Source organism: Pinus tabuliformis, chromosome X, assembly GCF_031772625.1.
Source record: "Pinus tabuliformis cultivar Carrire ecotype Pingquan chromosome X, CPIR1, whole genome shotgun sequence".
Lineage (NCBI taxonomy): Eukaryota > Viridiplantae > Streptophyta > Pinopsida > Pinales > Pinaceae > Pinus > Pinus tabuliformis.
Genome location: NC_142308.1, coordinates 126,857,118 through 126,929,206, shown reverse-complemented (window position 1 = coordinate 126,929,206; position 72,089 = coordinate 126,857,118).

The following is a 72,089-nucleotide window of genomic DNA, read 5'->3' as shown; positions in this document are numbered from 1 at the left end:
CTTTAACTAACAGACTAACTACTCTGATACAGGAATGATCTTGCAGTACATCATAATCATAGACTTTTGTAGACACAGTATGGGCGCAGCCATCTGTTTATGATTAGTCTACTAGATAATGAATACAAAACTCCTCGCAGCCTGGATGGTGGAAACTAGATCCAGGGTCTTCATTTCTACTTCCCGAATTGGTACGATTCTAGCCATGCGAATAAATGAGTTGATGTCGAACATGGTAGAAACCACTTGATTACCAGTCGATGATGTAAACTGTTAACAAGTGTGAGAGAGACCACCAGTAATGTCAATGGTTCTCAAAGTACCCAGTACAATCCATGAGATGTGAATGAATGAGTTGATGTCGAACATTTCACGGAATCCTTCGATCAAAAGTCAATGATGTAAACTGACGTCAAAGGTGAGAGACCTGCCATTGATGCATGCAGACTTCAAGGTACTGACGATTTCTAAGTCATCTTTCTAGATAATGTGCTGATGTCGATAGCAAGCGACCCGTTGCAGGCAAGCCCACAACACGGAATCATTGTTCAAGTTGAAGAAATGTTGCTGTAAGGACTGACTCAGGGATGGTCAAATGGATGACAAGTATTTTGCAGATGAAAGTTTTGCTTGGAGACCTCTTGAACACATAACGACACAATAGATGGCTTGGTGACGAATGACTCAAAGTTAATCCCCGGAACCCGGCTGAAGACTTTCAATGTGGTTTGATCAACTTGAGGTAAAGGATTTCCCAACCCAGGTGAATGAAAAGTGTCGTGTTCAAGAGTGGTAATAAGGTTTCTTCTGAGACAAAGGATAACAAATAGGCTCATTCTTCTCTCTTTTCCCCCACCATTTCTGGCAAGTACCTCTTTATTTTTGACAAGCTTGAGGAGGATAACATATGCTTGATTATAAGCTCATCCTTCGGATGAGTCCAACCTAGTTTTGATTCGAACCCTAGGAAGGAGTGGTTCGTTCCTGTTTGTAATTGAACAGGTCCTTTACTGTGAAATTTTAACGAGCCCAGTATAGGAGAAACTCAGCGTTTTTCAATTTTAGAGAGTCTGAAAAACTTAAGAAGACTCCAGGTTGAACTTTTTCGTAAATTTGTGTCCCCCAAGCCCGAAAAAGTATAAAATAATACCTGGGAGAACCGCTTGATCTTGCGACCAAGGAGTACTTTCATGATTAGTGTCTCTGACCTAAAAAGTAAAAAGCGATCAAGGACACGTCGTTTTATTTCCGTATCGAGTTTGAAACGACAAAAACCCGGCAATCTTTTCCTGATTTTACGGTCAGAAAAGAGCTATAATGGGACCGTCTTTTAATGCCATTTTAACGAGTGTAAAAGAAACGCTCGGTAATCTTTTCATGTTTTAGGAGTCATAAAAGAGCTTAAAAGATGACTCTGACGTGAAAAATGATAATTTACCCTAAAGTCCCTTTGTCCTGCACAGAAACAACACATTACTCATACCTGTTTAAGATGGGTAAAAATACATCGAAAATGTCCTTCCATGGTGAAAAATAAACAAACTTAGCATTCATTCATCCAAAAAACCTATAAAAATACTTTTTACCATGTCATTTTACCATTTTACTGTTGAGGTTGAGAAAAGGGCTTTTGACAAGAAACTTCCCGTGGAGATTGCGGAGAATCCGACCGTCAGAATCGAACTCCGTTTCACCAGGTATTCTACAACACCCCTCTCTTGTTTTCCATCCGTTTAGAATTCATTTTTAAGCTTTTATTTGATTTTTTGGGGGTCTTGGGGTTTCAAGATGCGCACTTCGGGGTACGCAGGTCATGCACTGCTGACCTGCGTACCCCGATATTTTCCCAATGGGAAAATTACGGGGTGTACGCACCCGGCCTTAGGGGAAGCTGCGTCCGGACGCTCTGTCCCTAAAGGCCGGGGTGCGTACCCCGCAAAACACAAATTGAAACCCTCATACCTCCAAAATAGACCAAAATTTTTACATTTTATGAGTCTTAACTGATGTTTTATGACGTGCAGGGAGCACACCATGCTTGATTGGCGTAAAAGAGATCACGAGGACGTTGATTTGGCCGCGATAGGTCATCAACCTTCCATTGATGCATTAAAAGCATGCGGACTGTACAAATACTGGGCCATACCTGGCATGAGGGGCCAAGTGCCGTTCCTTGAGTGGCTGGTTGAAAGGGGGAACATTCAGAAGCAATGTTTTTACATCGGAGAGCACCAGCTCGAGATAGAGCCCTCCGACATATATTTTCTCACTGGCTTGCCTAACAGGGGCGAGCAACTTTCTCTATTCGGGACTAGGCCGGGTGGCCAATCCCTTGCTAGTCTCCGACTAGAGTGGTGCAACAACCAAAACCATGAGAAGGGGATAGAAATCAAGTACATATCCCGACCTGAACTTATGGTGATAGCCTTTACTGTTACCAGACTTTGCGGCGCGGCCGCTTTGCACCAAGCCACCGGGTCCCAAATGTGGATGGCTATAGACTGCTTCCGAGGCACCATTTTCAACTGGTGCGATGTTGTGTTGGCTAATTTGAAGGGCTAACTAACCAGGGCAAAGAGAGGACAACTGAAGACCTTTGGATATGGGCATTTAGTTGTGAGCTTTGCCCTAGAGAGAGTTCCAATGCTGGTCCCCCAGCATCTTACAGTTCCAGTTGGGGCTCCTCGGGAGCCTAAGTTGACGAGATGGGTTGCGGTAATGGCCCGGCATCCTGATGAGGGCGCAGCAGTTGTTCAATTTCCTGATGGTTACTTTCACTGGCTAGAGAGCCAGGTCTTTGCTATTCAGGACTTTCCTTATGCCGGAATGGATTTTCGGAATGATCCGGACATGGTTCTTCCACAGGGAGAACAGTGGGACGACAGAGGTATTTCATTTTCCACGAGTTTTCAAATTATATATATATTTTTTTTTGTTTTTATATATCGCCTCAAAACTGACAGCACAAATTTTCAAAATGCAGATGTAGGTCCACGGCGTCCAGCCAACCTCCGGGCTTTTGAGAGGAGAGTACCAGCTGTACCAGCACCAGCCCCACAGGATGCGGCCGCAGAGACCTTAGCCGAGCTGGAACAGGATCTAGAGCGTCTGGCAGTGGATATACCAGAGACCACCATAGATGATATTCCTATTCGACTTCAGCGCTATGTGGTCGCAGTCCCAGGACCTTTTAGGAGGTTCTTGTGTAGGGTAGCGCGGGCAGTGGTCTCGTATAGAGAGCACCACCAGTGATTGACTAGTCACTTTTATAGACACATATGACATTTTGGCTTTTTGTACTTATCATTTTTGCCGATCATAAGGTGTTTTTCAACCTATGATCGAAGACGATGTATATTTTTGACACACTCCTATCTATATATATCATTATTACCGGCTTATCTTGTTTAACATATGTGATGAAATGTTTTTAAATTTACTTGTATGATTATCGCAAATGTCTGTCCAACATTCGAGAAGCAATTGCATCTGCTAATGTATTTAAAGACCTTGGAATATGCTGATATTCAATGTAATCAAATTCACGTTCCAAGAGACGCACTCTCAAAAACAACCTTAATAACACAGGATTTCTAATGGCATATACTCTATTAAGCTGTAATACAACGAGTTCAGAATCTAACCTCACTATCAAACGTCGAATTCCAAATGAAATAGATTCAGACAATAATTCAACTACTGCACTGTATTCTGCAATGTTGTTCGTCGTTTGACCGAGGCTCACCCCATGCATAGAAACTAACTCGTCAGAGGGCGAATAGATAACCCAAGCTGCGGAAGAGATATTCCGTGTACTACGACAAGCACCATCGGCAAATCCAATGTATGTTTGGAGAGGCGTCGACATCTGCAATATCAAGAGTAAAACCAAGATAAGCCAGAATAACGACGAAAAACACACTTTCTAAGCTAAGCACACTATCTAAACTAACAAACATACTAGCTAGAAAGAAAAACTAACCTAACTAAAAATCTCCACACCCACCATTTAAGCATAATACCTCTTTAGGTAAAGTCCATTTCTGGGTTTACCCAAAGAGTCCCCATCAAAATCTACCAGCTCATAGGCCCCTTTTGCTAGCTTTCGCTTTACAATGTAGGGTCCATGCCACATAGGAACGAATTTTCCAGCACCTAGTTTATCGTTAGCTTGATCATATAACAGCACTAGGTCTCCCTCCGAAAAACTCCGAGGGGTCACATTTCTATCATACTGAGCTTTCATTCGCTTCGCGTGAGTCTTGATTGCCAATGCAGCGTCACGTCGAGTCTCATCTAATTGAGCTAAGTATAATAAACGTTTCTCCTCTTCGGAAGTGGCTGGGAGTAATTCGACAGCCATTTGAAGTGATGGGATTTCGCATTCAATGGGTAACACAGCTTCCAAGCCATAAACTAGCTGGAAAGGAGTGAACCCTGTTGAATTTTTCATTGAAGTTCGATATGCCCATAGCGCTGAAAATAACATGTTGTGCCAATTCGACCGATGAATACCAATGATTCGTCGGATCATGATAACCAGAACTTTGTTGATAGACTCAACCAAACCGTTGGCTTGCGGATAATAAGGAGTAGAGCTATCGTGGCGCAAACCAAGCTGGCTTGTAAGCTCAGTCATCATGATGTTTCGAAAATGGCTCCCATGGTCAGTGATGATTGCTTGTGGGACACCAAACCTAGTTATAATATGATTGAATACGAAAACTGCAGCTGTTTTGCCGCTCGCGTCGAATGTAGGCATCGCCTCGGCCCATTTAGTAAAATAATCAACCGCGAGGATGATATACGCATGCCCCCCGGCCGAGTGAGGGTTACAAGTAATAAAATCGATACCCCATTTGGCGAAAGGACCAACGACAATTATAGGATGGAGAGGAGCAGGTGGTGCGCGAATCTTGCGATCAAACACTTGACAGTTGTGGCACTTCCGGACCGCAATGATACAATCTTTAAACATGGACGGCCAGAAATAGCCAGCGCACAACACCTTCTGAGCTGTGGCATACCCAGACATATGACCGCCACATGCTCCAGAGTGACAATCATTCAAAACCCTCTCAGCCTCTTCGTGAGTTAAACAACGTCGAAAAACTAAGTCTGCCCCCCGGCGATAAAGTGTATCTCTAATAATTTTGTATTGCTGGGATTGAAACCGAATTTTTCGACGTTCCGACTTTGAAGCTTCAGGCCGAAAGGTTTGGGTTTGGAGATAGATGATTATATCTCCGTACCACGGATCTAAAGTACTGATAAGAAACAAAGATTCGTCCGCAATGGACTCCTCTGCCACAGTTTCTGTGTCAGCACGCGGGAAATCACACATCAATTCCGCAAAAACTAAGGATTTCTTAGACTTGGACTTCTCAAACTCCAAGTCGAACTCTTGCAGGATAACGATCCATTTAGAGTACTTGCCCCCTAGCAGTTGTTTTGTCAAAATATAAATCATAGGGTTGCAATCCGAAATGACTGTAGTTTTACGGAGAAGAATGTAGTGACGAAAACGCTGGACAGCTTGAACGGCTGCCAGGGCCAATTTCTCCACATGCGAATATTTTAGCTCAGTGGGGTTTAATGTCCTACTAAGATAATATATCACATGTTCCGCTCCGAACTCATCTTCTTGAACTAACACCATTCCAATAGTGGAATGCGAAGCTGCGAGGTATAAGAAGTAGTCCTGGTTGTAGTTGGGAGGATGCAACAACGGTGCATGGGTCAACGCGTGTTTAAGTGCATCAAAAGATTGTTGGGCAATCTCATCCCAAAAGAATTGAGCGTTCTGTTTCAACAACCGTGTAAAACCTTTAGTGACCTCGGCATAGTTTGGAATGAATCGGCGTAAAAAGTTTGCTTTCCCTTGCAAACTTTGGAGTTGGCATAAACTCGAAGGAGGAGGCAAGTTGATGATAGCTTCGACCTTCGAGGGATCGACGCGAATGCTGGCTTTTGAAACAACAAATCCCAGCAATCGACCCGTCTCTATACAGAATACACACTTGTGGGGATTCAACCGAATTTGATAATGCCTACACCTCATAAAGATTGCTCGTAAGTGGACAAGGTGATCAGCTCGATGTAAAGAATGAGCAGGCAAATCATCGAGGTACGGTTGAACAATGTGTTTGATGTCATGAAATGCGTAAGACATCGCCCATTGAAAAGTGGCTCCGGCATTCTTAAGCCCAAAAGGTAATTTGCAATAAGCAAATGTCCCCCATGGACAAATGAATGCCGTTTTTGGTTGATCGGCAGGTAGAATATTGATTTGATTATAGCCCGAAAAACCATCCATAAAGGAAAACATTTCACTTCCGGCACAATCATCAATAATTTGATCGATATAAGGCGTAGGATAGTTGTCTTTTGGACAAGCTCGATTTATATCCCTATAGTCGATACAGATTCTTATTGTTCCTTGTTTCTTGTTAACCGGAACAATATTCGATACCCAATCTGTTAACGAGATTGGATAAATGAAACCTGCTTTCAACAGCTTCTCGACTTCTGCTTTAATCGCAGCTGCTTTCCGAGGGTGAATCTGACGCAACCGTTGCCGGACGGGTTTAGCGTCCGGGTAGGTCTTTATTTCATGAACAACAATGGCAGGATCGATTCCCGGCATTTCCTCGTAAGACCAGGAAAACACATCGCGGAATTCTTGGAATAGGGCCTTGTAAGTTTGGATTTCATCTTCTGTACATGAGGCACCTATATGAATGTTTTCCTCAATTCCGGGCTTCACTGAAATGTCAATGGGAATAGTGCGAGAAATATTCCCTAAGTTCAACTCCGAATCAGAATGTTTCATTGGATTCTGAGCGTCTTTGACATATTCAGCGGTAAAGATAGATGAAAAGTCATTTTCAAAAGCGTCATCCTCAGGTAAAAACGAAGATCTATGATGAAGATCTTCCCATGGTAGATCGTCTACACTTAGGATTTCGCGAAGTTGCTCGTCAGATGACACGACTTCGGGAAACGCTATCTGTTCTAAGGTTGATGTGAAAAGTGACTCTTCACTGACCACATTCATTTGGTCGATTTGGGTTGAACGCGAGTCGGTAAAAGACACGACGGCTTCATAAGCAATTTCATATGGACTCAAAGGCATAGCATCACCGAATGAGTCTATCTCAGATTCAGATGGGACAATCCAAGGATCATCGTAAATAAGTGTGTCTGATGTAATCATATGAATTGATGCAAATGAAGGGTCTGCGTTGATTGGAGGGAAAGGAAAAGTTCCCAGTAAACCGGAATCTTTAACTAAACCTACGCCAACGTCCCTATAAGGGATTGTCGTCTTACCGACATGCTGGATACTCTCTGAAGAGGCTGGGTCGGATGAAAAGTATGTCAGCTGATCAATTGTCACGATCTTACTGTTATGTGGAAACTTTATTACTCTGAAGACCGATGAAACGACCGTTGTCATAGCATATGACCAACTTCGACCCAAAAGAAGGTTATAGTCTAGAGGGGCATCAACCACCTCCACATCCAGACTAACGGTTTTCCCTTCTACCCCTATAGGCAATTCCTGTAGAATACCAAACGGACGGAACCCACGGCCATCAAAGGCCTTAAGGATGGTCGGGGATTGGTTCAGCGAAGGAGAACCAAGCGATCTCCAACACTGAATCGACATAATACACGTAGAAGATCCCTCATCAATCACAGTCCGATGAATAGGCCTGTTTTTTACTATCACTGGAATTTGGAAAGCCATTTGATGGGGTAGACGCGGTGTACTATTTTCTAGATCGAAGATTATCAGATTCGGGTCCTGAACATCAACAGCTCCGATAGCCGACAAAAGTAATTTTCGTTGTGCTGGGCATGATTACAGCACTTCTAAAGCCGACATTGCTGAGGGTGAAACAACTAAGTCCTCAACAATGTTGTAATTCTGGGCTGCTCTCGCATGTGGATTGAAAGCAGACCTTCGAAGTACACCCTTGGCGGGCGGTTTGATTACTAAGTCCAGGTTAGGTTTTTCGATCTGTAGTGGATCGAAACCAGGAGCTGAGGTTGATGGATTAGAATGAGAAGATTCTGCTTCCTTACCATCAACAAGATTCTTACTACCATAATCTTGCGACCGAGTTGCAATCCTCACATGAGACATCATCAAAATGGGTTCTTCACTGGCAGTCGAGGAAGAACCTATCATCTTACTCTCCTGCTTTGGAAATGGATTTGTTAACACAGCAGGAGTGGGAGAACCTTTGACTATTTTCACAACCTCGGCCCGATGAGGGCAATCTCTTGTAAAATGATCCTCTTCACAAATAAGACAAGGATATCGAGGTTTGCGCTTTTCGTCATTGGTTTCCGACTTTTCCGTTTTCTCCTTCGGAGCCTTGTCTGCTTTAGCCTTCTTCTTTCCTTTCTTCTTTCCACCGTTTTTTGTTTTGGCCGTAGATGACTCTACAGCGTGAATATCGGCGGAAAGTTCAGGAGAAGACTCTCCTGTCGGGGAATCAGGCAAAGTAATTATAGGAGTAGTAGAAGTCTTGGAAGATTTCTTCTTGCTCTTTGTATTCACGATGCCAATCATACCATCAGTGGCATGAGATCCCGAAGGAGCAGCAGCGATTTGATTCGATTTTGGAAGATCTGGGATCTTCTCGTGTAACGTACCTGACTGAGTATAAACTAAGTCAAGGTACTGCGCCTGAGCAATGACTTGCTCCTCAGTAACTACTCCGGCCTTAGCTACATCTTCAGTAATCTTCGGTAATAATGATTTAACAAACCATTCAGCTAAGATTTGGTCCGGAATAAAAACTTTCACTAACCATCTTCGACGTCTCCACTCATGAATGTGATCATAAATATACGTGGACGTCGATTGTTTTAGTGAAGTTAATAACTCCGTGCCGTTATCGTATCTGACCGGCAACTGAAAGTGAGTTAAGAACGAGGTAGCTAACTCGCTAAAATTGTAAAAAGAGGCCCGTGGTAACTCAATGTACCACTTGGCCGCGAGACCAATGAGTGTACGCTGGAAAAGACGTAAGCGGATCGAATCATCCGAGATAGAATTTGAAGCACACCAGAGGTGGTAAGTCATCACATGATTGGACGGATCCTCTCCAGACTTACCTTCGAACTTGGGTATATCACTGGGCAACTTATTTGGCATTGGCGGCCAGAACGGAAGATATTGAATTGGATCGTTCGTTAGGCGCGTCAAGTCTGGTAAATCCAAAGTTGCGATAAACGGTAATTGCCGGTTAGGATCTCTAAAACTCTGGGTCACAAGACCAGTCCCAGGAGGAGGATATCCAGGATAACTAGGAACAGGAATCGCATTAGGGATATTATATCCTCCTGGAAAACCAGGATTAACCGGACCGTACTGGGGTTGTTGAGGTTGTTGATAAGTGTACCCAGGATACGGTTGATACTGGTAAACCGGCTGTTGGACAGCTTGCCCATGTTGGTACTGTCCCTGGTACGGTTGATGAACAAATTGAGGTTGAGTAGTGACAACCGTACTTAAACCAGGCTGACCTGTAGGCATCTGAACCGTGGTTTGAATCGTAGATCTAGACAACGGTAAAGATGCCTGAGGAGTGGTTGCAGAGACAGTAGAAACCGGAGCTGTCGATACTCCAGAAGTAGGTGTGGCAGATGTTGCGGTAGTTGCAGCAGCCGTTTGAGATGGAGTACTAGGTGCAATTGGCGGCTGAGTAACTACCGAAGTTACAGAAGTTTGAACATTTGACTGGACAGGTTGCGGTTGCTGGGGTGGACCAGAAACTACGGGTTGTCCAGCTTGAGGTACCAACTGTATACTTGGCTGCAACACCTGTTGACCCTGTGATGGATCCCACACTATCATTCCGGGGTATTGACCCGTAACAGGTTGAGAATACTGAGATCCATAACCGGATTGAGGATAGGATTGATAACTGAAAGGTACAGTTCCCATACCTTGAACATATGACTGACCTTGAGGTGTTTGATAACCTTGACTCGAGTATTGACCTTGAGGTTGATAACCTTGGGGTAAACACTGATACTGCGGTTGACCTTGACCTTGAGGTAGATACCCTTGAGGTTGATACCCTTGGGGTTGATACCCTTGAGGTAAATATTGATACTGAGGTTGACCCTGGGGTACATATTGAGGCTGGGGTTGGCCTTGAGGCATGTATTGCACCATAGGTACATACTGACTTTGAGGCTGCCCCCCAGACACAATTTGTGTACCTTGAGGTTGCCCCCCAGGCGTTAACTGAGGCTGCCCCCCAGGCGGTAATTGGCCACCTTGAGGTTGAGAAACGGGAACTGAACCTGACATCATGTAAATGTCTCCTACACCCAACGGTGCATTACCATTGTTCCCAGCTAATAACCCATGATCAATGGGTTGAGGAGATGCCCCCGCAAAGGTACCAGAAAGTGATTGATACCCGGTGGGAACAGAAGGACCGTCGTGTAAGAAAGATTCAGAAGTTTGAGTAAACACGGACGACTGACCAGACATATTTACAGGAGTATAAATACCTCCAGGTGGAAAAGGAGTACGAGGTGTAGAAAAACCTATCCCTGAGTTGTCTAAATAATTGGTTAACGAAAGGTACCAAGTAGTACTTCTAGGAGGACTGTAAAAGATAGATTCACGCTCCCTGAGCTCAATAGTAAGTTGATCTTCAAGGTTAGAGACGCCTATTTCTTCCTCTGGAGCAAGTTCTTCAATAGCAATCAGACCAGTAGGAAGATTTTCGGTGATAACTCGTTCTACTCTTGGTGAATCTGGAACACTAGAAGTCAGAGTAACAGGTTCAGATATTTCAGGTTCTTCGCCTGTATCACTAGTAGACGAAAAACTACCAGCAATCTCAGACACTGTAACAGCTTCGGGATTATAACCTGTCTCTAGACTTTGGTAATCTGGATAGACTACCAAGGAAGATTCTCCTTCTTCAGGTGAACCTACTCTACTGCCACTAGGAGGAGTTACAAGGACCTTCAAACCTTCTAGATTACTCGGGTCGTCTCGAGGAGGTTCACCCCGAAGTCTACGGGATCTCCTCAACAATTCGGCCACAGAAACAACTTCAGGAGACTGGCCCCGAAGTCTACGAGACTGTCTCGGTAATTCCGCCACAGCTAAAAACTTTTAACTACTACACACGAAAACAAAGTAAAATTTCAAATCAAACTACCTAAAGTCGCTAAAGAACCAAACAAATTTGAATCACACGCCTAAAGAATCTAGGGCGCCAAACCAAGCACAAAAAGTAGCCTTCCAGACCGAAAACGCTAGTTGGAGATGAAACCCAACATCGCCGGATTCAGTACAGAAGTGGCGGGTGGAACAGTTACCCCGGCAACCTGCTTAATGAATAGACCGGCACAAGTTCCTCCACTTTAACCGTCTCGAGAGAAGTGAACCCCCCGGAAAATCCAAGTGAGTCTAGCCGACGTCTGCTTCAGGTACAGTGGGATCTTCCCTCCATCGTCACCTCGGTAGAATCCTAAAGATAATGGTCACTAAGGTTACCAACCGCAATAAATGCACCTGGGGGAACAGTCTACACTCCGACAGCACGCAAGGGCAGAGTATCAAGCTCAATCCCCTTGCCGGTTCCTTGACAATAATCCAAGGTTTACCGACAAGTGACCCCTGCTTCCTCGACAATGGTTAATCCGAGGTTTACCTTTTGTAATACGTGCGTGTCTGGCGTCGTTCCCAACGAGGGAGGATTGATCCCCTCACTGGTTCGGACACGAGCTCGTGCTTCTCCTTTAAGAGGAGCTTTCCCAGAGTACAAATGAGACAATTGGATTTATTCTATCACAAGATAAGCTACTTGTTTGGTTTTGTTGTCTTGGAGAGTTAATTACTCTCCTACTCCAAGACACTAGCCTGATCTAAATTGGTGTTTCAGAGCCCTAGTAAATAAAAGTTACTACGTTGATTTTACTTTAAGCATTAATTTTGTGGTTTTTCTTAAAGACAAAAGGTAGCGGAAATGAAACCAATGGTGTGTAGACTCGACTCAAACCACTACAAAGATGCACCTAAGATGATTTACGCTACTTTTCTCTTTCAATGAAACTCCTAACTAAGAGAGTTGGAAAATGCAAATTTTATAGAAAACAACTTTCTTAGTAAAGACAATCAAAGAAACAATTCTCTTTATCTTTCCAAGCATACAAACATGACCACTCCTTACGTGCATGAAAAATTCTTTTTCTTTCAAAATACCTCAAAGCTACTTGAAACAAAACTTTTCAAAGGAGACGTTTTTGTATTTTCTCTTATTTAATAAAGCATATAAATCTATTTTAACGAAAATCAATCTCAAAATTTATAAAATCTATGAAAAGTTGACTCACAAGAAAATCAAAAAGAAAGTTACTCTAAAGCAAACCTAACGAGGCAAAAGCCTACAAAGATGATTCTAGGTTGTTTTACTTGACCACAATCAAGCCAAGGACCAGCTAATGCAGAATCAAAAGACCAGTCAAAACAAAACTCAAATCTTTTTGTTCTTTTTGTAAAATGGAATTCAATACTCAATCAACAAGCACTTCGAAATTTGCCAAAGAGACAACTCAAAGGTAAGTTGCTCTCACAGGTAGACTTTACGACAGGTCCGACTCCTAAGAAGGCTGACAAAACCAGAGAGATCTAAGGCTTGACAACTTCTACCGCCAAAGTCACTACAGGACCTACTCAAAAATCAAACCCTAGGGCTTAAACTTCTATGAAATCCACTAAAACACTCAATGCTATCGAAACAAGTTCAGGTGAAGATCTTTGACAAGAGACTAATGGATCTGGGTAGTAAAAACTAAGAAAAAGCAAAATCTAAGAGGAAAAATGCAAAAAATGGAAATTTCTTAATTTTTAGCAGGGTACGCAGGCAACCTGTTAAGACAGGTGCGGGCCCGCTCTGTGCACACAGCAACAGTGCGTACAAGTACGCACTGTGCAACACTCAGAGGGTGCGTACTACTGGAAAAACCAAGAAAAACTAAAATCAATCTAACCCTAAGCTAACCCACCCAAATACAAAGTCACAGAGCCAAAAACCAGAAAATAAATGACTTTTCTCAGATCAAAGTTGCATACAAAGGAAAAAACTTTCTCATCAATGGAGTCCCCAGCGGAGTCGCCAATTTGTCAGGCGGAAAGAGTCGATAGTGCGGACACAACCAACCTCCCTAGGAGCCTAAGACTCTCTAGTGACAAACAAGACAAACAAGAGCGATCCTTCTCTAAACATGCATTTACCATACAAGAAATCAAGTGTTTAGATCCTACCTGTAGTCCAACGCTGTTGTAGCAGTCCAGCCTCGCTGATCAGAATGAGCTCCTCCTTCACTTCGAAACCTGCATTCACTAACAATCAAACGATTAAATAGCACTTGATAATCTCATAAAATAAAACATATTTAACACATAGACCAAGGAGTACATGAAATAACTCATAAATAACAAGTTATTGAGAAGAATGGACTCATTTGCATTAATAGGAAACAAAAGGAACAACTACAACCTGAGCCTTGGTGTTGTGCAAGTCCCTCCCAGGGTCCATCAAGAGTTCTCCTTTACTTTGACAAAGCTCACCCACTTCCAAATAGAACAAGCAAAGATGACAATCTCTCCTCACAAGCTTCTAAATGGGAGTCCTAATTCCAGCAGCATCTACCCTTAGAAATGTTTAGCTTTCAACCTCCCCTCCTTCTGGCCCAATGCCTGTATTTATAGTGCTCAAGAGGAAGTTAATCAGGTCCACCATCAATGGGATAATCCCCTCTTTGGATGGGATAGCTCCCTTATTGATGGGATAAGTTCCTCTTTGGTAGGGGTACATGAACCATCTGGAGGCGCTCAATACACGTCGAACAACCTTCTAGAATGCTCTAGAAATGACCACAAGTAACTTTTTGAAGATGAAACTTGCGCATTTTGACCTTTACAGGGGTACGCACCTGCCCCTTTACATACAGAGCGTACAAGTACGCAGCTTTTGTGAACATTAGGTGCGTATCCGCAGGTAAGGTTGAGAGAACCTGCGTACCCAGAGATAAATACATTTATAAAGACTTTCTCTCTTTTTGGAGTTTGACATGGAGAGCAGAGGCATAAGACTTGCCCAGGAGGATAGCATGACTGTTGATAGAGCCATACCAACTGTAAATAGTCACGGTGACATTTTTTAGTGTAACAGCAAATATCCTTGTATGTGGGGGGTCTGATCATTAGCCAGTGCTTTTAATGCTACAACAGGTAGGTACCCCAAAAAACATGCCCTTTAGATTTGAAGCCTTCTGGTTAGAGCACCTTAACTTAATGGTGAATATCAAAGGATGGTCGGAGGAATGGATCCCAGTCAAAGGCTTGAACATGTACACTTTTTGGGCTAGGTTAAAACATATTAAGTTGAAATTAAAGCAGTGGAATAAGACAAAATTTGGGAACATATTTCAAGCGAAAAAGGAATTGAAACGGAAAATGGAAGCCCTACAACAATGACTAGTATCTGAAGGTTACTCAAAGGATGGTAAATAAGAAGATATGGAGTTACTAAAGAAGTGGGAGGATATATATAAACAAGAGGAAATTCTATGGAGACAAAAATCTCGAGTGTTATGGCTTAGGGAAGGGGAGAGAGACAATAAATTCTTTCACCGATCAACACTCAATCATAGAAACTCCAACATAATCCTCAGAATAAAGGATGAGAGGGGGAAAACTTTCAAGGCTTATCAAGACATTGAGGAGGTCTTAGTCCAGCACTTCAAAAATATAGTTGAAGATCCCCAAGTGTAGAGAGGGGAAGATATCAAAATGATTGTGAGTCATATCCCAAAGGTTCTCACTGAACAGAACAACAAGAATTTAAATAACCTTGTCTCCATGGAGGAAGTGACATTGGCAGTGAATGAAATGGATAATGGAAAGGATCCTGGACCAGATGGATTTACTATAGATTTCTTTAAAGCTTGTTGGGAAATTGTCAAATATGATATTTATGAGGTGGTGGAAGATTCCCAAGAGTCAGCAACAATTCTCAAAGCCCTGAATTCAACTTTTATAGCCCTTATTCCCAAGGAGGAATTGGCCAGTACCCCTGAAAAGTTTAGACTGATAGCCCTGTGAAATTTTTTATATAAAATCATATCCAAAGTAGCAACTAATAGGATGAAAACAATTCTTCCTTATCTGATCTCGGAGGAACAATTGGTTTTTGTGGAGGGTAGACAAATTTTGGACAATGTAATCTTGGCGCATGAAGTAGTTCACTCACTGAAGACCCAGAAAAAGGTCAGTATGATTATGCAATTAGATTTATCTAAATCTTATGACAAGATCATCTGGGAATACATGGTGATGTTACAAGCATTTGGCTTCGATGAACACTGGATCAATTGGATTATGGAAATGGTCTCATCACCTAGTTATTCAATTTTAATTAATGGAGCCCCATCAAAACCTTTCTTCCCGTCCAGAGGAATTTGGCAAGGGGACCCATTGTCTCCCTTCCTATTTATCTTAATGATGGAAGGAATTGGGAGGGTGATAGGAGCGTCCAACAGAGGAGGAGACATAAAAGGACTTAAGCTACATGAGGATGCTCAGGCGACCACTCATCAACAATTTATGGATGATACCATGCTTCATGGCGTTCTTATGTTAAAGAAGGCACGTCATTTTAAATCCATTATGGAGACCTTCATGAAGGCATCAAGTATGGAGTTAAACCAGTCAAAGTCTATGATTTTCTTTTTTAACACTCACATTGTTATCCAGAGAAATCTATCAGCTATTCTAGGGTTCCAAAGGAAACCCCTCCCTTCTAAGTATTTATGGGTTCCCCTAATAGTGCAAGCCTGGAAGAAATCCAACTAGGAGAGAGTAATCTACAACCTTGAAGATAGGGTTAAAATATGAACTGTGAGAGCGTTGAATTTTTTGGGGCGACTAGTACTAGTAAAAGAGGTGTTGCAGGCTATCCTAGGGTATATGTTATATGTTCTTCCTATGCTTAAGGGAGTTCTCCACAAAATAAGTGAGGCCCAAAGAAACTTCCTGTGGCGAGGGGTAAAGGAAAAAATGGAAATGGTAATCGGTGGCATGGAACACAGTCTGTAAACCCAAGCATGAAGGAGACCTTGGGCTGTAGGACCCTGAGATAATTAACATGGAAAATTGGGCCAAATTGTGGTGGAAATGGTTAAAATGAGGGGAGACACAATGGGTGAAACTGTGGAAAGAAAAATATTCCCCTAATTGTCAACTAAAAGATCTAGTAAGGCTCACGGGTTCAATCCAGGGGTTGGCTATATGGAACCTGGCATGGACTAACAAAGAAATTATACAACAGCATATATTTTTGGAAATTAGAAATGGAAAGGATGCCCTATTCTGGGAGGATTCCTGGCAACAACAAACAAAATTAAACAAACCATAATGGCAGGGTCTTCAGGTAACCACAGAGAGACAAGGGCATAGGGAATTCCACCAAATCTCTACTTAAGGACTGGAAAATAACAAATGGAGAAGATGGAACTTAAACATCCTCCACTAGGAAAATCTGAGTGATTCATACATACAAGATATCACAAAGGAACTTAACAAAAGAAAAAGCATGGTGAACGACGACCAGGACCAACTATGATGGGGACATCGAGAAGGGGGATATTTCAACCTCAAGGAAGCCAAGGCTTACCTTCGAGCTAAACATCTTGAATTCAATGACCCATCTTGGAGTAAAATCTGGGTGGCCTCTCACTGGCCAAAAATTAAAATGTTTTTGTGGTTAATTTTGCACAGGAAGGTGCTAACCTGGGAGAATTTAGTTAAGTGGGGGATGATTGGTCCATCATGGTGCTGCCTATGTGAGAGTGAAGAAGAAAACCTTAGCCACCTTTTGAAAACTTATAGATATAGGGTATCTTTATGGGAATGGCTCACCATCATCTATAGACAAAATGATAGAAACAAGGAAAGTATACAGGAAACAATTAGAAAAATGGTGGTTACAATATACTAAGAATGAAGTGGTGAACATGACCTAGAACTTGATTCCGGGATTTATCCTTTGGTCAATCTGGAAGGAACGCAACCACCAGATATTCTGTGATAAAAAGCTCTTAGTTGCAAACTTGATGGAAGAAATGTGTCGTCAACTTAAGGAATGATCTGGATTTAAATAGGAATGCAACAAATTACAGAAATAACCATAAACATAGATATGCAGTAGAAATAATACTTCATTTCATTAATGTAAAATACTAAAATATGCTTACAAATGAAATGGAAATGAACAGCTAGGGCGATGGTATCTTATCTCTGAGAAGATATGTGGTGGCTACATGCCTCTAAACTGTGTTACAATGAGGCTCGAAGGCTTGTTTATTGTCGAGAAACAATGGAAAACCCTAAACATCCAAAAACCTAACCCTAGAATATGAAACACCAAACTGTGGGCCCCGTTTGGGTAAATTGGTACATCAACTTCCCGGGGTCGTAACTTTGGCATACGAGCTCCATTTGATGCGCACAATATCTCGTTAGAAAGGTTAGAACTAAAACTTTGGGAAGAGAAACATCAGTCCGTCGACCCATGTTTCTCCCATTTTTCCCAAAAAACGTTGTTTAGGGCCTCAAAATGGCTCTGGAAGTTCAGGACCTGAAAAATTGCTAAAAATAGTAAATTGTGCTACAATTAAGGAAACTGAAAAGCTGAAAGAAACAATGGTGGAGGTCCAAGTGGACTTGGCGGGTGGCTACCAATATCCACCTAGATCATTCCTCCCCCCTTAGAAAGCAATGGTCCCCATTGCGTTGAGTTCCTCCATGAGATGAGGAAACTTCTATTGAACTTGGTCCCTGGTGAGCCACTTGCCCTGGTGAAGGAGTTGGCCTGATTTGACAACTCGATACAGTTGGATATTCTGCTAGCAAGTGTGCTTAATCTGTGTTTCCATGATCTAATCAGTTGCAGCTTGTTCCATGCAATATGGATTTAACTCTGTGGGTGTGAGTTGTTCTGCAATGTCGGATGTGTCTAGTAACAGTGGAAAGTATGGCCGAAGGCGGTCCACATTAAACACTGGGTGTAGGCCAAGGAATGGGGGAATGCTGAGCTCAAATGCATTGTCTCCCACAGCCTTGGTAATGGTGTAAGGATCATATTGGAGTGGTATGAGTTTCCGATGGTCTCCGGTAAGGCGTTCCTTTTTCAAATGCAACCATACTTTGTTGCCCACTTCAAACTTGTGTGGCACCCGATGTTGATCATGTCGTTGCTTGTACTTGGCATTTGATTTCTCCAGAATGTCATGGACTTGCTGGAGAATATGTTGGATGTGCTCAATGAAGTGGTTTGCCTTATCTGTTTCGGACTAGACAAGAGCCGAATCTGTGTGAGTAGTTGCAAATGGTATGACCACATCAATGGGACATAGTGGTTGGAATCTCAAGCCTACCTGAAAAGGGTTGTGGCCAGTCGAGTTATGGAGAGCCTAGTTGTAGTTGTGCTAAACATAGGGGAGGCTCTCGTCCCATGTGTGTGGATGCTTTGAGTTGTACATGTGCAGAATGTGTACGATCATCTGGTTGACAACCTCTATCTGGCCATCAATTTGAGGATGGAAGGTTGTCGACTTAGTGAGTTTGGTGTCCAGCATCGACGAGAGACTGGACCAAAATGTACTGAGGAACCTGTTGTGCCGATCTGAGATGATAGATTGTGGGATCCCAAAGTGTACCCACGCTCATTCAAAGAAGAGTTTAGTAGTGGCTTCTGCTGTGATATTCTTCTTGCAGGCCGCCATAATGGCCATCTTCGAGAACCTGTCGACGACCACAAAAACACATTCGTTTCCATTCTTAGTGGAAGGAAGGCCTGACATGTAATCCATGGAGATGGGTTCCCAAGGTTGACTAGGGGTAGCCAGCGGGGTATAGAGGCCTTGCTTCTTGATGGTCGGTTTGGCAATGGCATAGGAAATGCATGATCTGATGTACTTCCCAACATCATGTCGAAGATTCGGCCAATAGAAATGCTTCTGCAGTACTGCCACCATTTTCTCGACCCCAAAATGCCCAGCAGCCCGACTGTAGTGTGCTTCCCAAATCATCTTGGCACACTCGCTTGAAGGAACATAAAGGTGACCTAGGTGGCATAACAGGGCATCTTGGAGGTGAAAATCTGGAACATGTTGACCCTCCAAGAGTGTCTGGTATGTGTGGCTGAATTTTGGGTCGCTTTTGTATAGAAATGGCCAATCAGAAGTCTCGTGCCCAAAAGAGTCGAGCACGGTGATTAACGCCATGATCGGTTGTAGAATAAGGAAATCTACAACATTATTGGTGCTTCCCTTCTTATACTTGATATTCAAATGGAACTGTTGCAGGTATGTGGACCACTTCTGATAGCGATCATTCTGTAATTTCCCTTAGGTCTGTATGAACTACAGGGGTCGGTGGTCTATGTGGATGACCGTTTCCTTCCCCAAAATGTAATGATTCCATTGTCAGCAGGCCTGCACAATAGAATACATCTCTTTTTCATAAGTGGGATACTTCCGGACTGCATCTGAAAGTGTCTCACTATGATATGCCATTGGATGCCCGTGTTGAGAAAGGACTGCCCCAATATCATAGTCAGAGGCATCTGTCTTGACCTCAAATGGTTGTTGCAAGTCTGATAATGCAAGCACAGGTGCCGAGCAGAGGCGATCTTTCAACTTTGTGAATGACTTCTATTGAGATTCAGACCAAAAGAATTTTTCTTTTGCTCCTCCCTTGGTGACTTGACTCAAGGACCAAGTGATATGAGAAAATCCCAACACAAACCTGCGGTAGAAGTTGGCAAGACCTAGAAAACTGCGGAGGCCTGTCAAAGTGGTTGGAGATGGCCAATCCCAAATGACTTGGATCTTGGCTGGATCCACATGCACCCCCTGTTCATCAATAATGTATCCCAGATACTGAACCTCGGTCATGCCAAAAGTTCATTTCTCCAAATTGGCACATAACTTATGTTGCCGTGGTGTTTGGAGAACCTGTCGGATGTGGTGGAGGTGCTCTTCCCAACTCTAACTAAAGATCAGGATGTCATCCAAGTATACCACTACAAATGAGTTGGTGAATGGACACAAGATGTCATCCATTAGCCTCATGAAGGTTGCAGGAGCATTCGTCAATCCGAAAGGCATAACCAACCATTCGAAAAGACTCTCCTTGGCTTTGAAGGCAGTCTTCCACACATCGGAGGGTTTGATTAGTACCTGGTGATATCCTGACTTCAAATCGATCTTGTTGAAATATTTTTCCCCCTTCAATTCGTCGAGGAGGTCATCAATCCATGGGATCAGGTACCTATTACGAACAGTGATCTTGTTCAATGCCCGATAGTCAATACAGAGTCTCCAAGTCCCATCCTTCTTCTATACCAACATGATCAAGCTCCGACAGGGTGATGAACTCGGACGGATATGACTTTCTATAGCAACTCCTAAATTTGCCTCTTGATTTCATCGTTCTCCATAACGAAGCACCGATAGATTGGTCCATTGGGCAGCGGTGCACCTGGGGTCGGATCGATGGAGTGTTTGACCTGATAATGCAAAGGAACCCCTACAGGGGAGGTGAAGATGTCCTCGTACTCCTCCACGACCTTGTCCGTATATAGTTTCCAAGGATAATTTTAGGGGTGAATGTTCGACCTTTGGCGAAATTAAGGGGTTTTAAATTTTTAGTGGGCAAATATTTTGTATCATAGTACATTTTTACAAATCACCTCAAATAGCTTACCTTATTTTAAGGGAGAGGGTAAAAAAGGTAAATTTAGCCCTTGAAATTAGGACTTACAACCTTCCATTCGCCCATTTTCAAGAATAGGTTTTATTTAAGTGAATCCATTCGCCCATTTTCAAGAATAGGTTTTATTTAAGTGAATCCTATGGGCCAAATACCATATTTATAAAAGAGGTATGGTAAATTAATAAAAATATAAATAAATGAGAGGTATGGTAAATAAATAAAACATTTTTTATATTTACTCCATAAGTCACCTTATATACATGTAAGGGTGTAAACAAATAAAAATATAAGTAAAGTGGAGGTATGGTAAATAAATAAAACGTCTTTTTATACTTACTCAAAAGGTATGGTAAATAAATAAAAATATAAATAAAATAGACGTATCGTAAATAAATAAAACCTCTTTTTATATTTAGTCCATAACCCTCGTTATATTTATGAAGGCTCAAGAAAGAGGTTTTATTTAAGTGAATCCTATGGGCCAAATACCATATTTGTAAAAGAGGTATGGTAAATTAATAAAAATATAAATAAACGAGAGGTATGGTAAACAAATAAAACATTTTTTTATATTTACTCCATAAGTCACCTTATATTTACGAACACTCAAAAAATGGGTTATATTTAGGTGAAACCTATGGCCAAAATACTATGGGACAAATACCATGGACTAGATTGTTATTAATACCATGCAAAAAACCATTATTAACCCTAATATTAGAATTAATAAAAATAAAAATGGCACATGGTATTGACCCATGGTATTCACCAAAATGGCACATGGTATTGACCCATGGTATTCACCTGGAATGTAGCCTATTTAAATGGGGGAATTAAACCAGCATGTAACCTATGCTAAGATTCACTAGGACTTTACAAAGTTTTATTATTTAGTGAAAGACTCGCCAAGATCTTACAAGATTTTATAATTGAGTAAAATATTCGCCATGCCTGGTGAGAGATTCGCCAAAAAATTATATATACATATTATATTATTGATAAAATCGCCTTCCATTTTTCCTATATACCATGGAGATTCGCCCATTTATTATATTTATAAATTTAGGGGGGGTTCTTAAAATTTTCCCTGATAGTTGCCGTGCGGAGGGGCCCTGTCTGGAGGTCGTGGCCACTGCCTTCTTCTTTCCTTGAGGGTGTATCATCAAGAAAACAAATTTCTCGGTTTTGGAAATGAGCTTACTACATTGTTTTATAGTAACCAAAGAGATGGCGGTAGGCGGTGCTACCTCCGGTATCCTGTACAACTTATTTCCCAAAGTAACAATAACAGCACGGGGCCTTGATTCACACAGCATGTCGCTTCCACAAGTATGGTTGTCCTAATAATACATCACAAAATTCAAAGGGAGCAATGTCACACAATACCTCATCCGTGAAGGGCTTGATGTTGTATGCAAGGTGACACTATTGGCTCACACGAAGATCTCGTCCTTAGTGAAGCCACCTAATGGTGTGCAGTTGTGGATGTGATGTGGTCGGTAAGCCCAGCCGCTTCATGACCTCTGCCAAAATGAGTTTCTTTTGGCTCCCGCTGTCGACAATGAACTGTAGCCGGGAGCCCTTTACCCACATCTTGGAGTGTAAGAGATGCTCCTCCTCCTCTGTATCTTCGGGTTCCTCCTTCTGGATCTCCATGGTGGCAACAGTGGCGTTGGGCTCCGCATCGATAATATGCTTCCCTTTGTCATTCCCCTTGTCGGGTTCTAACTCAGATTCGGAACATGCATCTAAATCTGAAACCTTTAGCTCAGCCATTAGTGACTACTTGGCCCGACATTCACTTGTGTTGTGAGTGGAGCTCTTATGGAACTCACACCACTTTCCCGTGTCCTTTTTCGGCTTCGCAGCATTGTTCTTTGCTTACAGCTTTGGCGGGTTGTCTTGGGCTACCCCGCCTTGGCTTTGGCCTTTGTTCTGCAGTTTGGGGGCACCTTTCCCTTGCTTCAGATTCGCAGATCCAAAGTCTCGCTTCTTCTGTTTAAAATTTTGCTTGACCTTGACGGCATATCGGTATGTCGTGCTGAGTGAGGAGATGTTCAGGAATACTATTTCTTCTTGGATGTACTTGTGCAAGCATCCGCGGTATTTGAGTACCAAATGCTGCTACGAATCCTTGATACCCAACTTTGTGCAAAGGGTATGGAAAATATTGGTAAAATTCGACACGTCTTGCTCCCTTCCCTACCGCAGCGTAGTCCACTTTATGTATTGATCCTTATAGCTTCCAACAGGGTAGTCTTGCTCCTTGATGGCATCCCGGAATGAATTCCAAGTGGGTGCAGCTAAAAATAGTGAGCCTGTACTATCATCCTTCTGCTCGTAGTAGGTTTCCCACCAATCGTTGACGTGGGGGGGTTGCTTTAAGAAGAGCGAAAATAATCTTTTCTCGACTAGAAAAATCATGAACAGAAAAATAACCCTCTAGCAGATTTAACCATTTATCGACGGCATCTACATTTATCTGACCCTTGAATATGGGATTTCAAAATTAAATTGTACCTTAAATGGTGGGGCATTTCCAGAGTAGCTGTTGGAAGCCAATGCGTCGCCCCTGGGTAGCCGCTAAAGGATCTGGGCAAAGTTGTTCATCATCGCATTCCTTTGTCACTCGAGGGTTTCTTCGAGCAATATTTTGATAGGATCTCCTGCCCCCTCATCTTTCTTTTCATCCACCATGGGAGGCCATCGAGATTTGCAAGGCTGGTCTTGCAAAGGTTCGACCAGTTCAAGCCCTAACTCCTTATATCCCGACCTCGTTGGGGACATGCAAAGAAAAATAGAGAAAAAGCAAACCGCTCTAATACCACTGATCTAGAGTTAAACAGGAACGCAACAAATTACAGAGATAACCATAAACACAGAGATGGAGTGGAAATAATACTTCATTTCCTTAATGTAAAATACTGAAATATGCTTACAAACAGAAATGGAAATAAACCAGCTAGGGCAATGGTAGCTTATCTCTGAGAAGAGATGTGGCGGCTACATGCCTTTGAACTGTGTTACAATGAGGCTTGAAGGCCTATTTATTGTTGAGAAATAATGGAAAACCCTAAACATCCAAAAACCTAACCCTAGAAGATGAAACACTAAACTGTGGGCCCTGTTTGGGTAAATTGGTACATCAACTTCCCGGGGTCGTAACTTTGGCATACGATCTCCGTTTGACGTGCAAAATATCTCGTTAGAAATATCTATCCGAGAACTACAACTTTGGGAAGAGCAACATTGGTCCATGGACACATGTTGCTCCCAGTTTTCCCAAAAAACGTCGTTTAGGGCCTCAAAATGGCTCTAGAAGTTCAGGACCCGAAAAACTGCTAAAAATAGTAAACTGTGCTACAATTAAGGAAACTGAAAAGCTGAAAGAAACAATGGTGGAGGTCCAAGTGGACTTGGCGGGTGGCCACCAATATCCACCTGGATCAAGGAAACTATTCGTAGCATAAGATTTCAAACCTCGGGGGAACAACCTTCCCCTTAGGAAGAGATAATTTTAAAGTTTTCGACCTGGATTACCTAAATGGTTCCAACCACAGACACAGAGAAATCCCTAGAAAGTCGAGCTCTGTAGTGTGGTAGGCTCCTCCTGAGGGTTTCTGGAAATTTAATTTCGCTAGAGCGTCCAAGGGCAACCCAGGCAAGGCTAAAGCCAGAGGAATCATTAGGGACATGACAGGTAAAATTCAAAGGTTATACTTCATCAATATGAGACAAGCCACAAATAATGTAGTAGGGTTCCAAGCCTTGGAGCAGGGGCTAGGAACGTGCAACGAGGGAGAATGTTGAATGTAATAGTGGAGGGGGATTCTACATTAGCTATCGAAGCAGCACGTTGAGTGCAATGTGTTTCTCAAATGAATAAAGTCACGAAGAATTGGCGCCTTGCCCAGATAATCCAAAGGATTAAGGAACACCCGGGGAGTTGAAAATGGTGGAGTTTGCTTAGTAAGATGCTCAAGTAATGCATTAGCGGAAAAAGTTGAAAACGAAGGGGTCGAGAGTGACAGGTTGATCACCGAGCTCGCTTGGAAGGACATGGTGGATGAATAGCTAAAGGATGACTATCGAGCACTGGTGTAGCGAGATCACTCCACATCAAAAGGACGAAGCGACAAATATGAGGTAGACCAAGATGAGGGAAGTGACCCACTTGGTTAAATGAATATTTAATAATCACCTTGATTCAACAAGTAGTTATTGTTAGGGATGATTGAGGAGGTACGTGTCGTCAAGATATGAAGGACAATATGGTCATTGATGGGAAGGAGCAAAACCCGGTTTCACTCAGTCGTCAGTCGGGAGGTCGCATTAATAGGAAAGGATGGTTTAAGGAGTGGAAAAAGACAATGCCCAGTGCAGAGCTGTACTGGAACAGGACAATGGCATTAATGAGTCTGCACAAACTATATGCAGAGGCGAATGATGAGGAAGATGGCCCCATCCTCGCATAAATGTATTGTAACACCATCGGTAAGCGGAAGTTGCAGGAAATAAATGGGGAAGGTGCTCAAAGGACAGGGCAGAATGATTTGTTATGGATGTTTCCTTTATATGTTAAGGATGGAAGACACATTTGTTGCATAGTGATAAGTGTGAAGGATACAAGGAGGAACAGTAGTGAGAGAGAGTTTGTTCATTAAAGAATCACAGGCTCCAAGAAACTTATGGCTAAGGGGAGAAATGTTGGTGGTAGGTCGTGGGGGAGACCGTGAGTGGATGCTCAAAGCTCCATGGCTGGTAAGAAGACGATCATGGAGGATGCGACGAGGGAGGAAGCACTAAACTGTCACGTGATTGTCCTAGAGAAAGGCAAAAAATTTGACGAAATCTGGGAAAATGAGGTAAGGCGCCTGTGAAGGAACATCCCGGACAACAAAATTGAGGAAGAGGTCAGCTGGATTATAGACATAGGGAAATATCAAATGAGACAGATGGTCTATCAGAGAACCTTGGAGATATCCGGTCAGAATAAAGAAATATAAGGTCAGACAGTTAACTGGAGAGTCATATACACTTTAGCGCAGACTTTAGGGTTTGAAGCGAGGATGGAGAGTAGTAGTAGGACATGAGTCCCAATATGTCCGTAATCATCATCCTGGAAATTTCCACAAGCGGTCCCTAGTCTCATGTGTAGCAAAGAGTCTACGTTGCATGTTGTTCGAGGGGTGATGGGAGGTGAGGAGGGGCAGTGCGCTGTCTCTCTAGTGAGGTTCCCGTCAGGGTATGGCAAAGGGATGATAGGATGGTCGGGTGCGTTTTAGGTGGAACTCCCTCCTAATGACTGCTATTGGGCTGGTGGGGGAGTTATCTAGCAACTCGCTAGAGGGAATGGCCTTACGAAGGAGAGCGTGAACATTAATAATAGGGTTAGTTACTGATCACAATATCCCAACTGTGACGGTTAACGGTAAGCAACTGGAAATGCAAACAATAAGGACGGTTGCAACAGAAACTCTAGCTGAGAAGATTACACTTGTGTATGAGTCAGGTGTGGCGGAAGCTCCATCAATGTCCCTAGATAAATGATCATGATTTTGTGTCTATTTTGGTGTTATTTTGTTGTGTGGTTGTGTAGGCCGATTAATAGTAATATGATGATAGGTATGTAAGTAGGTGTAGAACATAAAGATAGATTTACGAACAGACCGCCTTCAAGTGGTAAATGGCTAAGTAGTAGTAGAAGAAAAGAAAATTTTGCAGATATGTCTGGAAGATACCATAGACAAAAAAAACCTTATGACATGTATGGCTAAGTTTTTGTGCAAGACTATATTTTATTGCAGCTGGTATCGTTTCCAATCTGGCAGACCAACACGTTATGATGTATTACACTGTTCTATAGTAATATAAGGTTTTCTACTGACTTACAAAAAAAGGTGTTACAATATATATTTTGGGGTAAGTGTTTTGATACTTAGCATAAATTGATGCCTATCCACATTTACCAATCATTTAACTTATATAATTGAACTAATTTAATTTTAAATCTAATGATTTAATTTGAACATTTTCCTATATTAAATTATAAAAAAAATTCTTAACACAATGATTAATATTTCTAACTAATTTTTTCAATTCAAAAGAACATCTAATTTTATAACTTTATATTATTTCCATCTTATTTCTATAATATAATGGTTCTATATTTGTAAAGATATAATTTGTATCTATAATCTAATTACATCGAATAAAACTTGACATCGAATATAACTTGAAAATATAATGTGTATCTATAATTTAATTACATCATCAAATAAATCTTGAGACTTTGGAGTGAGATTAATGAAAAAAAAAGTCGATGTCATCACATTAACTCTTTAAGTGTATGTAATGTAACACTTAGTTCATTTATATGTTACGCACTTAAAATTGGTTAAGTAAATTCTTACAATCACACTCCAAGTTACAAAGTAATTTGTAACTTAGAAATTACAAGCCTAGAAACTACCTCCATGTTTATCTCTAGAGTAAAGAACTCAAAAATCTGAGTGGACCATATATTCCACCAATACAAGTTTGGTAATCATAAGTTACATATCCAAATTAAAATCATTAATTGTAAAAACATGTACATCATTAACCAAATCATTAATTGTAAAAACATGTACTATATTAACCAAAACCAACACAGTGTGTATTTTAATCAAAACTTAAATGGTTTGACATAATAAAGTTGTATTTAAAGGTCATTAAGCATCAAATAATAAATCATCCAATATCACCTTAAATGAATGGCTAGGAAAAAGCCAATTTAACTTTTCATAACAAATCCAATCCAATTGCATGTTAAAAGCAAGATTTTGGTTTGCATTAGAGCCAAAGCATTGCCATGTCTAATCAAAGTCACAAGCATCGACTCAATTACCAAATGGATCATTTTTTGGTTTTGTAATTTTTAAGTTTAATATTTTGGAAAATAATCATAATAATGTTGTTTTAGTTTTGTTAATTGGGTTTAGTTTAAGTTGTTGGTTTGAGGGGGCCTGATCCAGGTTCGAAGTTAATTAGCCGAACAAATCCTTGTATTATTGGCCCTTTCGGCAACAGCCTGCGGAGCGTGGATTGAGGTTTCACCCGAAGCAGTATGGGGGGATACTGAAACCAAGTTTCCGCACCCTTGAGATATCTAAGGGGTGATTTGTTCCAATTGTAAATACCTACGCGCAGGTCACTTTGCACATTATCCTGACCTGCAAGGCCTTTGCGATTTGTTATAATCGCCTTCACGTAGTCCTCACCAGGGGTTGAGGTGATTTCGCGTTGCCCTAGTAGCAATTTGCGCTACTTCCCCAAGTTACACTGTGTAGCTTATTTATCTTCTTATAACAGTTAGTTATCTTCGCGCAAACAGATACTTTATCTTATATTCACTTTATCGACACATTCATATAAATTCGCGCATCATATAAACAATAAAAAAGCAATTTATATCCGATACATTCAATGCACAAAACAGGAAAAATATACACAGAAATGATGTAAAACTTCTCTTTATTACTTCTCCAAAGGTTACAGACTCAACCTGCCCTACGCACTCAGCTGCAAGGGTCCGCGCACTCAGTTGCGGACTACCAGGCCTCTGCGCACTCAGCTACAAAGCCTTCTCCTACTCTACGACCCAAAGACTCGACTCTGCACTTAAATAAGACTCAATTCTTCATCATTAGATCTTACTGACTTCCTTCACTTAACTTATTTACAACTTAAAGCCTCGCTCTATTTATACAATCCCATGGTCCGCAAACCATGGGTAGATCTCTAAAGTCGACATTACATTACAAAAATGAGGGCAGACAACCCTATGACTTATTTACAATCTTCGCGCTTCGCGCCCATAAAACGCGGAGTCTTTACATCATATTTGGTCAAAATCTGGGCTTTAAGCCCCAAAACTTGCCTTGGGGGATCCTTTGCCCAACAGACCCCCAACACAAACATCGTGACTCACCCTCGAGTCACTCTGTCGGTGTGTAGATCTTCGCGCAGAGGCCTCCCAACTCTGTTTGAACTGCTGCAAGATTGTAGCGTACTGAGCAGCTGCCTGTTGTATCTCCTGCACGCGTTGTTTAGAGACTGTTGTAGTTGAACTGCTTCCCTGTATTTGCTCCTATGTTCCCTACATCTTTTTATAGTCCCGCGCCTCCTTTTAACTACCTGGAGAGCTAAGACTGCGCTTCGATGGGCTAGTCAGATAGTCGAGCCACACATGTATGGCTTCAACCAGCTGCCATTCACTCTTCTAGGGAAAGGTTCTCCATTTAACTTTACCAATTGCACCGTGCCTCTGTCTGTGACTTCCTTAATAACATATGGTCCCAGCCAATGCATTCTGAATTTTCCCAAGAATTTATCAAACTTACTATCATACAGTAACACCAAATCGTTCACCTTGAAGGTGCGCAACTTAATATGTCGATCGTGTCATGCCTTTTCGCGTTGATTTTGTACCTGTTGGTGAAAGCCAGCCAAAAATCGTTCTTCCTCAAGTTCCTCCAACTGCGCGAGCCTCTCGTCCAAGGCTTCGCAGTCCGTCATATTTGTGAGCGCTGATATGCATAGACTAGGCACGATAGACTCCATCGGTATTACAGTGTTTGCTCCATAGGTCAGCCTAGAAGGCATCTGTTCTGTCAGTTTCTTGCACATCGCCCTATAAGCCCATAAAATTGCTGGTACGCGCAGGTCCCAGTCACTTTTCTGCGCATTATATACCTTGTTTAGTTCTTCGCACACTTCATTAAATGCTTCTGCGTGGATAACCTTCTGCGGGCTCGTTCTCTCAACACCCTGTCGTTCCAACTTAAGGAACCATTCGCATATTTTCCCCCCCGACACATGCTTATTGACCGTATTTCCCAACGCGCAGTTCATGTGTATCCGCACAGGTTTTTTACCATATGCCTATACCCACATAGACAGATGCACACGTGGACCATCCCGTCCATTATATTTATCTACCAATCGCACTATAAGTTTCCCAAACCGTGAGAGCAGCGTTTTCCTGCATGCACGCCAGTCTCTAAAACTTCCTCTGTGCGTACCCCACCACCTCGCAGGCATAGCACGCAGTACCCAATTCAAGGCCTGGAAACATTGCTTTTTCGGCACCTCCCTTTCAAATCTGTCCAAGAAAGCATTTACCTCACCTAAACCCTCATACATAGGCAGATCTCTTGCTTCTATCGATACACAACGTAGTGACCTTGTCATCATGTTACAATTCAGCGTGGTTACCTCATGTAATCGATTCTTCCATCGCTCTATCTCCTCATCAAAATCTGAAGTACAGGAGCTTTCGCGCTCCCATGAGATCCGTCTATCCACGGTGAGATTTACCCAATCTTGCTCTTGCGCGGTTATCTTGTAGATGTAGTCCAAATCACCATTGCTTTCATATTCGTGCACCGGCTTTGTATAGCGCAATCCTTCCGCAGGGTCCAAGGGTATAACTATGCACAGATACTTCTTCTCAAAAATCATCTTGCGCTTCTTCAGATTAATCACCCCATTCATCCCAGTGGCCCAATCAATTCCTAAGAGTGTGGGGTAGGGATCATGTTCATCAACAATCTCTATCACTTCAAAGTCTTCTAGCACGCTCACTCCCTCAATATCCACAGTGATTCCCTGTAATCACGCCATGGGTACTATCTTATGTTGGTTCACCATTCGCAGCTGAATAGGAGACCATTGCAGCGTAGGCTTCCCCATGCGCTCCCATGTCTGCTTCGACAGAACGTTTGCATCCGATCCTAAATCCAAAATTACTTGGTCCATCTCATATTCTCCAATCTGCGCGGTTATCCTCATTTCTCTTCATATCCTCATCGCATGCTTTCCAATCTTCTTGACTACACACGATTCTCCTGGCGCGGTCCCAGCGCATCTGTTAATGAGTTCCTATAGTCCCTTACAGCCTTACTATCACGCAGTACCTTCATGCATGTTTCCAGGAGCATCGTAAGCATAGATGGATCTATTTTTTCTTCCTGAAGTGGAGGCATCAACGAAGCTCTTTTTAGCTTCCATGAAGGTTTCCTTAGCATGCTCCAAATCAAACTCTACTTCTTTCGTCAAAGCCTTATGAACCCAAGTACTATCTTTGGGTTGTTTACCTTTATCATCTCCCATTGCGATTCCACTTCAGAGCATAATGTTCACATTTGGATCTTCCTCGCACGGCTCAGACCTCATCATCTACATGTTTTGAGTCGGGGGATGTGGGAGCGCTCCCTTGTTGCGTATCCTAGCTATCAGCGTAGGACAATCTTTCATATCATGATCAAACAAGGTACAATACAAACGTGATGGACACGTTGGATTCGTCCAATCACAGGCATAATGTCCTAGCCCTCCGAAATTATAGCATATCAGTTTTCCGCGACCTCTCCTAGGTCCTCCTCCACCTCAACCTCATCCGCACCCCTGAAATCCGGTTCGCGGCACTCCTACGTTCTGGTCTAGGGCCCATGTTTTGGCCTAAACTATATAGGTGGGAGTTGTATCCATCATCAACTCATAGCTTCTACAAGTGCGCTCATCGTGTCCAACTAATCTACAAAAATTACAGAACAACTGTTGCGAATTCTACGTGTACTTTTATAACAAATGGCAGTTGTCCATAGCATGCTTTTCTCCTATTTGACAAATCATGCACCACAAAGCAGGTGCCGTGCTAGGTCCTACTTACGCTTCCAGCCTTAACGACATCGATACTCCTCCCGCGAGGTAATTTGTGAACAGAGGGCATTGGTCCTTATCATGACCCTAACCCTTGCATTTTATGCACCACACCTCTTCGCGCACTTCTAGTCGGGTTGTCCTGTCATCAGAATCTGCATCTCAAGGCATAAGCTTTTCAACTGTGCGTGGATTTGTTGAACTCCCAAGTTAGGATCCTACATCAAGGTCTCATGCAGCCTCATCGTGATCTCCAAGGCCTTTGCCTGAGTCGTTAACCTATGTTGCGACAACACGTTCCTCAAATGTGGCGTTAACGATGCAACAAACCATTCACGATGCTGTCCATCTGTCAAAGTCATATTAGCTTCACGAATCGTACACTTCAGTCTCTGATCCAGCTCCCAAGGGTTCTCGCCTGATAGAATTGTGATCTCTTTGAATCCAATGATCGATTGCGCTTCTAACTTCGACCTACTAAATTCTCTGTTTAGCACAATTTGGATATTTGTGATTCCCGCATTCGGATTGTCATTAGAATGCTTAATATACCAGGTCAGCGCGCAATCTTGTAGAGCACTGACAAGTGTTTCTTTCTTTATATTATCATCTGTAACTCCCTACGCTTCGCATACAACTCTTATCACGAACCAAAACTGGTCTGGACTTCATTTCCTACTCCCTTGAACTTAGGCAACTTTATTGGGCTTTCCATATTTACTCGCGGTGGTAGCGGAGGTGGTACGAGTGAAGACGAAGGTGAGGGCAGTGAAACTAGTGGCGGTGTGGGTGGGGGTGGTATGCACGGAATCCTCTACCTTATCAAATTGATCGCACTTTGCGTTGAGACCTTCGCGAGCTCTTCTTCGTCCCCTCGCGGAGGTGAAATCAAAGGGCTATTCTTTGGTCCCTCACTTCCTTCATTTCTATAGGTTTTTCCACTTCGCGTAGCTCCAAACACCAAGGTAATTACATAACCCTCTTTTCACACAATAGTATTTTAATCCAAGTATTCAGAGACTTTATGTACTTACCTCGCGGTCTTTTGAGAAAGCGTCGCTCTACCTTGCTATAGCTGACTAAAGTGTCTACCGCGAACTCAGTAATGAATCCTCCTATAATTTGATCGAGTCAGTGATCAACAGTGTGTGTGATCTTATCCTCCAATGCTTCCAATCTGCGCACCAACTCTGGGGTCCACACAATAGGATTGTCGAGTTTCCACCTTCCTTGGCTATCTGCTAGCTTCGCGATCCACTCGTACATCTCAATAGGGAAAGATGTGAAAAAGATTTCGTGGATCTCTGTGCACAAGTAGCAATCTAACCACTCTTCTTTTGTCACTCGCGGATTCATGTTCTCCTGCGCCACGAACTCGTGAATTCTTCTGTCCAATCTTCAATTTCCTTCTTAGTTGGATTCCAATGATACGACATCAGACATCTCTATGCAGATTCCAGTCCCGGCAATGGAACCATTTGTTGGCTTGAGGGGGCTTGACCCAATTTTGGAGTTAATTAGCTAAACAAATCCCTGTACTATTGGCCCTTTCAGCAACAGCCCGCGAAGTGCGGACTGAGGTCTCACCCGAAGCAGTATGGGGGGATGATAGAACCAAGTTTTCGCACCCTTGAGATGTCTGAGGGGTCGATTTAGTCCAACTGTAAATACCTACGCACAGGTCACTTTGCACACTATCCTGACCTCTGAGGCCTTCGCAATCTGTTATAATCGCCTTCGCGTAGCCCTCACCAAGGGCTGAGGTGATTTCGCACTGCCCTGGTAGCGATCTGCGCTACTTCCCCAAGTTACACCACGTAGCTTATTTATCTTTTTATAACAGTTAGTTATCTTTGCTTAAACAGATATTTTATCTTATATTCACTTTATCAACACATTCATATAAGTTCGCGCATAATATAAACAATAGAAATGCAATTTATATCTGATACATTCAATGCACAAAACTGGAAAAAGTTAGACATAAATGATATAAAACTTCTCTTTATTACTTCTCCAAAGGTTACAGACTCAACCCACACTGCGCGCTCAGCTGTAGGGGTTTGCGCACTCAGCTGCAGACTACTAGGCCTTTGTGCATTTAGCTGCAGAGCCTTCTCCTACTCTACGACCCAAAGACTAGACTCTACACTTAGATAAGACTCAATTCTTCATCATTAGATCTTACTAACTTCCTTCGCTTAACTTATTTACATCTTAGAGCCTCGCTCTATTTATACGATCCCATGGTCCGTGAACCATGGGTATATCTCTAAAGTCGACATTACATTACAAAAATGAGGACGAACAACCCTATGACTTATTTACAATCTTCGCAGTCTGCACCCACAAAACGCGGAGTCTTTACATCGGATTTGGTCAAAATCTAGGCTTTAAGCCCCAAAACTCGCCTTGGGGGATCCCACGCCCAACAGGCCCAACATAAGTGATTACCAAATTCGCCATTTTTTGGTTTTCTAATTTTTAAGTTTAATATTTTGGAAAATAATAATAATAATAAGGTTGTTTTAATTTTGTTGATTGGGTTTAGTTTAAGTGATTAAGAGAAAAAAATCATTTTTAATCTAGATTCAATTTTTATTTATGACATATTAAGCTCTTAATAAGTATTTTTGGTAATGGCGTCAAGCTTTATTGTCTTAAAAATCCCTCATATATATAAGAAAAGAAGGAAAAAAGAAATATATATATATATATATATATATATATATATATATATATCCTTCTTTTCTGATTATATACATGTTTAAAAATTTTCCTTAAATTTTACATTATGAAAAAATTAAAGAAGTGAATAACATATTTTTTTATTATAAATATAGTTTTAATCTTATCTTAAATTCAACTTATTTAATTTTTTTATATTAAATTATCTTTTACTAGTTTTAAAATAGAATATCTTTATTTATTTTTGTTGTTAGTCTAATTCACAGGAATTTGAACTTTGAATCCCATGCTTTACATGTTACTTCATAACAAGGGGATCGCCAATTGAGCTACACCCCATAGGCAAAATCTCTTAATTTTTATTTTAAATAAAATCATCTACTTTTTCAAATAAAATTTATTTTTTTATTATTATATAATTTTACTTAGATTATATTTTTATAAATAAAAATTTCATTATAATACAAAATATTTTCATTTAATATTGTATTTTCCTTCTACACTTTGTGTTCGCAAATATATTCTTATCCTTTCCCTCCCTGACAAACTGCAACCAAGTGATAATAACTTAGGGTGGCATCTACATGCAATTGTGGCTCATCTCTTTGCTTCATTTTCATAGGGTTCATCCATGAAGGCCATAATTTCCTCTTGCGGTTTGTGCAGACTGAGCCAGGTAAGCCAAGAATTCTTCTTTGCTCCCCTCGAAGATCACATGGTCAGTTAGACTATTTCATTGGTTTGGGTTGATTAAGTTTCTCATGTGACTATAATTTCTTCGTTGGTCTGGGCTCTCAAAGGCTTACTAGTGTTGAACCTAGCCCCTCGTAGACTTGTCACCCTCCCTAGGAAGTTGCCTCTAGTCATCCACAACTTATGGAGGTAATTTGTAGGCATTCTCATCCAATTCTCTCATTTACAAGTCTGCATGCCCCATCAAAGAGGCAAGGCTCGACTAGGCATGAATTATTACCTAGAATGTGCTCGTTCAAGGGCACAGATGCAAGCTAAGAACTTGGCATCCACGTAGTGTGAGCTCACCCCCAACTATTTCAAGAGGAAATAGCTCAAACAAAATGGGATCTAGCTGATGAAAGGTGCACTCTCACTGATATAAAGGTTTTGGTGGAGGTGTAAAACTTGGTTCTAGATGCAGGGCACACTATGGGTCGCTACAACCAATACATGTACATTGTGGATATCTATTAGCATTTGAAATTTCTTCTTGGAAGAGTTTTAGTTGACAAATATGAAATCAAACGAGATGTAGAGACACATGATCTTGATGGATCAAAAGCTTGGACATTTAGAGAAGCATTTGGGCATCCCTCTTGATCCTATTTTCTCCCCAAGTAGCAACAAGGAGCCCATCACAATTGAAGCCACAAATTCAGATAAGTCCAATCGAATGTCTTGCAGAGATTTTGTTGTTTCTATCTCTATGTTTAAGTTCTATAGTTTTTGGATCAAAAATGGCCCTAGAGACCCACTTGATAATCATAGTATTTATGTTCTTATGATTAATCAAACTATTTCTTCTAGAATAATTAAACAATTGAAGTTTTGTATCTTATCTAGTTTCTTAGTAACATACCATAACAAACTTCTATAAAACATATATATAATTTAAAATAAATAAATATATGTATATAATTAAATTAAAATATTATTTTCAACTAAGCCCTGAGGGTTAGCTCAATTGGTCGAGTTCTTGTCGTATAAGCACCTCGGTGTGAGATGTCACGAGGTCAATTCTCCTTGACCCCCTCAAGGTTAGACTCTAAAATAAGTCAGTGAGACTTATCCTTTAAAATAAATCTACTTGAAACCATTTTCGTGAACGTAGTGGTTAGACTCTAAAATAAGTCAATGAGACTTATCCCTTAAATCCCTTAAAATAAATATACTTGAGACCATTTTCGTGAACCATTTTCGTGAACGTAGTGGTTAGACTCTAAAATAAGTCAATGAGACTTATCCCGCTTAGACTCTAAAATAAGTCAATGAGACTTATCCCTTAAATCCCTTAAACTCTAAAATAAGTCAATGAGACTTAGGTTAGGCTCTAAAATAAGTCAATGAGACTTATCCCTTAAAATAAAAATAAGTCAATGAGACTTATCCCTTAAATCCCTTAAAATAAATCTACTTGAGACCATTTTCGTGAACGTAGTGGTTAGACTCTAAAATAAGTCAATGAGACTTATCCCTTATCCCTTAAAATAAACGTAGTGGTTAGACTCTAAAATAAGTCAATGAGACTTATCCTTTAAATCCCTTAAAATAAATCTACTTGAGACCATTTTCGTGAACGTAGTGGTTAGACTCTAAAATAAATCCCTTAAAATAAATCTACTTGAGACCATTTTCGTGAACGTAGTGGGACTCTAAAATAAGTCAATGAGACTTATCCCTTAAATCCCTTAAAATAAATCTACTTGAGACCATTTTCGTGAACGTAGTGGTTAGACTCTAAAATAAATCCCTTAAAATAAATCTACTTGAGACCATTTTCGTGAACGTAGTGGTTAGACTCTAAAATAAGTCAATGAGACTTATCCCTTAAAATAAATCTACTAGAGACATAGTGGTTAGACTCTAAAATAAGTCAGTGAGACTTATCCCTTAAAATAAATCTACTTGAGACCATTTTCCTGAACGTAGTGAATACCAATACCAATCTCCAGAATCCATAAAAATATATATATAGTTTTCAACTAAAATCAAATTTAAAACATATATTTCTACAAATTATAATTATGATACAACATTATTTTCAATTTTATATATACTAATTTTATTTCGTGAACATAGTGGTTAGACTCTAAAATAAATCAATGAGACTTATCCCTTAAAATAAATCTACTTGAAACCATTTTCGTCTCCAAAATCCATAAAAAATATATATAAATAATATATATAGTTTTCAACTAAAATCAAATTTAAAACATATATTTCTACAAATTATAATTATGATACAACATTATTTTCAATTTTATATATACTAATTTTATTTTCATATTTACATCCATAAAATATTTCACTCTTTCCTCTCTAACTAAAATTTTAAATATGGTCAATCTTCTGATTGAACTAAAATCAAATTTAAAACATATATCTCTACAAATTGCAATTATGATACAACATTATTTTCAATTTTATAGATACTAATTTTATTTTCATATGTACATCCATAAAATAATTTTATTTTCATATGTACATCCATAAAATATAAAATTTTAAATATGGTCAATCTTGTGATTTACATAGCTTTTACCTTCTTCCTCCTGCCCAAATCACAAACCTCTCCAATTTACCTTCATATGGAATATTTCGGGATGAACATGTCAATGGATTTGACATTCAGTGTTTTTGATGAGGCTTATGGATAGGGTGCTTTTGGTATTTTTTAAATTTATATGGATAAAGTGTACTCTTATTTATATTTATTTTTATAAAAATATATATAATGATCATCAGATAAATTATATATCATATAATTGAAAATTTATAAATAATTGATATAATTCTTTTACATTACAATGAAAATATAAATCTTTAATCAACGATGTTATATTTTAATCTTAAAATTTGTTAATATAAAATATATCTAAATTTGTTGATACAAATTAATATATATATATATATAAATCATCATAATTTTCATTAATTAGATTAATTAAGGTAATTATGAAAAAGAGTATTAATAATATTTACAAGAGATATGTTGAGTTTTTATTAAGTATATTGTTTTAATGATTTTGAGCTTTTTATTAAAAAATTTCAAATTTTTACGAAATTTAGTTTACTTTACTTACTATTCTCATAATGAAGAAAAGTGCCTAACAAATTTCCTAAATTTCTTCAAAATATATATTTCACGAATAATAATAATAATAATAATATTACTTAGAATAACACATTCTAATTAAAAGACATACCACATCAACTACCATAACAAAACATTGTATCAAATATTTTATCATATCTATTATTCCTTATTCAATTTTTAATCTATTATTATTTTTTATGTTAAATATTCCTTACTAAAATATTATTATTCATTTCATTAAATAATAATTACATTCTAATTTAATCCTACTCATATTTCTATTAAATTATATAATTCAACTCTCCAACACAATTTTTTATTTTTAAAAATTCTTAATTTCGATCTCTAACCACAATTAACCTTTATTTATACTTTACTTATAATATTCCATTACAAAACGTTAACTCTATTACAATATTTTGAATACATTAAGGTAATATGAATAAAAAAAACCATAAATAATTAAATCCACATGGATCAATTTGAAATAAAAATTGACAAACCTAAAGTAAAAATTGACAAACCTAAAGTGCTACAAGAATCCTTAAGCCAAGCCATTACGATGAAAAGAGTGAAATATATATATATTCCCATTAAACCACCTACTAAAAATTTCAACTCAATCACCTCGTTGTAATAGTTGCGGGGATCTTTATAATTGAAGCGTATCCCTCAAGGCACCTTAATAGCCACCAATCGAACCTCAAATTTGAAGTCATGACAAGATTAATTAAAAAGTTTTATTAAAAAAACTTAAATTTTTTTATAAAAGGATATAATTTAAAGGGTTTTTGTTAAAAGATTAATCAAATTTAATAAAAAATAAATTATAAAATGATATAATAAAATAGTTAAACAAAATTTTTCGGTAGAAATTATATAAAAAAAATTTAGCCGACGCGTTTAGAACTAACAAGTGTGGTTTATTATCAAGACGAAACTTGAATATAAAAATAATAAAGTAGTATTTAAAAATTAAAAATTAAAATTATTAAAATTATTAAAATATTATTAAGTCTCCTTCGAGTTAAATGATTTTATTTCAAAATCATTAAAAAAAAACTAATAAAAGAATGATATTATTTAAGTATTAAGTTTATTAATATATATGATATTATTTAAATGTTAAGTTTATTAATATATGAAATGATGAAATAAGATTAAAGAATCAATTGATCTATACAACTAAAAAGTTAGGTTTATTTAAGCAAACGTAAAAGGATTTTGTAAATATATTTCTTGACATTATCATTTCAAAAAATTATATCAATATTTAGTAATAGATATCAAATTATGAAAAATGAAACTCACAAAATTTGGAATCAAATAATTTTATCTATATATATAACAATAATTAGAATATCAATATTTATTAAAATAATTTTATGTATATATTTAAGAATAATTAGAATAACTTTTTGAACATGGTTATCCATATTATTATAAGAAAAAGTTATATAAATATTTGGTAAATAAATTTATATAGATTCCAAATTGTAAAAGAGAAAGTTTAAAAAGTTCATATTTATGTGAGAATGATGACAAAATTAATCATGAAATTAATGGGTAGAATTAAACACTAAATAATACATTTCCAAAATGTAAATTTTGTTTTACAATTAAAAAAGTTGATGTAATTTTAAGAAACTTTTGGTTGAAATCTCTCAATACTTTTATCATGAATGGTAATAAAAAGTAAGTGTATAACCTTTAAACAGTTGACCAAAAACATAATGTTATAAGACATTAATTTAGAGCATTTCATTCTCATATCAAATCAACAATAAAAATATAGATAATTAGAGTATACGTTGGTATTTGAGCTCATTAAAATTTAAATATGCAAAAAATGCACAAGAAATAGAAATTGAAGCACACAACAAAAAACACAAGAATTTATGTGGTAAAACCTGACAATGTGTCAAGGAAACGTCTACAGGGCAAGGGATTGGAATTCTTATTGCTCCAAAGTCAAGAATGACTCTCCAATGTTACATTAAGCCTCTCAAGAAATCATCATTTTAATACAAATAATTTGATACATAACTCCTATGGTTACATAATTGCCTCGACGGTAAAACCATATTTACTCAGATAATTACATTTAACAATGATTTTAATTGTTGTCATTCTTAGCAATCTCCACCTTGACAATAATTTCCTAATCCCTTGCCCATGCCCATTCATCATCTCTTCTGCAAGCCAAGAGAAGCCAAACACCATCGCAACGTCTTTACCAATACTGACTTTGTGAACATGTCTGCACAATTCTCCTATGTGTGGACCTTCTTAAGAGCTACTTTTCCACCATCAATCACATGTCTTACAAAATGGTACCTTACATCAATGTGCTTAGTCTTGTTGTGATAAGTTGGATTTGTAGCCAATGAATAGCACTCTGACTATCACATAATACCTTCACTTTCTCCAGCGTCCTTCCAAGCTCATCAAGTGGAGCTTTCAACCAGATTGCCTCTTTGCATGCATCTGAAGTAGTTATATAATCTGCTTCAGTAGTGGACAAAGCAATTGTTACTTGAAGCTTTGACATCCAACTAATTGTTCCACCCGTGAGAGTAAAGACATATCATGTCGTAGATCTCCTCTTGTCCAAATCACCTGCATAATCAGCATCCACGTATATACAGACAATACAATGGTCACTTGTGCCTCTCAAATACCGAAGCACCCATTTCACTGCTCTCCAATGTTCTTCTCCTAAATTTGCCATGAACCTACTGACAACTCCAACTGTATGTGAAATGTCAGGTCTTGTAGATACCATCGCATACATTAAGTTGTTTGTTGCATTCTCATATAGTAAACGATACATATTCTTTTCTTCATCAATTCTAAGAGTTAAACTCGAAGAAAGCTTAAATTGGGAAGCTAAAGGAACAGTAATAGGTTTCACATTGTCCATACCGAACTTTACAAGTACTTTCTCCTCATACTTCTGTTGTGATAACTAGAGCTTTCCATTTTTCCTATCTCTGTGTATCTCCATGCCCAATATATGTTTTGCAGCTCCAAGATCCTTCATTTCAAATGTCCTAGAAAGTTGAGCCTTTAACCTGTCAATTTCTTCCATGCTTTTGCTTGCAATAAGCATATTGTCAACATACAAAACCAAGATAATGAATATTCTATTGGAACTCTTAAAGTACACATAATGATCATACTCACTTCTAGTAAAGTTCTAGCACACTATGAAGGAGTCAAATTTATTGTACCACTGTTTGGGAGACTACCTCGGGTGATACAATGATTTCTGAGCTTGCAAATTAATTTTTTGTTGTGAATGTAGTATACCTAGGGGGGATATTATGGGGTATAGAGGGAGGTACCCAATGGAATAATGTAATAATGGGATGGGTCATAGTTAATAAATAAAGTGGTTAACCTGCATCATGTAAGGGACCACAAGTAGTTATCAATAATGTGATAAGCCCATGGTATTAGATATATGATATTGAGATACCCATGTTAATGACCCATGGTATTGTATGTATGAAGCCTATATAGAGACTAGAGACTCCCCATTGAGAAATGTCAAGGATTATGGTATTGGCAAGCATATGTTATACAAGCATATGGATTGTATAAAACCTTCAGGTTGTTCCATATAGATCTCTTCATTCAAATCTCCATGAAGAAAGGTTGTTTTAACATCTAATTCTTTTAACTCAAGATCAGGTAATGCAGTTAGCGCTAACACAGTACGAATAGAAACAAGTTTTACAACTAGTGAAAAAATCTCATGAAAGTCAATACCTTCTACCTGAGAATACCTTTTTTCTACTAGCCTCTCCTTATATATTTCAATACTTCCATCAAAATTTCGCTTCAATTTGAAGACCCATTTGCATCCGACAACACTTCTCCCTTTAGGAAGTTCTACAAGATTCTAGGTTTTGTTCTTGGCTAAAGAATCCATTTCTTCATTCATAGCATTCTTCCATTTTTCATTATCTGCATCGTCCATTGCTTCCTGATAACAAGAAGGTTCCCCATCTTCAGTAATCAATGCAATAGATGAAGCATAATCTTCATACATTTTGGGTGTTCTTCTCTACCTTGTAGACCTCCTTAGAGTGACTGGTTGTTGAACTAGTTCCTGAAATTCTATAGTTCCCTTTGCATCTTCTTCACCTTTTCCTTCATAAGTCACTTCTTCCTTCCGACTTTCTGAAGAAGGTTGAGTCTCCAACTGAAATTTTTGTTTTGGAGATACTTGTTCTTGTTCAACTTTTTCAACGTATGATTTTAGAAGAGAAGATTCATCGATGCTTACATATCTACTAATGACTATATTACGCGAAGAAGGATCCCACAACCTGTATCCTTTCACCGCATAGTCATACCCAACAAAGATATAACATTTTGTTTTTGGGTCTAACTTAGAATGTTGATTCTTTGGAATAAGAGCATAGGCATCACAATCAAAAATTCTTAAATGTGACTAATCACAAGACTGGACCAACCAAACTTCTTCAGGAATTTTACAATTAATGGCAACTAAAGGTGATATGTTTACCAAATAACAAACAATAGATATTTCTTATGCGCACAAATCCATTTGCAGGTTAGCATTGCTAATCATGCTTTTGGCTCTCCATAAGAGCCTGATTCATATGTTCACCAATGTCATTTTGCTAACGAGTATAGACAACAATTTTATGTCTAACAATCCATTCATCCTTGCAATATAGTTCCAATTCTAAGGAAGTAAATTCACCACCATTGTCAATTCTTAAACATTTAATTGATTTGCATGTTTTATTTTCAACCATAGCTTTAAACTGTTTAAAGACATTAAATACATCATATTTTATTTTTAACATATAGACTCAGACTCTTCTGGAGTAATCATCAATAACTGTTACGAAGTAAGATGCACCTCCATAGGATACTATAGGAGATGGTCCCCAAAGATCATAATGAATATAGTCCAAAATTCATTTACTATTATGACTTCCAGCTTTAAATTTTTGTTTTCATTGTTTTCCATATACACAATGTTTGCAAAAATCCAAAATCAATGATTTCAAATTAGAAAGTAATTTGTGATTCATCAGTACCTGAAAGCCCTTTTCGCACATGTGGCCCAGCCCGCTGATGTCATAGGCGAATATCTTCTTCTGCCTTCTCAGGTACAATTGTTGCCTCACTAACCTGAGTACTTCCTTTGAGTCTATAAAGGTTTCCAATCTTCTCTGCCTTCATAACAACTAGAGCGCCCTTTGAAACTTTCAACACTCCACCTTGACCTGTAAACTTGTAACCTTCCGATTCTAATACTCCCAAAGAAATCAAATTCTTTCTCAACTCAAGTACATGTATAACATCAGTCGATGTTCTAACTGTATCATCATACATTTTAATTCTTAAATTTCCCATCCCAACAATTGATAAGACACATTATTACCCATAAACACAAAACTACCATTCACAGCTTGATATGAAGTGAACCAATTTCTATGCAGAATCATGTGATGGGAAACACTAGAATCTAACAACCAATTTTCATAATGCTAAGATACATTGCAAACAAGCATAATTTCATCTCCTTACCATCCTTATAATGAAGAAAGGTGTCTAACAAGTTTCTTAAATTTCTTCAAAATATATATTTCACGAAAAATAATAATAATAATAATAATATCACCTAGAATAACACATTCTAATGAAAAGACATACCACATCAACCACCATAACAAAACATTATATCAAATATTTTATCATATCTATTTTTCCTTATTTGCACTTCGGTGTGCGATGTAACGGTCGGGGCGGTCGGTTTGCACGCCCCCGACCGGGTTCAAATCCTGCTGAGCTGCGCCCAAGTGCTGCAGCGTATTCTGTCCTTGCTCGATATGTCGGCTGTTTACAGCGATTGTATGTATGATTTGACGATTTGTCAGCTCAGTCTGACAGTATATTGTAATTAAAAGAGGACCTCATTACGATTCTCCTCGGAACTAGCCCCTCCCTTTTAAAAAATCTATTATTCCTTATTCAATCATTAAATACTTGTCTGTCATAAATTTTAATCTATTATCATTTTTTATGTTGAATATTCCTTAATAAAATATTATTATTCATTCATTGAATAACAATTACATTCTACTTTAATCTTTTTCATATTTTTATAAAATTATATAATTCAACTTTTGTGTCAACATAATTTTTTATTTTTAGAATTTCTCAATTTCGATCTCTACCTACAATTAACCTCTAGTTAAACTTCACTTATAATATTCCATTAAAAAACTTTATTACAATATTTTGAATACATGAGGTAACATGAATCAAAAGAACTATATATAAATAATTAAATTCAAATAGATCAATTTGAAATAAAAATTGGAAAACCTAAAGTGTTACAAGAATCCTTAAGCCAAGCCATTACGATGAAAAAAGTGGATATATATATATATATATATATATATTTATTAATGGGATATATATATATATATATATATTCCCATTAAACCACCTACTAAAAATTTCAACTCAATCACCTCGTTGTAATAGTTGCGGAGATCTTTATAATTGAAACGTATCCCTCAAGGCACCTTCATAGCCACCAATGGAACCTCAATATTTGAGGTCATGACAAGATTAATTAAAAGGTACTATTTAAAAAAAAACTATTAAAATGAATTATAAAAGGGTTAAAAAAACTCTTAGAAAGATTTTTAAAAGGGTATAATTAATTAAAGGGTTTTTGTTAAAAGATTAATCAAACGTAATAAAAAATAAATTGTAAAATGATATAATAAAGTAGTATTTAAAAATAAAAAATAAAAAATATTAAAGTATTATTAAGTCTCCTTCGAGTTAGGGGAAAAGCACTAAGGAGAAGAATGGCGCTCGTTAGGGTTTGCTTGAGCCGAGCAATGATCGCTGCTGTAACGATTCATATGGCCGCCTCAAGGGCCGAGGGCGATCCATGCTTTGGGATGACAGTGATCGCCGTTGAAAGATTTTCTATACCGCAAGAAGACGCAGAGGAATGGCTTTTCTCCTGCAGCCAAACGCATCAAGTATTTCCAGATCTGTATGCCGACGCATCTGAGGTGCTCCTCATCCAAAGATCTAACACGATTTTGGTGTGGGAACGATCTGCAAGCCTCCAACGAGACCACGAGGCGAGGGTAGCAATGGAAGCCCCCTTTCTGGCGTGGGCACACGCAGAGGGCTCTTTCTTGCGGCGGATCGAGGTCACAAAATACTTCTCAGAACAAAGTGGTCTTCATGCCGTAAGGCGTTTAGAGGTCAGATCCAGCAAAACGCAGAGTGTATGGAGAAACGGCAGGGGGGGACTGCATGATGCAGATCCGCTCCCCCCTCCAACGCAGGGGCCTAAACTTTGTAGATCGGGCTTGGATCTACAAGATCTAGCCTATTTCCGTGCACAGCCAGCGTCCAGGAAGAAGATCGAAGGCATAAATAATAGATCGTGCAAAGATTTCGCAGATCCAGACATGCAAAAGGACAAACGCTTAAAAACGGGGACAGAGATGGAAGTTTGCTTCCAGCCAGAGCAGGTAACATCTTCTTATTTTCAGATTCTGATTAAACCCCCACAGGGGAAAACCCGTTTAGTATGGGTACATGCAGGAAGCACCCCCCTGCAGCTGAAACAGCAAATATGGGTAGAAATGGGTTACCCAGTTCAGATCCAACACCTGGTCAGTGGAAGACGGTCCCTCCAGGACTGTAGATCGATGGAAAACTATGAGATTGGTCCAGGATCAATCATCACCTTAAACCTTAGACTGAAAGGAGGGGCACTGCCTCAGGGACAGCCAAGCTCCTCAGGGGGAGACAAGGGGAAAAAAACAGCACCCCAGCAACAACCTAAGGGAGGCTTATCCTACAAGAACATCTTACAGGGCAGCAGAGGTTCAGGGTCCTCTCCAGACCAAGGCGGACACATACCCAGGCCATACATAGTAGATCAATCAGAACAAACCCCAGCTCTCAATGTAGATATTTCAGGGCTTGATGATTTCGTCAAGTCCTATGAATCACAAGCCCTAATATGCCATTTCAACAGTTTTTGGCCTAAACCTCTGGATCTCTTCCATTGGATCTTCACCAGATGGACCATGGAATGCGATATTCACCTATGTTCAAAGGGGTTCTTTATAGTTAAATTTACATCCAAGGAAGTCAGAGATATAGTGATTAGTACTGGTCCGTGGTTTTGGGGAACAGCGGGGCTGTTTATGACCCCATGGTTTCCAGATTTTGATCCAAACAAAATGACTGTATCCAAAATGCCGGTCTGGGTGAGATTATACAATCTCCCTCTTCATTTTTGGAATGAAAGAGTTTTGGAAAGCATTGGGAACAACATAGGGAAGTATATTAAAACAGATCTGGAAAGGGTTGATGAAAGAATTTACACTTTTGCACGTATATGTGTGGAAGTAGACTTAAGCAAAGGGCTGCCGGACAGTATAAGGCTGATCTACAAACAACAAAATTGGCTGCAAGTCCTAGATTATGAAAACACCGCTTTCAGATGTAAGCTCTGCAGGCAAACAAGACACTTGCAAAGCTCATGCCCAGAAGCCAAGAAAGTTAACAGTAAAAAGAAGCAGAAAGGGAAGCAGAGGAAAGGGTAGCGGTTTTCACCCCCAGATTCAGAGGACGAAGCATCAGAAGCAGAGGAGGAAGAGATCCCCGCAGAGAAGACTGAGGCTTCTCAAGAAATGGAGAACCAGGAAGGAACCACATCAGACAACAAGGATACACAGATCTACACAGAGAAGTCAAACGAGGGAATGATTATGGGAGGGATCAAAAGGCATCATCATTCAGATACTTCAGATTCAGATAAGGAAACTGCCTCTCAGAAAACAGAAACACAGCTGGTTATAGCATCGATTGAGCCCACTCAAGGAGAGTGGCGCAAGGTCGAAAATAAAAAGGGGAGAAAAACCTGATGGGTGAGGCCTCACTCACCATCGGAATGCAGTTTTCTCCCCTCCTTATCTCCCCTCCTCTCTATCTTTTTTCTCTTTCTCTAATACAGTCACTGTGTTAGGTTGCATGTGGTGCGAAAGCACGGGAGCCCAATGGGCATCTTTTCAAAAATGCTCAGTGCATATGCTAGTGTAACTCTTTATTATTTTTTAATAAAAAGTTACTGTTTTTTCCTTTGGAAAAAAAAAAGTCTCCTTCGAGTTAAGTGATTTTATTTCAAAATCATTAGAAATGATATTATTTAAGTGTTAAGTTTATTAATATATATATATATATATATATATATATATATATATATATATATATAATTAATATTGTTTAAGTGTTAAGTTTATTAATATATGAAATGATAAAATAAGATTATAGAATCAATTGATTTATAGAATTAAAAGGTTATGTTTATTTAAGAAAACATAAAAGGATTTTGTAAATATATTTCTTGACATTATTATTTTAGAAAATTATATCAATATTTAGTAATAGATATCAAATTATGAAAAATGAAATTCATAAAATTTGAAATCAAATAATTTTATGTATATATTTAAGAATAATCAGAATATTAATATTTATTATGAAAAATGAAACTTACAAAATTTAGAATCAAATAATTATATATATATATATATATATAAGAATAATTAGAATATCAATATTTATTAAAATAATTTTATGTATATATTTAAGAATAATTAGAATATCATTATTTAGTATATATATAAAAGAATAATTAGAATATCAATATTTATTAAAATAATTTTATGTATATATTTAAGAATAATTAGAATATCATTATTTAGTAAATAAATATTGAAAAAAAAGTTGACATAATTTGGAATCAAATAATTGTATGTATTTGTTTAAGAATAATTAGAATAACTTTTTGAACATTGTTATCCATATTATTATTAGAAAAAGTGTTATAAATATTTAGTAAATAAATTTACATAAATTCCAAATTGTAAAAGAGAAAGTTCAAAAAGTTTAGGAAAAGTTATATAAATATTTAGTAAATAGATTTACATAAATTCCAAATTGTAAAGGAGAAAGTTCAAAAAGTTCATATTCATGTGAGTGTGATGACAAAATTAATTATGAAATTAATGGGTAGAATTAAACACTAAATAATGCATTTCCAAAATGTAAATTTGGTTTTACAAATTAAAAAAGTTGATGTAATTTTAAGAAACTTTTGGTTGAAATCTCTTAATACTTTTATGATGAATGGTAATAAAAAGTAAGTGTATAACCTTTAAACAACTAAACAAAAAAATAATGTTATAAGACATTAATTTAGAGCATTTCATTCTCATATCAAATTTATATCAAATAAACAACAAAAATATAGATAACTAGAGAATATGTTGGTATTTGAGCTCGTTAACATTTAAATATGCAAAAAATGCACAAGAAATAGAAACCGAATCACATAACAAAAAACAAAAGAATTTATGTGGTAAAACCTGACAATGTGTCAAGGAAACCTCTACGGGGCAAGGGATTGGAATTCTTATTGCTCCAAAGTCAAGAATGACTCTCCAACGTTACATTAAGCCTCTCAGGAAATCATCATTTTAATACAGATACTTTGTTACATAACTCCCTATGGTTACACAACTGCCTAAATGGTAAAACCATATTTACTAAGATAATTACATTTAACAATAATTTTAATTGTTGTCATTCTTAACAATCTCCACCTTGACAATAATTTCCTAATCCCTTGCCCATGCCCATTCATCATCTCTTCTGCAAGCCAAGAGAATCCAAACACCATCGCAACTTCTCTAACAATACTGCCTTTGTGAACATGTCTGCACAATTCTCCTGTGTGTGGACCTTCTTGAGAGCTACTTTGCCGCCATCGATCACATGTCTTACAAAATGGTACCTTACATCAATATGCTTAGTCTTGTTGCGCTAACTTGGATTTGTAGCCAAATGAATAGCACTCTGACTATCACAGAATACCTTCACTTTCTCCTACGTCCTTCCAAGATCATCAAGTGGACCTTTCAACCAGATTGCCTCTTTGCAAGCATCTGAAGCAGCTATATACTATGCTTCAATAGTGGAAAAAGCAACTGTTAGTTGAAGCTTTGGCATCCAGCTAATTGTTCCACCTGCAAGAGTAAAGACATATCATGTAGTAGATCTCCTCTTGTCCAAATCATCTGCATTATTAGCATCCACATATCTGTCGATTATACAATGGTCACTTGTGCCTCTCAAATACCGAATCACCCATTTCACTGCTCTCCATTGTTCTTCTCCTAGATTTGCCATGAACCTGCTGACAAATCCAACTGCGTGTGAAATATCAGGTCTTGTAATACCATTGCATACATTAAGTTGGCTGTTGCATTTTCATATGGTCAACGATACATATTCTTTTCTTCATCAAGTCTAGGACTCAAACCCGAAGAAATCTTAAAATGGGAAGCTAAAGGAACAGTAACAGGTTTCACTTCTCCACATACTTCTGTTGTGATAACCAGAACATTCCATTTTTCCTATCTCTATGTATCTCCGCCCGAGATATGTTTTGCAACTCCAAGATCCTTCATTTCAAATGTCCTAGAAAGCTGAGCCTTTAACATGTTGATTTATTCCATGCTTTTGCTTGCAATAAGCATATCATCAACATACAAAACCAAGATAATGAAAATGCTATTGAAACTCTTAAAGTACACACAATTATCATACTCACTTCTAGTAAAGTTCTAGCACACCATGAAGGAGTCAAACTTCTTGTACCACTATTTGGGAGACTACCTCCGGTGATACAATGATTTTATGAGCTTGCAAAATAATATTTTGTTGTGACCTTGTATAAAACCTTCAGGTTGTTCCATATAGATCTCTTCATCCAAATCTCCATGAAGAAAGTTATTTTAACATCTAATTGTTCTAAATGATTTTATGAGCTTGCAAACTAATATTTTGTTGTGACCTTGTATAAAACCTTCAGGTTGTTCCATATAGATCTCTTCATCCAAATCTCCATGAAGAAAGTTATTTTAACATCTAATTGTTCTAACTCAAGATCAAGTAATTCATTTAGTGAGAAATAAGTTTTACGACTGGTGAAAAAATATCATGAAAGTCAATACCTTCTACCTGATAATACCCTTTTGCTATTAGCCTCTCCTTATATCTTTCGATACTTCCATCAACATTTCGCTTCAATTTGAAGACCCGTTTGCATCTGACAACACTTCTCCCTTTAGGAAGTTCTACAAGATCCCAGGTTTTGTACTTGGCTAAAGAATCCATTTCTTCATTCACAATCTTCTTCCATTTTTCATTAACTACATCGTCCATTGCTTCCTAATAATAGGAAGGTTACCCATCTTCAGTAATCAATGCAATAGATGAAGAAGAATCTTCATACATTTTGGGTGTTCCTTTTTTCCCTTCTAGACCTCCTTAGAGTGATTGGTTGTTGAACTAGTTCTTGAACTTCTATAGTTCCCTTTGCATCCTCTTCACCTTTTCCTTCAAAAGTCTCTTCTTCCTTTCAAGTTGCTGAAGAAGGTTGAGTCTTCAATAGAATTTTTTGATATGGAGATACTTGTTCATGTTCAACATTTTCAACATCTGATTTTAAAAGAGAAGATTCATCAATGGTTACATCTCTACTAATGACTATCTTAAGCGAAGAAGGATCCCACAACCTGTATCCTTTCACTGCATAGTCATACCCAACAAAGATATAACATTTTGTTTTTTGGTCTAACTTATAACGTTGATTCTTTGGAATAAGATCATAGGCATCACAACCAAAAATTCTAAAATGCGAATAATCACAAGACTGGCCCAACCAAACTTCTTCAGGAATTTTACAATTAATGGAAACTAAAGGTTATATGTTTACCAAATAACAAGCAGTAGATATTTCTTATGCCCACAACTCCTTTTGCAGGTTAGCATTGTTAATCATGCTTTTGGCTCTCTCCATAAGAGTTGGATTCATACATTCAACAATGTCATTTTGCTAACGATTATAGACAACAATTTTATGTCTAACAATCCATTCATCCTTGCAATATAGTTCCAATTCTAAGGAAGTAAATTAACCGCCATTGTCAGTTCTTAAACATTGAATTAATTTGCATGTTTTATTTTCAACCATAGCTTTAAACTATTTAAAGACATGAAATACATCATTTTTTGTTTTTAACATATAGACTCAGAATTTTCTGGAGTAATCATCAATAAATGTTACAAACTAAGATGCACCTCCATAGGATACTATAGGAGATGGTCCCCAAAGATCATAATGAATATAGTCTAAAATTCCTTTACTATTATGAATTTTGGTTTTAAATTTTTGTTTTCATTGTTTTCCATATACACAATGTTTGCAAAAATCCAAACTCAATGATTTCAAATTAGGAAGTAAGTTGTGATTCATCGGTACTTGAAGGCCCTTTTCGCACGTGGCTCAGCCCGCTGATGTCATAAGCGAGTATCTTCTTCTGCCTTCTCAGATACAATTGTTGCCTCACTAACTTGAGTACTTCTGTTTAGTCTCTAAAGGTTTCTAATCTTCTCTACCTTCATAACAACCAGAGCGCCCTTTGAAACTTTCAGCACTCCACCTTGACCTATAAACTTGTAACCTTCCGAGTCTAATACTCTCAAAGAAATAAAATTCTTTCTCAACTCAAGTACATGTATAACATTAGTCAATGTTCTAACGGTATCATCATACATTTTAATTTTGAAATTTCCCATCCCAACAGTTGATAAGACACATTATTACCCATATACAGAAAACTACCATTCACAGCTTGATATGAAGTGAACCAATTTCTGTGTGGACTCATGTGATGGGAAGCACCGGAATCTAACAACCAATTTTCATAATGCTGAGAAACACTACAAACAAGCATAGCTTCATCTACCATACCTAATTCAGCAAATAAAACTTCAACAATCATACCTAACTCAAATTGATTTTCTTCCTTCTTTGGGTTTTCAACAGACTTCTTTCCTTTCCAATAGCCTTTCTTGAGATTCCCTATTTGTTGCAGTACCAACATTTGACTTTACACTTCTTTCCTTTTGATTTTTATCTAGAAAAAAATAATTCTTTCTCTCCTCTTTTCTTGGACCAACCTCTAGTTACCATGGCTTTTGGTGTGGAAGTTTCAATGCTAGACTTTCTTTGTACTTCTTTAGATAATAGAGATCCCACAACATAATCAAATTCATAAGATTTGGTTGTTCTCAAACTAATAGAAGTCACAAAGTGATCCCATTGTCAATTCTTAAACATTTAATTGATTTGCATGTTTTATTTTCAACCATAGCTTTAAACTGTTTAAAGACATTAAATACATCATATTTTATTTTTAACATATAGACTCAGACTCTTATGGAGTACCATCAATAAATGTTACGAACTAAGATGCACCTCCATAGGATACTATAGGAGATGGTACCCAAAGAACATAATGAATATAGCCCAAAATTCATTTACTATTATGACTTCCGGCTTTAAATTTTTGTTTTCATTGTTTTCCATATACACAATGTTTTCAAAATCCAAACTCAATGATTTCAAATTAGAAAGTAATTTGTGATTCATCGATCCCTGAAGGCCCTTTTCGCACGTGTGGCCCAGCCCGCTGATGTCATAGGCGAGTATCTTCTTCTGCCTTCTCAGGTACAATTGTTGCCTCACTAACCTGAGTACTTCCTTTGAGTCTGTAAAGGTTTCCAATCTTCTCTGCCTTCATAACAACCAGAGCGCCCTTTGAAACTTTCAGCACTCCACCTTGACCTGTAAACTTGTAACCTTCCGAGTCTAATACTCCCAAAGAAATCAAATTCTTTCTCAACTCAAGTACATTATAACATCAATCAATGTTCTAACTGTATCATCATACATTTTAATTCTGAAATTTCCCATCCCAACAATTGATAAGACACATTATTACCCATAAACACAAAACTACCATTCACAGCTTGATATGAAGTGAACCAATTTCTATGCAGAATCATGTGATGGGAAACACCAGAATCTAACAACCAATTTTCATAATGCTAAGAAACATTGCAAACAGGCATAATTTCATCTACTTACCATTCTCATAATGAAGAAAGGTGTCTAACAAGTTTCTTAAATTTCTTCAAAATATATATTTCACGAAAAATAATAATAATACTAATAATAATATCACCTAGAATAACACATTCTAATCAAAAGACATACCACATCAACCACCATAACAAAACATTGTATCAAATATTTTATCATATCTATTATTCCTTATTCAATTATTAAATACTTGTCTGTTATAAATTTTAATCTATTATCATTTTTTATGTTGAATATTCCTTAATAAAATATTATTATTCATTTCATTGAATAACAATTACAATCTACTTTAATCTTTTCATATTTTTATAAAATTATATAATTCAACTTTTATGTCCAACATAATTTTTTATTTTTAGAATTTCTTAATTTCGATCTCCAACTACAATTAACCTCTAGTTAAACTTCACTTATAATATTCCATTACAAAACATTAACTTTATTACAATATTTTGAATACATGAAGTAACATGAATCAAAAAAACTATAAATAATTAAATCCAAATATCCAAATAGATCAATTTGAAATAAAAATTGGCAAACCTAAAGTGTTACAAGAATCCTTGAGACTTACAATATTTTGAATACATGAGGTAACATGAATCAAAAGAACTATAAATAATTAAATCCAAATAGATTAAAAATAAAAATTGGCAAACCTAAAGTGCTACAAGAATCCTTAAGCCAAGCCATTACGATGAAAAAAGTATATATATATATATATATATATATATATATATCCTCCCATTAAACGACCTACTAAAAACGAAAAAAGTATATATATACTCCCATTAAACCATCTACTAAAAATTTCAACTCAATCACCTCGTTGAAATAGTTGCGGAGATCTTTATAATTGAAACGTATCCCTCAAGGCACCTTAATAGCCACCAATGGAACCTCAAATTTGAAGTCATGACAAGATTAATTAAAAGGTACTATTTAAAAAAAAAAAACTCTTAAAAAGATTTAAAAGATTTATAAAAGGGTAAAAAAAACTCTTAAAAAGAATTTTAAAAGGGTATAATTAATTAAAGGGTTAAAGGGTTTTTGTTAAAAGATTAATCAAACGTAATAAAAAATAAATTGCAAAATGATATAATAAAGTAGTATTTAAAAATAAAAAAATAATAAATAATAAAGTATTATTAAGTCTCTTTCGAGGTAAGTGATTTTATTTCAAAATCATTAGAAATGATATTATTTAAGTGTTAAGTTTATTAATATATATATATGATATTATTTAAGTGTTAAGTTTATTAATATATGAAATGACAAAATAAGATTAAAGAATCAATTGATTTATAGAATTAAAAAGTTATGTTTATTTAAGAAAACGTAAAAGGATTTTGTAAATATATTTCTTGACATCATTTCAGAAAATTATATTAATATTTAGTAATAGATATCAAATTATGAAAATGACATTCATAAAATTTGGAATCAAATAATTTTATGTATATATTTAAGAATAATCAGAATATCGATATTTTTTTTTTTATGAAAAATGAAACTTACAAAATTTAGAATCAAATAATTATAATTATAATTTTATATATATATATATATATATATATATATATATATATTTAAGAATAATTAGAATATCAATATTTATTAAAATAATTTTATGTATATATTTAAGAATAATTAGAATATCATTATTTAGTAAATAAATATTGAAAAAAAAAGTTTACATAATTTCGAATCAAATAATTGTATGTATTTGTTTAAGAATAATTAGAATAACTTTTTGAACATTATTATCCATAATATTATTAGAAAAAGTGATATCAATATTTAGTAAATAAATTTACATAAATTCCAAATTGTAAAAGAGAAACTTCAAAAAGTTTGGAAAAAGTTATATAAATGTTTAGTAAATAAATTTACATAAATTCCATATTGTAAAGGAGAAAGTTCAAAAAGTTCATATTCATGTGAGTATGATGACAAAATTAATTATGAAGTTAATGGGTAGATTTAAACACTAAATAATACATTTCCAAAATGTAAATTTTGTTTTACAAATTAAAAAAGTTGATGTAATTTTAAGAAACTTTTGGTTGAAATCTCTTAATACTTTTATCATGAATGGTAATAAAAAGTAAGTGTATAACCTTTAAACAATTGACCAAAAACATAATGTTATAAGACATTAATTTAGAGCATTTCATTCTCATATCAAATTTATATCAAATCAACAACAAAAATATAGATAATTAGAGAATATGTTGGTATTTGAGCTCGTTAACATTTAAATATGCAAAAAATGCACAAGAAATAGAAACCGAATCACATAATAAAAAACAAAAGAATTTATGTGGTAAAACCTGGCAATGTGTCAAGGAAACCTCTACGAGGCAAGGGATTGGAAGTCAAGAACGACTCTCCAACATTACATTAAGCCTCTCAAGAAATCATCATTTTAATACAGATACTTTGTTACATAACTCCCTATGGTTACACAACTGCCTCAACGGTAAAACCATATTTACTAAGATAATTACATTTAACAATGATTTTAATTGTTGTCATTCTTAACAATCTCCACCTTGACAATAATTTCCTAATCCCTTGCCCATGCCCATTCATCATCTCTTCTGCAAACCAAGAGAAGCCAAACACCATCGCAGCTTCAATCACATGTCTTACAAAATGGTACGTTACATCAATGTGCTTAGTCTTGTTGTGATAACTTGGATTTGTAGCCAAATGAATAGGACTCTAACTATCACTAAATACCTTTACTTTCTCTTGCGTCCTTCCAAGCTCATCAACTGGACATTTCAACCAGATTGCCTCTTTGCAAGCATCTGAAGCAGCTATATTCTATGCTTCAGTAGTGGACAAAGCAACTGTTACTTGAAGCTTTGGCATCCAGCTAATTGTTCCACCTGCAAGAGTAAATACATATCATGTAGTAGATCTCCTCTTGTCCAAATCACCTGCATAATTAGCATCCACATATCTATAGATTATACAATGGTCACTTGTGCCTCTCAAATACCGAAGCACCCATTTCACTGCTCTCCAATGTTCTTCTCCTAGATTTGCCATGAACCTGCTGACAAATCCAACTGCGTGTGAAATATCAGGTCTTGCAGATACCATCGCATACATTAAGTTGCATGTTGCATTTTCATATGGTAAACGATACATATTCTTTTCTTCATCAAGTCTAGGACTCAAACCCAAAGAAATCTTAAAATGGGAAGCTAAAGGAATAGTAATAGGTTTCACTTCTCCACATACTTCTGTTGTGATAACCAGAACTTTCCATTTTTCCTATCTCTGTGTATCTCCATGCCCGAGATATGTTTTGCAACTCCAAGATCCTTCATTTCAAATGTCCTAGAAAGCTGATCATTTAACATGTTGATTAATTCCATGCTTTTGCTTGAAATAAGCATATCGTCAACATACAAAACCATGATAATGAAAATGCTATTGAAACTCTTAAAGTACACACAATTATCATACTCACTTCTAGTAAAGTTCTGGCACACCATGAAGGAGTCAAACTTCTTGTACCACTGTTTGGGAGACTGCCTCCGGTGATACAATGATTTTTTGAGCTTGCAAACTAATATTTTGTTGCGACCTTGTATAAAACCTTCAAGTTGTTCCATATAGATCTCTTCATCCAAATCTCCATGAAGAAAGTTGTTTTAACATCTAATTGTTCTAACTCAAGATCAAGTAATGCATTTAGTGAGAAACAAGTTTTACGATTGGGGGCAAAATATCATGAAAGTCAATACCTTCTACCTGAGAATACCCTTTTGCTATTAGCCTCTCCTTATATCTTTCGATACTTCCATCAACATTTCGCTTCAATTTGAAGACCCATTTGCATTCGACAACACTTCTCCCTTTAGGAAGTTCTACAAGATCCCAGGTTTTGTTCTTGGCTAAATAATCCATTTCTTCATTCACAGTCTTCTTCCATTTTTCATTAACTGCATCATCCATTGCTTCCTAATAACAAGAAGGTTACCCATCTTCAGTAATCAATGCAATAGATGAAGCAGAATCTTCATACATTTTGGGTGTTCTTTTTTCCCTTCTAGACCTCCTTAGAGTGATTGGTTGTTGAACTAGTTCTTGAACTTCTATAGTTCCCTTTGCATCCTCTTCACCTTTTCCTTCAAAAGTCTCTTCTTCCTTTCGAGTTGCTGAAGGAGGTTGAGTCTTCAACGGAATTTTTTGATATGGAGATACTTGTTCCTGTTCAACTTTTTCAACATCTGATTTTAAAAGAGAAGATTCATCAATGGCTACATCTCTACTAATGACTATCTTACGCAAAGAAGGATCCCACAACTTGTATCCTTTCACTGCATAGTCATACCCAACAAAGATATAACATTTTGTTTTTGGGTCTAACTTAGAACGTTGATTCTTTGGAATAAGATCATAGGCATCACAACCAAAAATTCTAATATGTAAATAATCACAAGACTGGCCCAACCAAACTTCTTCAGGAATTTTACAATTAATGGAAACTAAAGGTTATATGTTTACCAAATAACAAGCAGTAGATATTTCTTATGCCCACAACTCCTTTTGCAGGTTAGCATTGTTAATCATGCTTTTGGCTCTCTCCGTAAGAGTCGGATTCATACGTTTAGCAATGTCATTTTGCTAACGATTATAGACAACAGTTTTATGTTTAACAATCCATTCATCCTTACAATATAGTTCCAATTCTAAGAAATTAAATTAATTAGAATATAAAAGAATAATTAGAATATCAATATTTATATATATATATAAAAGAATAATTAGAATATCAATATTTATTAAAATAATTTTATGTATATATTTAAGAATAATTAGAATATCATTATTTAGTAAATAAATATTGAAAAAAAAAAGTTTACATAATTTGGAATCAAATAATTGTATGTATTTGTTTAAGAATAATTAGATTAAAATTTTGAACATTGTTACCCATATTATTATTAGAAAAAGTGATATAAATATTTAGTAAATAAATTTACATAAATTCCAAATTGTAAAAGAGAAAGTTCAAAAAGTTTAGAAAAAGTTATATAAATGTTTAGTAAATAAATTTACATAAATTCCAAATTGTAAAGGAGAAAGTTCAAAAAGTTCATATTCATGTGAGTATGATGACAAAATTAATTATGAAATTAATGGGTAGATTAAACACTAAATAATACATTTCCAAAATGTAAATTTTGTTTTACAAATTAAAAAAGTTAGATGTAATTTTAAGAAACTTTTGGTTGAAATCTCTTAATACTTTTATCATGAATGGTAATAAAAAGTAAGTGTATAACCTTTAAACAACTGAACAAAAACATAATGTTATAAGACATTAATTTAGAGCATTTCATTCTCATATCAAATTTATATCAAATCAACAACAAAAATATAGATAACTAGAGAATACGTTGGTATTTGAGCTCGTTAACATTTAAATATGCAAAAAATGCACAAGAAATAGAAACTGAATCACATAACAAAAAACAAAAGAATTTATGTGGTAAAACCTGACAATGTGTCAAGGAAACCTCTACAAGGCAAGGGAATGGAATTCTTATTGCTCCAAAGTCAAGAATGACTCTCCAACGTTACATTAAGCCTCTCAGGAAATCATCGTTTTAATACAGATACTTTGTTACATAACTCCCTATGGTTACACAACTGCCTCAATGGTAAAACCATATTTACTAAGATAATTACATTTAACAATAATTTTAATTGTTGTCATTCTTAACAATCTCCACCTTGACAATAATTTCCTAATCCCTTGCCCATGCCCATTCATCATCTCTTCTGCAAGCCAAGAGAAGCCAAACACCATCGCAACTTCTTTCACAATACTGCCTTTGTGAACATGTCTGCACAATTCTCTTGTGTGTGGACCTTCTTGAGAGCTACTTCGTTGCCATCAATCACATGTCTTACAAAATGGTACCTTACATCAATGTGCTTAGTCTTGTTGTGATAACTTGGATTTGTAGCCAAATGAATAGCACTCTGACTATCACAGAATACCTTCACTTTCTCCTGCGTCCTTCCAAGCTCATCAAGTGGACCTTTCAACCAGATTGCCTCTTTGCAAGCATCTGAAGTAGCTATATACTATGCTTCAATAGTGGAAAAAGCAACTGTTACTTGAAGCTTTGGCATCCAGCTAATTGTTCCACCTGCAAGAGTAAATACATATCATGTAGTAGATCTCCTCTTGTCCAAATCACCTGCATAATTAGCATCCACATATCTGTAGATTATACAATGGTCACTTGTGCCTCTCAAATACCGAAGCACCCACTTCACTGCTCTCCAATGTTCTTCTCCTAGATTTGCCATGAACCTGCTGACAAATCCAACTACATGTGAAATATCAGGTCTTGTAATACCATCGCATACATTAAGTTGCCTGTTGCATTTTCATTTGGTTAACGATACATATTATTTGCTTCATCAAGTCTAGGACTCAAACCCGAAGAAATCTTAAAATGGGAAGCTAAAGGAACAGTAACAGGTTTCACTTCTCCACATACTTCTGTTGTGATAACCAAAACTTTCCATTTTTCCTATCTATATGTATCTCCATGCCCGAGATATGTTTTACAACTCCAAGATCCTTCATTTCAAATGTCCTAGAAAGCTGAGCCTTTAACATGTTGATTTATTCCATGCTTTTTCTTGCAATAAGCATATTGTCAACATACAAAACCAAGATAATGAAAATGCTATTGAAACTCTTAAAGTACACACAATTATCATATTCACTTCTAGTAAAGTTTTGGCCCACCATGAAGGAATCAAACTTCTTGTACCACTGTTTGGGAGACTACCTCCGGTGATACAATGATTTTATGAGCTTCCAAACTAATATTTTGTTGCGACCTTGTATAAAACCTTCAGGTTGTTGCATATAGATCTCTTCATCCAAATCTCCATGAAGAAATTTGTTTTAACATCTAATTGTTCTAACTCAAGATCAAGTAATGCATTTAGTGAGAAACAAGTTTTACGACTGGTGAAAAAATATCATGAAAGTCAATACCTTCTACCTGAGAATACCCTTTTGCTATTAGCCTCTCCTTATATCTTTCGATACTTCCATCAACATTTCGCTTCAATTTGAAGACCCATTTGCATCCGACAACACTTCTCCCTTTGGGAAGTTCTACAAGATCCCAGGTTTTGTTCTTGGCTAAAGAATCCATTTCTTCATTCACAGTCTTCTTCCATTTTTCATTAACTGCATCGTCCATTGCTTCCTAATAACAAGAAGGTTACCCATCTTCAGTAATCAATGCAATAGATGAAGAAGAATCTTCATACATTTTGGGTGTTCTTTTTTTCCCTTCTAGACCTCCTTAGAGTGATTGGTTGTTGAACTAGTTCTTGAACTTCTATAGTTCCCTTTGCATCCTCTTCACCTTTTCCTTCAAAAGTCTCTTCTTCCTTTCGAGTTGCTGAAGAAGGTTGAGTCTTCAACAGAATTTTTTGATATGGAGATACTTGTTCTTATTCAACATTTTCAACATCTGATTTTAAAAGAGAAGATTCATCAATGGTTACATCTCTACTAATGACTATCTTAAGCGAAGAAGGATCCCACAACCTGTATCCTTTCACTGCATAGTCGTACCCAACAAAGATATAACATTTTGTTTTTGGGTCTAACTTAGAACGTTGATTATTTGGAATAAGATCATAGGCATCACAACCAAAAATTCTAAAATGTGAATAATCACAAGACTGGCCCAACCAAACTTCTTCAGGAATTTTACAATTAATGGAAACTAAAGGTTATATGTTTACCAAATAACAAGCAGTAGATATTTCTTATGCCCACAACTCCTTTTGCAGGTTAGCATTGTTAATCATGCTTTTGGCTCTCTCCATAAGAGTCGAATTCATACGTTCAGCAATGTCATTTTGCTAACGATTAGAGACAACAGTTTTATGTCTAACAATCCATTCATCCCTCCAATATAGTTCGAATTCTAAGGAAGTAAATTAACCGCCATTGTCAGTTCTTAAACATGTAATTGATTTGCATGTTTTATTTTCAACCATAGCTTTAAACTATTTAAAGACATGAAATACATCATCTTTTATTTTTAACATATAGACTCGGACTTTTCTGGAGTAATCATCAATAAATGTTACGAACTAAGATGCACCTCCATAGGATACTATGGGACATGGTCCCCAAAGATCATAATGAATATAGTCTAAAATTCCTTTACTATTATGAATTCCGATTTTAAATTTTTGTTTTCATTGTTTTCCATATACACAATGTTTGCAAAAATCCAAACTCAGTGATTTCAAATTAGGAAGTAAGTTGTGATTCAGCGGTACTTGAAGGCCCTTTTCGCACATGCGGCTCAGCCCACTGATGTCATAAGCGAGTATCTTCTTCTGCCTTCTCAGATACAATTGTTGCCTCACTAACTTGAGTACTTCCGTTTAGTCTGTAAAGGTTTCCAATATTCTCTACCTTCATAACAACTAGAGTGCCCTTTGAAACTTTCAGCACTCCACCTTGACCTGTAAACTTGTAACCTTCCGAGTCTAATACTCCCAAAGAAATCAAATTCTTTCTCAACTCAAGTACATGTATAACATTAGTCAATGTTCTAATGGTATCATCATACATTTTAATTTTGAAATTTCCCATCCCAACAGTTGATAAGACACATTATTACCCATAAACAGAAAACTACCATTCACAGCTTGATATGAAGTGAACCAATTTCTGTGCAGACTCATGTGATGGGAAGCACCGGAATCTAACAACCAATTTTCATAATGCTGAGAAACACTGCAAACAAGCATAGCTTTATATACCATACCTAATTCAGCAGATAAAACTTTATCAATCATACCTGACTCAACTTGATTGTCTTCCTTCTTTGGGTTTCCAACAGACTTCTTTCCTTTCCAATAGCCTTTCTTGAGATTGCCTATTTTGTTGCAGTACCAACATTTGACTTTACACTTCTTTCCTTTTGATTTTTATCTGGAAAAAAATCATTCTTTCTCTCCTCTTTTCTTGGACCAACCCTAGTTACCATGGCTTCTGGTGTGGAAGTTTCAATGCTAGACTTTCTCTGTACTTCTTTAGATAATAGAGCTCCCACAACATAATCAAATTCATAAGATTCGGTTGTTCTCAAACTAATAGAAGTCACAAAGTGATCCCAAGACTCGAGCAAGGAACACAACAAGGCAATAGCTTTATCTTCTTCTTCAAATTTAACATCCGTATCTGACAACTGGAAAATAAGTATATTAAATACATTTAAGTGTTCTGCAATTTTAGTACCCTCCTTCATCTAAAGGCTATACAGTTGCCTCTTCAAATAATTTAAGTTGGTTAAATATTTGGTCATATATAGTGTTTCCAACTTCCCCCACAAACCTACTATTAAGGTTTCTTCAAAAATTTTAAAGAGAACTTCATCCATGAGGCACAACCTAATGGTACTAAGAGCTCGAGCATCCAAGTCCTCCGAATCCAAATTTGTCATGCCAACATGTTTCTTTCTAGCTTTATGCAACCCTTGTTGCACCAGCAAATCCGTACCTTCAATTTCCACAATGCAAAATTGTTCTTACTGGTGAACTTCTCCACCTCAAACTTAACATTAGTCATTTTAGCCATTTTCTTCCTACACAGGCTCTTTCAAAAAAAAATCGTAATTAATGCCTCAGTTCTTTTAAAAAATTATGCTTTCAAAAGTTTCAACTAGGTTTTTTCTGAATTTCCTTCTGTTGGTTCACTAGGGTTTCCTCTTTTTGTAATAAATTTCCTGCTAGGGTTTCACCTTCTGCTTTCAACTAGGGTTTCTTCTGCTTCTTTATTTTTTTTTTAAATATTCTCCCTTGCTTTTTACAGAAAAATCAAAACCCAAAACTTTTTCCTTTTACAAAACCCTACTTCAATTCTTCAAAAAAAAAAAATCTTCATAATATTCTTTCTTTTTGCTGCAAACATTCTTAAAAAATTACCTGGGCACACAAATGCTTCTATGTAATATACCTAGGGGGGATAATATAGGCTACAGAGTGAGGTGCCCAAGGGACTAATATGATGTAATGATTAAGGATGATAAATAAATGGGTCATAGTTTATAAATAAAGTGGTTAACCCGCATTATGCAAAGGACCACAAGTAGTTAGGAAATAATGTGATAATCCCATGGTATTGGGTGTATGGCATTTAGAGACCCATGATATTGTATGTATGAAACCTATATAGAGATTAGAGACTTTCCATTGAAGGATGTCAAGGATTATTGTATTGACAAGCATATGGCTTGTGGAGTGATCTCCTTCCTTGAGTAACTGTATTGTGTTGCCCTACCTCAAGGGTTTTGATTAATAAAATATTTTTGTTTGATTAATAAAATATTTTTGTTCTATCATATCTTGTTTGATTTCTTGGGAGAATTGTTTTTCATTTTTTGCAGGAATTTTTTGGGCAGCGAATTTGCAGATCATATCTAAAAATTTTGGTGCAAAATTTGCAACAAAAAAATATCACATCTAAATTCCTTACAAACAATTGCCCAATTTCAAAAAAAAAAAAACAGTTGAATCAGAGTCCGAATGAGGGAAATATCGTTGATTTAAAATTCGTTATTTTGCATAAATTGTTTTGACGGCAATTCGTGGACAGCAGATCTCCAGTAAATTTTTATATTTTTGTGGGCAATTTTTGGAAACTAATTGCATATATAATATCCTCTTGAAAAATCACCCTATTTCAAAAAAAAAATCAATCGAATTGGATTCTGGATGAGGGAGATATCGTTGATTTAAAATCGGCATTTTTTTTAGAATTTTTTGCGACCACGAGATAGTTGCAGCGTGAATCTGAGTTTTCAGATTGCCCAGATCGGGATTTCAATTAATTAGAAAGATGCATAATGGTTATTTCCTTTCTGAAAATAGGCTATAATAAGGATTCTAAGCCATATTGACCGAGTTATGTCCATTTAAATTTTTGCCAAAGTGAGTGATTTTCTTCAAAACCCTTACTCTATTTTTTAAGGGTTCTAGCAAGATGTTTTTTACAGGAAAATATGATGGTCCTACTATTGAAGAATACCTAAGATTTAGGAAGTCAAACTACCCAATAACTTGGGTATTAGTACCATGCAAAGATTTCAATGATGGCGTTGCCATATGGTGGTACTCACTTGATAAAAAGAAGTTGGCAGACCTTCCTAATGAAGAATTTGAAAAAGTTTGTTTGGACAAATCGTCTCATGCTAGAAAACAAGAGAATGAAACATGTAAGTGGTTATTTTTTTATGGTGTCTCCTTCTTACGGGTTCATGGATGTATTCAAAAGGAAAAGATCATTGTGTCTATCAATCCTAGTTGCAAGCATAATTTTATCAATGTTAATTTCGCTAAAAAAATACATGTCCCAGCAAAACATATTGAAAACACACATGTTGATGATGAAAATGTTCAAATTTATAAATATTTGAAGCTTTCTATGGATAAATATGTGTTGCATTCTAATTTTTATGTTTTAGATAGGCTGATGTGGATGTTGTTTTGGGATACCCTTAGATGGAATCTGTTGGTACTATCAATATTAATGTGTAGAAGAAATTCCTAAAGCTCTTGTATAAAAAGAATAAAATTACATTATAGGATATTTCCATATATAAACAGGTAGAGCCCAAGGAGGCCCAAGCAGAAAACGTTGCAGGTACTGACACATCAAATGAGGAGTCTGTGGTGGAAGTAATGACAGAAGACAAGCACCAACTGCAAGTACCAATAGTGGAGGTACCAGAAAAAGCACGAGACACCACTCAGGCACTAATAGTAAAGGAATTAATGAAAGATATTCCATCAGTTCAAGCTTCAACATATCACCACCCACATCACCCAGCAAGACAACAACCAACAAGGTGGAAATGAATTAGCAATAGGGACAACAACCCTAGGACAACAGATAGAGTGGTGCGACGATCCACCCACAGCACATCAACACATAAGAACCGTCGAGATCAACTTCCATCTCAAGTGAGCAAGGCACTAGCTAGATCGAGTGTTCACCTTTCTTTGGGATGGCTAGATGCACGTGCATGGTACCAGTGGACTACTCTTTTGAGCAGATATTATTATTTGTGTTCTTCTCATGTTTCGGGGACGAAACGTGTTTAAAGGAGATGGAATATAGTATACCTAGGGGGGGTAATATGGAGTACAAAGGGAGGTACCTAAGGGAATAATATGATGTAATGATTAAGGATGATAAATAAATGGGACATAGTTTATAAATAAAGTGGTTAACCCACATTATGCAAGGGACCACAAGTAGTTACGAAATAATGTGATAATCCCATGGTATTGTATGTATGAAGCCTATATAGAGGCTAGAGACTTTCCATTGAGAGATGTCAAGGATTATTGTATTGACAAGCATATGGCTTGTGGAGTGATCTCCTTGCTTAAGGAGTAATTGTATTGTGTTTCCCTACCTCAAGGGTTTTGATTAATAAAATATTTTTATTCTATCATCTCTTGTTTGATTTCTTGGGCATATTTCCATTTTAATATATTTGCAGGTCAGATCCACTACATTCTACAGGTTTCCAGACACAGTATTTTTAGGCAACAAGGCAGCTGAGGTCTCGGTGGCGGCTTTACTTCTCAACTTCGACATGGTCATTCTATCCCTCGCCTTGCTCCATACTTTCGACAGTGGCTCGGCTCGTTCAATGGAGGTGCTCCTTCTTCAATCAGTGGCTCGACTCGTTCTGTGTAGGTGGCTCCTCCTTTAATCAATGGCTCGGCTCGTTCTATGGAGGCGGCTCCTTCTTCAGTCGAAAACTCAGCATATCTATATTTTTTTCAGTGGCGGCTTCCTTTACTACTGTTTTCTTTTTAGCGGTGGCTTCCTTAACGTAGTCCCTTCTTTGCAGTCGACCTCACACAAAACAATTTTAAGAAACAAACAACATTGCTAAGTAACTTAAGAAAAAATTAAATTAGACCTTGTGGGCCTGGAGCTCTTCTTCGACTTATTCATGGCTTGGCGTCGACTGTTCACCTTGGATTTATTATTCAACCTTACTAAAGCCTTCTTAAACCACAGGATTCTTCTCGTCCAAAGCTCTGATACCACTTGCTGGTATTTGAGCCCATTAACATTTAAATATGAAAGAACACAAGAAATAGAAACTAAACCACACAACAAAAAACACAATAATTTACATGGTAAAACCCTGACAATGTGTCAAGGAAACCTCCACAAGGCAAGGGATTGGAATTCTTATTTCTCCAGAATCAAGAATGACTCTCCAACATTGCATTAAGCCTCTCAGGCAATCATCATTTTAATACAAAGACTATGTTACATAACTCCCTATGGTTACACAACTGCCTCAACGGTAAAACCATATTTACTAAGATAATTACATTTAGCAACGATTTTATTTGTTGTCATGCTTAACAGAATAAATTTTAAAATTCTAATACTTTTTTATTAGAGAAAGGTTAAGAAAACTCCTCCCTAAAAAAATCTTGCTCAAAGATTGCTTGAACCAATCAAAAGGTTGAAAAATGGGAAACTAGAGAATCAAGATCTTAAAAATAAATTCTACAAGCTAGAAGATAATGAACTTCAACATTTAAGGAGTCATAATCAAAAATTATTTCCACAAATTAAGAAACTAAAGAACGATAAGAAGTTGATACAAAAAAAGTTAGGGTAACAATCACTAATCCAATGAATTAAAAAAATAGCTTGACCTAAAAACAATCATTGATCCAATGAAGTAAAAGAATAGTTTGATGTAAAAACCAAACATTAGATTAAAAAAAAAACTATTTCACAACATAAATTAAAAGGGTGTTTATATTGAAATATTGTCAACAAATAAATCACTTTTAGTATCCACAAACACATGTTTCAAAAACAAGATCATAACCTACAAATATGTGTTGTTATCATCTTAATTATAAAATTCATCGTATTATTTAACAAACTAACCAAAGACAAAATCAATATGAAAAAACAAGTGAAGATCTTATTATATTGAAGAGAAAGTCAAGTGCGAATCTTATTATGTTTCAAATTATAGAAATTGTAGAACACACAATTTTCCAAAAAATTGAATTACGATAGTCTAATCAAACAATTCTACTACATGTGCAGTAACTCCTGTCCTCTCATGTCATCAACCATCATAGCGTCAAGAACGAAAAATCATTAAAAAAATATTTCCAATAAAAACAAAAACAAGTTTTTTCATTCACAAACAATAGATCCCAATTAGAACATAGAGACGACCGTCGCACCAAATTTGGGAGTCATTGAAGAAACAACAACAAAAAAGGATGAAATGATAACAAGACCTAAGAGATCTCATGTATCGAAAACCTCAGAATCAGAAAATAAGCTCACCCCTGAAGCAAATTTAATAGATATGGCATTGGCTATTGTCCAACCACCCTCCCCACGAGAATAAAAAGACGTAAAAATAAAGAAAGGAAAGAATAAAAAAGTGAATGATTTCTACAACTATACAAATTATTAAAAATTCTTACTAACTTTTTTCTATTCAACTCAATTATAAAAGCTTTAAACCACTATTATAATAGATCCATATAATCTTTATCTCTTAATACAATACAAACAAAGCATCTAAAAAAATATCATAAACAAAAAATATAAAATGTAATAAACATAAATATATAAATAAGCATTAAAATTATATATTTTAATTAAAAACATAACTCAACCACCATCGTAATTATCCAATGCATACAGGTTCACTATCATATATCTTTCTTATACAAGTACACCATCATATATCTTTCTTATACAAGTACACCATCATATGTCTTTCTTATATGAGATATCTATTACTAGATATATTACATTCATTTTATAAAAATTAAAAAATTATATTTGAGCCTAAACTATTATGAATTTACTTTTATAGCATGGTATATAATTTACAATGTTCCTTACCCATGGTATCAAGTTCTATTTAATTCAAACAATTATGAATTTACGTTCCTCACTTAAGCGTATGTAATTTACAATGCTCCTTAGCCATCGTGCAAAAGGACAAAGTGTTGTGTATGAAATTTCCATGGTACATTTCCAGTAATTGATTTTAAAATGTATTAATGATTTTAATTCAGAATGATATTTGTAAGATACTTATATTTTTGTAGATTTTGGTAGTTAAGGGGGTTTCTTATTTAGAAAATATGAAAATTCCATATATTAATTTAGTGTTTGGTTTTAATAAAATCTGTTATTATTATTATTTTATTTAGTCATAGTTTTCAACATTTTATTTTATTTAACCAAACACAGCCATATAAATGGTTGAGAGCGTGTGTTTCTTTTTAAGAGGTGACAAGTTTAAATCCAAAGAAAGTTTTGAGAAATTTAGGGGCAACTATATTAGATGATTTCTCTTACTTGATAACTTCTTGTGATGTAATTTTTCTTAACTTGATTAGCTTCTTTTTTCACTTGATTATTATTAGTATTCTCTTCATCAAATAACGATCAAACCATGAAGAACAATAAGACAAGAGGACACAAGATATAGGTGATTAGCCGAGGCCACAACCTCTTCAGCTGAGAAGAAAACCCGCAAGAATTCTTCTCTTCTTATAGAACTTCAATTAACGAATTCCAAGACCCTCCAAGACCAAGTCAAATCTTTCCTCCTTTCCAACAACTTTGACCTCAACAACTTCTACAATTTAGATTCCCGGCATATTCTTCTGCAACTTCAACCTCCCCAGCAAATTTTCTGCAACTTTTACCTCCCCGGCAAATTTTTTTGCAACTTCAACCTCCCCAGCAAATTCTTCCGCAACTTCGACCTCCAATAATTTATTCTACAAAAACCTTAGCCTCTACACGTGTGTAAAATAATGGTAGATTATTCCTCTTTTCCTCTTCGCTTGAGATGATTCTCTCTCCTAGAGAACTCAACTTGCAAATTGTCCTTCTTTATGCCCTAACTCGATTTCTCCAATTCGGTTTTTTTCTTGCTGCAAGAGGTTCCCTAATTCCTTCTCACCTATGGATAGAAATAGCCCAAAAACAATCCAAAAGATGCTTCTCTTTTCCTTCCTTTCCTTCACTAGGTATTAGTTTTCTTCTCTTAGTTAGATCGAACTTCTTAATGCTTGAGTGAGTGTCTTCTAAGTGAGGTTGAGGTCTCCTTTATATAGGCTTCTCACCCATGCTAGGAGGTCGACTTAACATTGCTCCTAGGTCGGCATGTCACCTTGTGTAGGCTGACTTGAACTTTGCATCATGACGAGGTCTTGGAGGGTCTTTTGACTCAATTTGGACTCAAATAAATTATCTTTACAATATGTAACATGCCCAAGAAGGGTCTTTCATACATGGACTTTATTGACTTATAGACTCAATGACGAGTCCTAGAAACCTTCAATGGGAGCTTGACATATAAATAAATTTCCTTGAGCATGAAACCCATGTCTTAAGAATAACAATAAATGTATTTAATACATAAAATCATGATTACATATGTCATTATAAAGACCGAACCTAGTTACATATTTCAGCACTCCCTCTTAACTAGGGAGATATTCATAATCCATACAAGGTACTTGGACATTCTCAATCTGAAGAATTCTCATCAGAAGAGTCGGATTGGTCAGTCATCTCTTTGCATCATACCAACCAACATTGTCACATAGCAAGGCCTTGACTAACATCTCTATCGATCCACAAGATCAAAGCACAATGTTGGCGAGATCAATGACTGATAGACACCATCATCGTTGATTCTCAAGGCACATACTGATCTAGATCTTTTACTTCAAGGATGCATACAGAATTGCATTTAAAAGAGCATGTAACCATATAATGCATACACATAAAATAAGTGGAAATCAAAAGTAACCATGAGAACAAAGGCACAAAAACAAGTTGATAACGGAGTTCACCCAATGTGGGTTACGTCTTCGAACCCTGCTCAATTTGGGGAAGACTCTTTCATTGATCTACAATGAAATCAAATTACATGCAATTACAAAATAATACCTTATACCTCCACTTCTAAGGATGGCCTAAAAATGTAGACCTTTGTTGAAGAAACAAAGTACACCGTCGAGTTAGTGGCGAAAAATCGTGAAAATGACTATAAATTTGACCCTGTTCTGTGTTGGTGACATTTGGGGCTCTAGGGAAACTTTTATATTCCTACAAGATACTCTATAAAATATTCTCCCAAGATTCCTAGGAATCTTTCTCGAAATTTGCGTCAGGTAGGGGCATGGTTCTGGCTTTGGGTTCTGCAGGCATTGTCAGGGTTTTGTTAGCATGTTCCGCTCCCTCCCCGTCCTAACACGAATGGGCATCTTAAATATATGGTGGCGGCACTTTGGAATCAATGACCAACTTGGCTCGACAGTTAACCAGATATCGCCAGGCCATTGGTGGGTTGTAGGTCGCGGGTTCAACCCCTAGACCCACACCCATTGCATATAATTTTAACATAACAAAACTTAATCGTCGGCTTATCATTTTGCGGTTTCTTGGTATGTCATTTGGCTCACAGTTTATGTTAACACCATCGGTGGTCCAGCCAGTAGCCACATCAGGCGAATTCGACACCTGTCGGTGTTTAATATAATATATATTGGTTAACCACCAAGGCCAGTCGGCAGGATTTGATAGCCCATCGGCCAATGGTTTGTATTTTTTTATTTTTTTATTATAATTGGGCCACCGACCTTTTAATTTCTCGCCAAATTTTTAGGGTCACTGAACAAATTAATCAGGGGACAATTTCGTCGTCATCAACTACCAAAAAGGTGCAAAATGTCACCTCCTTAAGAAACCAAATGACTATTGACTAGGCAGGGGATGTGTCATCTCCTAATTGGATCCCTACCAATTGTACTGCCAAGTCATCATGTTGACGTCGTCAGTCATATGGATGATGTCAGCGTACATATTGTTGATGTCAGTTTCACGTGTCATCTTGTGGATCATGCCTGCAAAATTTTAATTGTTTCTCAAAAACTTCAGTGGGGCATAATGTTCTCATACGATATTGGATTGAGGTGTCGTTCACTTCATTGGATTCAGAACAACAAGCTCTTCAATTTGAGATTGATTTCACTGTGTTTCGAGGAATTTGAAAATTTGGCCTTTTAGGATCCTCCTGGATCATTCCTCCCCACTAATGAGATTTTGGGCTGCCAAAAGCCTTATCAGTCAATTGGAAAGTGAGGGAATTGATCCCTCACTTTCTCCTTTCCAATCCAACGGGCCTTACTTGGATACATTCCCTTGAAGCCAATACGAAGGTACTCCACGTCTTCGTGTCGTGAATTCCTAGTTCTCCTGTCAAGAATGATATTTTCATGTAGCTTGTCTAAATATTCATGTGCAAAATCGTCAACTGTAGGAACCTGTCCAACATCCTCGGTGTCCATGATCAAAGGAGGCTCATAGAGCTTCAAGTTTTCAACGTTCACTACTGATTACATCTGCATGTATGCTAGCAAATCAAGGCGAAAAGCATTGCCTCCAATCTTCTCTAATATGGTGAAAGGACCATATCAGATTGGTCTCAACTGTTGAGAAATCAATGCAAGTATATTAGGGTTTGTTTCTTATTATTGATAATTACTTTTGAGTTATGTTGGTTTATTTTATCTTGTGAGTTATCTTATCTTTCATCAAGAAAATACCATACTATGTGTGTATGAATATCACAAAAACACAAGACACAAGATGTAGGCACTATGCCAGGGAAAAACCCCTCTTGAGGGGAAAACCCAGTCAAAAATTCTCTTCCTTCAATAGTTTTCTTTGATACTCTTCAACCCATACATAGGCCAAACCTTCCCTCCACACCAAGCCATCCCTTCCATATCTTCGACCCCTT